We start from the raw sequence: 72,089 nt of genomic DNA, 5'->3' as shown, positions 1-72,089 counted from the left end.
GGGGGGGGGGGCGGTCAAAGGTCTTTCTGCCATATAAGAGGATAGCACTACTATTTGGGGGTATTGGGGATATGTAAGCTTCAACCCAAATTCCATCAATATCTCATTCGTCTTTTGTTGCCTTGCCCAAACATGCATTCAATGGATAGCCACTCCATGCTTCTCCCACCATATATCTCACCTGGTGTTTCCCATTCCAGTGCTTAAAACCTCTATGTGAAGACTTGCAGAATGTTTCTATGGACACGATTTGTGTCCAGTGTAGCATTAACAGTATGCACATTAGCTAGTATACTAAGAATAGCATTTGGCAGGTCCTCTGAGGTTCTGAAGAACAGTCCCGTGTTTGTGTTCTGGCAAATTAAAACACATTGATTCTCCTATTGTCCAGCAGGTGCCACTGTGTTAATGAAGCTCTAGCACCAACTGACAAGCCACCTCCTACTACAGCCTCTGATTGGAGGAATCTGTTTCTTCTTTGCTCTAGGGAGGGACTTAAAAGTATCTCCCTGGCCGAGACTACGTCAGGGAGAGCGTTCTGCGGAGACCTATTGCTCTGAATTTAGGAGATGGGCTACGGATACGGAGTGGAATGACCCAGCTCTCCGTAGTCAATTCTGTCAAGGCTTATCCGAGAGCCTGGAGGACGCGTTGGCGTTTCACGAATATCCTGAGTCATTGGAAGCGGCCATGTCCCTTGCTGTATTGACGCCTGGGGGAAAGATTTAAGGTTCCTCACTCTCAGGACGTACTATCATATAAGGTGGAGGCCTCCTCCGACACTTTGGGTAGAAAGTCACTTGAGTTCATGTGTGGTGATGAACCAATGTAGGTGGGAGGAGCTAATCCTGGACCCTGGATGATATTCTAATTTATTCTCCTGACATGGAGACACATCAGGATCACGTGAGACAAGTGTTACAGATCCTAAGAGAGAATAAATTGTATTCTAAGTTGGAAAAGTGTGTATCTGCAGTTTAGGAAGTGCAATTCCTGGGTTACTTACTCTCATCTTTAGGTTTTTTGTATGGATCCAGAGAAGGTCCGTGCTGTGTTGGACTGGGATCCACCCGAAAATCTGAAAAAGCTTATGCTGTTTTGGGGGTTCACCAACTACTACCGTAAATTCATTTTGAGCTACTCGACTGTGGTTAAACCTTTAACGAACATGACTAGGAAAGGTTTGGATGTCTCAGTCTGGTCTAATGAGGCATTACAAGCCTTTTCAGTGGTGAATGAATGTTTTGCTTCTGCTCCTATACTTGTGCAACCGGATGTGTCATAGCCAGGGGTGTCGTTAGTAGTGATGAGCGGCAGGTGCCATATTCGATTTCGACGAAATTCGCGAATATTCGATAGAATATTCGTTTTATATTCGTCGAAATCGAATATTCGTCATTATTCTTGTTATCGCGATTAATATGCGATTTAAATAATCGAATTTCGATTTTAACTTAAAGGCTACTCTCCTATTGAAATCGCAATTCGATTTTTTCAAGTTATAATAATCGAATTTCGATTTTAACTTAGCACTGCTATATGCCATATTAGGCTAACTAATATGGCATATAGCAGTGCTAAGTTAAAATCGAAATTCGATTATTATAACTTGAAAAAATCGAATTGCGATTTCAACGTAATTCTCAAATCCGACAGTACATTCTAGTATATGGATTCGTTCCCATGGTGATGGGGACGCTCCATAAGCATGGAATATGGCTTCAATGGCTTGGTAGAATTAGCGAATTGACGAATATATTCGTTATATTCCACAAAACGAATATAACGAATGTATTCGTCATATTCCACAAAAGGAATATAACGAATGTATTCGTCATATTCCACAAAACGAAGATAATGAAGTATTCTGCATCTTAATTTTAGCTACCTATTCATCAATTTCGCTAATTCTAGCAATGATATAGGAAAGTTTACTATAGAGACAGCTAAGTGTAATTCGCTATGCGATTATATGACTGCTTTTTTTTAAATAAATAGAATAATTATAATACCTGATAATTATTATAATTATACTATTTATAAAAAAAAGCAGTCATATAATCGCATAGCGAATTATACTTAGCTGTCTCTATAGTCAACTTTCCTATATCATTGCTAGAATTAGCGAAATTGATGAATAGGTAGCTAAAATGAAGATGCAGAATACTTCGTTATCTTCGTTTTGTGGAATATGACGAATACATTCGTTATATTCCTTTTGTGGAATATGACGAATACATTCGATTATATTCGTTTTGTGGAATATAACGAATATATTCGTCAATTCGCTAATTCTACCAAGCCATTGAAGCCATATTCCATGCTTATGGAGCGTCCCCATCACCATGGGAACGACTCCATATACTAGAATGTACTGTCGGATTTGAGAATTACGTTGAAATCGCAATTCGATTTTTTCAAGTTATAATAATCGAATTTCGATTTTAACTTAGCACTGCTACATGCCATATTAGTTAGCCTAATATGGCATATAGCAGTGCTAAGTTAAAATCGAAATTCGATTATTATAACTTGAAAAAATCGAATTGCGATTTCAACGTAATTCTCAAATCCGACAGTACATTCTAGTATATGGAGATGTTCCCATGGTGATGGGGACGCTCCATGAGCATGGAAGTCGGCAGAAGCGGCAACGGGCACTGACTGGTGCAGCCAGGAAGCCAGGAATCCAAAGGACAGGTAAGAACAACTTTAGGGAAGTGGGAAAGAAAAAAATATAACAATAAAAAAAAAAAAAAAAAACGAATATTCGAAATATCGAATTTATATCACTATATTCGAAATATTCGCGAATTAGCAAAGTGCCGATATTCGCGAAAAAAATTCGATATTCGAATATTCGCGCTCAACACTAGTCGTTAGGTCAAAACATTTGGGGCTTGAATCCCGGATGTTTTGTCCAGTGCCCCGAATGTTATGCTGGCCTAGTAGCATTTTTTTTATTTGGCTATTCCAGGGCCCTTTAATATTGATTGGACCTGGGCAACCCACCACAAATAATCCTCCCACCCCCATTGTACTTGTTCTGCTGATCCGCTACTTGTGGACTGCGCGGGCATGAGTTCAATCACTTCAGTGTGCAATCCATCCTGCGGCGCGTGATCCCGCGAGACCCACCGCGGTAGGTCTTGGGTCTCGCGGGATCTCTCGCCGCAGGACGGGATTGCACACTGAAGTGACTGAACTCATGCCCGCGCAGCCCGCAAGTAGCGGATCAGCGGAACAAGTACAAGGGGGGTGGGAGAATGATCTGTGGGGTCGCCCAGGGTCCACTTCCATCAATATTAAAGGGCCCAAACAAAGATTTCTACAGTGGTGAGGAAATGAAACATAACAGATAGTGGAATGTTACAGAATGTTGTATTATATAATGACTGCAGTCTTCAGTACTGAACTTCATTTGCATAAACCAGACTACCCCTTTAAACATGCCTTTAATGTGCAATTTCAACACAGTGGTCTTGTGCCCCGGATGTTTTCAGATCCTAGCAACGCCCCTGGTCATAGCCATTCGTTGTGAAAGTTGACACATCCGAGGTAGGAGTAGGAGCAATCTTGTCACAGGGCCCTTCACCTAGTAAATGGCGCCCATGTGGCCTGCGATATACCTGCTTCCACAAAATACAGATTGAGGGGTGCGAAATCTCTGCTTCCACAATATACTGATTAAGGGGTGTGATATACCTGCTTCCACCAAATATTGATTGAGGCCTGCGATACACCTGCTTCCACAAAATACTGATTATGGGGATTGATATACCTGCTTCCACCAAATATTTATTGAGGCCTGCGATACACCTGCTTCCACAAAATACTGATTAAGGGGATTGATATACCTATAAGAAACGTTTGTCCAGCTCACCTGTCCGGTATGTGATATCCCATGTGCCCAGAATCAAACCAGCAAGTTCCTGGATATGTAGGCAAAATGAAATGAAAAAGACGATTCCGACACTGTATTTTCTTCCCATAAAATCTTCCTCTTTATTGAAACACAGAATCGTCTTTTTTATTTCAGATTGATATACCTGCTTCCACCAAATATTGATTGAGGCCTGCGATACACCTGCTTCCACAAAATACTGATTAAGGGGTTTTATATACCTGCAATACTGATTGAGACCTGCGATATACCTGCTTCCACAAATACTGCTGTTCTCTAGGGACTTTGGTACAGGGTCCTTTTGAAAATGACAGGCAGAGGAATAAGCAGGCCATTCCTCAGGGGTGGTAAGGGTTGGGCAGGTGCACCAGGCCGGAGCCTGTGGGAAGTTGCAGAAGGTGCGTTCGATTACGTCAAAGGACGCACCAGAGTTGTTTGACTGGCTCACTTAGCCTTCCGCCTCTGCACCCTCCTCATCCTCTATATCTGTACCCTCCTCACTCTCTGCTGTGTGCACCCCCAAAGACCCAACCACCACCACCATATCCCCTCCACTCGAGTCAGAGTAATTTTTTTCCCATCCATTCCCAGACCTTACTGATTCGCAGCCATTCTTAGCATCGGATGAGAAAGCGGAGGTAGCAACGGCCACCACCCAGCGGTCTCACAACAGTACCCAGATCAGCCCAAGGAGGGTGGTCCTTGCTGTTGCTGCCTACTCCGAGATCTCTAATGCCAGCGGCGTCACGAAAGTGCCCACAAGAGAGGAAGAGGAGTTCAGAGGGAGAGACAGAACTGTATCTCTTTCCCTGCCCACACCATCCTTTTTTAGACCTGGCATGAGCGGGAAAAATATGCAGATTGCGGTGCTAAAGACCTATGCGCCACAATCTGTGTCAGAAATACGACTAACATAGACGTATTTCTATATAATAAGTGATCAGCTAATTGTATTATCATTCGGGTGTAGGGCTAATATCTTTATATTGTATATATTCTAGTGTATTATACTGTGCCCTGTATTTCCCAGTAGAAAATGATCCTTGGGAAGCACAGTCCTCACCCCTGACCACCAGGACCAGGTAGCGCTCTGTCAGTACATGGCAGCCTCCCCGCTCCGCCACGCTGCTTCGATGTGTACTGGTGCTTATTCTGACACTAGGGCTTGGCTCGCATCCTATTTTTGCCATCCATTTAGTGCATACCAAAAATGTATGCGTTAACAGATGCCTCAGACTGATGCCGTACAGTGGCGTCCGTTCACCATAGTAGAAAAAAAAATTACGTTAGCGCATTCATTTTTTTTACAGACTCTGCAGGATACATAAATGTGGAGTGCTACACATTTGTATACATCAAACCAATAGGAAATAAAAAATGTCTAGACTCCAGCAGGGCACATTTTTAAGAGTTTCCCTTTAAGACGCATAAAATTGTCCCCTTATTAAAATACATATTTTTTGTGGGAATTTTTGCCAATGATCCCCCTCTGATATATCACTGTCCGTGATGTGGGACTATTTGTGCACTTCTAGTAAGTGTTTGCTGGCTGCAAATATGACCTGAAGGTTTTTCAGGTTCGCCTGTCATTAAAGTGAATGGGGCCTGCCGCGAATTTGCGGTTCGCGAAAATTTGATTGTGTTCGCGAACCATACCGGCCGATGTTTGTCCATCACTAGTTAGAAGATCTGAGAGACTGGCTGCACATTAGTTCATCTGACAGCCTATCTGTTTTCACTTCTTGCAGTGTTGTTGTTGGTAATGACCACACCTCTTGTCTCAGGTGTAAATTGTGGTCCTTACTGCTCCTCTATTTAGTCTGGACTCATATGTCATAGCATGCGGTTGATATTCTCTGCCTGGAGTTGGAAGAGCTGATGTGTGGTCCTCACCTGAGTCCCTGCTCATCCATTTTGTATTGAAGATAAGTCTACTTCTCTTGTTGCTCCCTTTTACTTGTTGTTTACTAGGCCTCAGGGAGATGCTGGTTCATTTATCTAGGAAGGAACTCATAGTCTCAGACCCTGTCACTAATCATAGGGATTTTCAGGGTTACTAGGGCCTAGGTATACGGTGTATGAATATTTCCACCTTCAGGGTCTATTCATACTGACAGGAGTCAGGGCTAGGTTTAGGGTTTCCTTGGGTGGTCACCATTTCCCTTTCCCTAGCCTTAAGGCCTAGTTTCTGGTCATTTTCCTTCTGTTGTCATTCTGGTGTTCCTCCCCTCCCCCTACATTGTGACAACAGGTTTATTAGATACATGTCTCATAGTGAAGATTTATTGGCCAATCTAAGGCTAGTAGTAGAGTAGATTGACCCTAGATCTCTCCTTGATCAATGATGTCAGCCATTGGTGATGTAGAATGCTTAAAATCTGTCTTCTGAAATGATTGTAGATTATCATTAAAGGGCATCTGTCAGCAGGATTAACCCTATTAAACCAAGAATATTACCCAATAGGGTCGACCCTGCTGAATAAAATGATACCTGTCTTGTGAAAATCGATAGCGGCTTTTTCTGAGGAAAAATACTTCAATTTTTTTTAAGCAAAGGAGGGTTTCAGGGCATGGAGGGACATAGCCAACACTGGAAAGAGGAGGAGTTGAGGTGCACAAAGGAGTCAGGCCATGCCCTCGATGGACGGAATCTGTGGCAGAGGCTCCAACGTAGATGTCAACATAGTCTTAAAGGGATATTCCAGTCCAAAGAGTTCTTGAGATGGGCTGTAAACAAGCAGTTAAAGTATCTTGTTTTGGTTGAATTGTATGGGAAAGTCTAGTGGCCATGCTCTGAGACGTTCGGGAGTCATTGTGCAGGGAGGGTGTGAGCTGTCCCCATCAGCTTTTGTGATCACGTGGTTCACCCTGTGGCAACTTTTCAAGGCGAAGATCATGCGGTCAAATCCTGGATGAGCGGGTTGTGTTCATCAGAGTACAGAGCATGCTCTCTTGATGCCCGGTGGGCGTATGGCGAGTGCACTCAGTACTGTATGTACACAAGGCCATAAGGGGACCTGCTGCAGTCTCTATTTACTTGAATGGAGCTGTGCTGCAATTTTCCTGCACAAGCGTCTGTCTATGAAGAGAAAGACTGTGCGGTGCAACGCCAGCACTCTCAGGATCAGTGGGGGTTCTAGAGGTCAGACCCCCACCGATCAAAAAGTTACACCATGACCTTTAAAAAGGCTTATCTCCATGACATATCATCTTAGTTGTCCAAAGGGATGCCCCATGCTCAGATAACCCATTAGGATTTAGGGATGTCAAAATACGGTTGTATCTGCTCTTATGAGAGCCATTTCAATGGGTGCTATGCGTCACCTTGCTCCTCTAGTAGGTTAGTCCCTAGGGTTTCAGCTACCAGACCTGCAGCCATCAGCAGATCACTAGAGGTTACCTACTCTGAGAAGGGGTTGTCCAGATAGGTTTGTCCATATATTCTTAATACTTGCAGTTCCATGCCTGACCACATGGAGTGCTGTTAAGGAGAAAGATCATTCATTTACTTGTGTACTTTATTACTGTACTGTACCTTTAAATGCGCTCCGCCTATGGCTTGCACATAGCCATAAAATGCTTTGATTGCTGGAGTGGCGTAATTATATATGCATATTTTTTCCACATAAAATGTTATTTTTGGAGAATATTAATAATGCAGTCTTTAACTCCCCGGCGCTGTGAAATGACCTGTGGACATGTTGAATCCTAACCTTTCTACAAGATTAGATTTGAAGGAGACCCACAAACATTTACGATGCAGACGGAGCTGATGTCTCTTCCTGCGGTAATTGAAAATAACCAGGAGTATAAAAAGCCTCTGGAGCAGAGTGCAAATGTGCGCCGCTTAATAACTGTGGCTGCCGATAAGATGTATATTAAGATTCGCCAGATAAAAGATTATTGTTTGAATACGTCCCGGGGGAGAAGTTCCAGCTGATTCTCTCCTAAACCCGAGGAGCCAATTACTCGTCAAAATTCATGGCTTGGTCTATGCGTGTGTGAAGCTGGAAATGTCCATCCCAAACCTCAGCCCTGAGTATTCTCCATTTATAAATCTTTAAAGGGAACCTGTCGCCTCCCAAAAGCATCTGAAGCCGCCAGCAGTACCTGAGAGTAGCGAGCAGTGTGCTTCTTAAGATTGTTTTGTTCCTGAAGGCAGATGCGGCAAAAGCTCTGAAAATGTTCCTTTATCCCCTGCTGGCGCGCTTCTCTGGACATGCTTGAAGGGGCAGCGGCCTCCTTGCTTCAAGTCAAGGTAACCACGCCCCCTTCCCTGCCCCTTTGCCCCCTTACTGCTGGCGGCTTCAGATGGTTTTTGGAGGTGAAAGGTTCCTTTTAAAGTTTTGGCTGCCTGCTGTCACCCCTACGTGGAGTTGACTGCATGTGAGTTTATACAGCTATCATTAAAGGTGTTATCTCACCTCAGACCCTGGGGACATATCGCTAGGATATGTCCCCAATGTCTGGTAGGTGTGGGTCCCAGGTATTTTTTAGAACATGTGCGGCCACCCTCCATTCGTTCCAATGGGAGCGCCAAAATCTTTCGGCAGTCCCATTGAAATTAATGGGTAGCGTCCCATACAAGCATGCCCACTGCTCCATTCACTGCTATGGGGCTAATGGAAATAGCCAAGCCAGCACGTGGCTATTTTTGGCGCACCCATAGGAATGAATGTCGGGTGGTTGCACAGTGCAACCTCCTTAACTTTGCGGCCTCCATTCTAAATATAGATGCTGGTCCCGGTGGGGGGACCCACACCTATCAGACGTTGTCTCAGATGAGACAACCCCTTCAAGGGAGCTTGCTTCAAAAAGATTAATGCAGCCACCAAAAGGGAAAACTCACTATATACAGATACATACAGATTATGCAGCCACCACTAGGGGGAGCTCACTACATACAGATTATACAGCCACCACTAGAGGGAGCTCACTACATACAGATTATACAGCCACCACTAGAGGGATCTCACTACATACAGATTATACAGCCACCACTAGAGGGAGCTCACTACATACAGATTATATAGCCACCACTAGAGAGAGCTCGCTACATACAGATTATACAGCCACCACTAGAGGGAGCTCACTACATACAGATTATACAGCCACCACTAGAGGGAGCTCACTACATACAGATTATACAGTCACCGCTAGAGGGAGCTCACTACATACAGATTATACAACCACCACTAGAGGGAGCTCATTACATACAGATTATACAGTCACCACTAGAGGGAGCTCACTACATACAGATTATACAACCACCAACAGAGGAAGCTCATTACATACTCATTATACAACCACCACTAAAGGGAGCTCACTACATACAGATTATACAGCCACCACTAGGGGGAGCTCACTACATACAGATTATACAGCCACCACTAGAGGGAGCTCACTACATACTAATTCTACAGTTACTACTAGAGAGAAAGCTCACTATGTACAGATTATACAGCCACCACTAGTTGCAGCTCACTACATACAGATTATACAGTCAACACTAGAGGGAGCTCACTATGTACAGATTATACAGCTACCAATAGAGGGAGCTCACTACATACAGATTATACAGTCACCACTAGAGGGAGATCACTGCATACAGATTATATAGCGATCACTAGAGAGAGCTCACTACATACAGATTATATAGCCACCAATAGAGGGAGCTCACTACATACAGATTATATAGCCACCACTAGAGAGAGCTCACTACATACAGATTATACAGCCACCACTAGAGGGAGCTCACTACATACAGATTATACAGCCACCACTAAAGGGAGCTCACTACATACAGATTATACAGCCACCACTAGAGGGAGCTCACTACATACAGATTATACAGCCACCACTAGAGAGAGCTCACTACATACAGATTATACAGTCACCACTAGTGGAAGCTCACTGCATACAGATTATACAGTCACCACTAGAGGGAGCTCGCTACATACAGATTATACAGCCACCACTAGAGGGAGCTCACTATATACAGATTATACAGCCACCACTAGAGGGAGATCACTGCATACAGATTATACAGTACCCACTAGAGGGAGCTCACTAAATACAGATTATACAGTCAACACTAGGGGAAGCTCACTACATACAGATTATACAGCCACCACTAGAGGGAGCTCACTACATACAGATTATACAGTCAACACTAGAGGGAGATCACTATGTATAGTTTATACAGCCACCTCTAGAGGGACCTCACTATAAACAGATTATACAGCCACCACTAGAGGGAGCTCACTGCATACAGATTATACAGTCACCACTAGAGGGAGCTCACTACATACAGATTATACAGCCACCAGTAGAGGGAGCTCACTACATACAGATTATACAGCCACCACTAGAGGGAGCTCACTACATACAGATTATACAGCGACCACTAGGAGTAGTTCAATGTATATGGATTCATACAGCTAGCCTTGGGATTGGTCTAAATCTGTAGTAGCCCTAATGGCAGCTCCAGGTAACCTCTGTGAAAGTAATGGCAAGTAAGGGAAACACTACTCCCACAGAGACCAGTGAGTAGCATAAGAGCTACATACATTGCTTTATCTGTGTGTGTCTTATCCAGGCCTCCAGAAGAGCAGTCCTTACCTTGCCTGCCCTTTAGTGATAATGAGATGACTCTGCTCACACTGTCCCAGTCTACACAGCAAAGCTGACAAGTAATCTGTGTAAAACAGGAAGTGTCATCCTATTGTGTGCTCTAGTGGCCACTGTGAAAATGGCAATATTTGATTTTAGTACCGGAAAAAAAGTAAAAAAAAAAAAAAGCAAATGTAAAAAATATGTTCAAGATAAAACCTGATTTATATAATATGCAATTTTCTGACAGCATTTTCCCTTTAAATACGCAGCCACTTCCAGGGCACTAGGAGCAGATGTGGAGGCATGCCAGCAGCTGCCGGGTGATTTCATAGATGCTAATCCCCTTATAAATGTATGTCTTTATATTGGATTATGATAAGAAGAATTACTCCCCTTGAATTCATTATGTGCGTCGCCCGCCCTAAATATACCCAGCAGGTTTACGACCTGTTTAATTTGATGAGCCGGCAATTACTCGGCTGAATAGTAGTATCCCGCCACCGCGTGAAATGACTTATGCCGCTTATTATGGAAACGACTTTCAACATTTAAAGCACAAATTCCGTCCATTTCGGGACCTGAATGTAAATCAGCATTTACGATCCCACCTAGAGCTCACAGCTGCACGAGGAAGCGGAGGAGGGGACGCTAAGCTCTATATTCTTGTAAAAATGAGTAATTACAAAAACGGCGAAAACAAATGAAAATACATTCCTAAAGAATATGATTCTGAAGGCGGAGGGGAGAGGAAATCATTGCGGGATTTAATGTGTTTCCACTTTTTTCTTGGTAGTTTTTTCTCTGGAATCTTCGAGGGATCGAGGAAGGCAAAAACTGTGTCATCCCTGCACTTCAGTGAGGAGAGAATAGTAGTAATGGAATTACACAACATAAAGTAAAAACAAAAACATTGGAAAATGTACACCGTATAGAAAAAGTATGTGAACCCTCCTCCTAGTTATTGGCTTCAACTGCTCCAGCCGCTTCCACTGCAAACAGCTGCATAAAATCCGGCACACAGCCATGTACTCTCCATGGACAAGCCTTGGCAGTAGTAAGGGTGCTGCCAAAGAGCTCAGTGACTACCGTGGCACTGTCATAAGAGTCTGTTCATGAAATTTCTGATCTGCTAGCTTTGCCCCGGCTACCTGTAAGGGCTATTATAGTGAAGTGGAGCGGACCTCACCTCTGGGACCTGCTCCTATCTCCAAAACGGGGCCGCCGAAGTAAAGGAGGACATTCACTCAGGGGCGCACCACCAATGAGGCAAGGTGAGGCGATTGCCTCAGGCAGTACCAGGTAGGGGCAAGGGGGGCAGCAGAAAGTGGATAATCTGTTTCTGCAGTATAGTATTGGGAAGCACAGGGCTGGAGGGAAGGGGTTAGGTTAGGACATTGTCATTGGGGGGGTCGGGGCACCGTTTCAGTATTTTGTCTCAGGCAGCAGAATAGCTAGGTGCACCCCTGCATTCACTGCTATCGGAGCTCTGAAAATAGCCGAGTGAGTGCATGCAGGTATTTCTGGAAGTCCCATAGCGTTGAATATAGAGTGCACCACACATGCACTGCCACCTCTCTATTCACCGCTATTGGATTGCCACAGTGGCATAAATAGAAATTGCTGGGCCCCACAGCAAATTTTTGAATGCCCCCCCCCCTCCTTTCCAGCAACTGCTTGCAACCCCCACTCCTGAGGCTAGTCAAGATCGCTGTCTCAGAAGAGGCTCGGCTGCCGCTCCATCCGTTTCCTATAGTGTCTCTGTATATAATGTCATTGTATAATACTGTTGAGTGTGCCCTGGCAATAAAATATTTTATTCCTTCTCCTGGACGGACCCCTTCTGAGTTCAGGTCCTAAAGCAGCCGCTTCCCCTATAGCTACCCCCCTGAATTGCCAGAAATAGCCGAGCTTGCGCTCAGTTATTTTGGGAACTCCTATAGCAGTGAATAGAGGGTGGCTGCGCCTGCGCGGTGTGCTCTCCTTCACTTTGGAGACCTCGTTCTGGATAGAGCAGGTCCCAGTGGTGGGTCCTACACCTTCCCGACACGGATATTATGTCCTAGATGGGAATACATCTTTAGCAGCTCATCCATGCAGTGGTAGACCACGCCAACCCTGATGAGTGCTGAAGCGCGTGGGTGGTAACCCTTTCCTATCCTCTGTCATATCACTTCCTCCAGATTTCATATGGCCTCTGAAAGTGAGGTCAACACAAGAAATGAGCATCAGGACCTTCAGAATAAGGGTCTCCGTGGTGGAGCATCTGCATACAAGTCTAATACCAGCATGCACAATGTCATGTGGCGGCTGGAGCGGTGTAAAGCGTGTCGTCAGTGGAGCAGAGGAAACGAGTTCTCTGACTGTGATGAATCACCTTTCGTTGTCTGACAGTCTGATGGAGAAATCTGAGATTGATGATGTCTGGAATGTGTAGTGCCCACTGTAACCTGGTAGAGGAGGGGTAATAACGAGGGGCAGTTTCCCAGGGTTCGACCACTTATTTTCAGTGAAATTCCCACAGACACCCCAAAATCTTGTACAAAATCTCCCGCTAAGAGTGGAGGCCATTGTAGCTGCAAAAGGGATCGACTCCACATTAACGGCTAGAGGGTCCCATACTTTTTGCCAGTGTTGGGTGTCTCCTTCGAAGTCCAGAGCAGGACTGGTCTTAGAGGTGTGCAGACTGGTATGGTTCTACAGGAGCCATTTCTGCTAAAGGGGTTGCCACTGATGACTCGAGACCCGAAACTTGTACCTACTACAAACCCTAATAATAACGATGTATCAGTGTGAATGAGGCCTAACACTGTATTAATTTTTTATTTATTTAGCTTAGTTGTATGGCGCTGACATATTCCGCAGCACTTTACAGACATTAGCGCCTGTATGTCTTCATGTGCAGAGCTTTTATTTGGACTGCATACTGTGTTATTATTTGAGCAGTTTGGCGGTATTCAATTGCATAGTTTGGCACTGCTACTGAGGCACAGTAAGTATATTGTGGTAATGTTATTTAGGCAACTATGTGGCAGTTTTATCTGACCAAGGTATGGCGGTGTTGCTGAATTTTAGGGTACGGTATGGTTATTTGTATAATGAAGGGAGTCAATAGAATAGCAAGGTCTGGGGAACCAAGGGTCAGATATACTTCCCAACTTTTCAATCTCAAATTGGGGGATGTTTTAATTCTTTTTTATTTCGGGAAAATCCCCCAAAATGACAAAAACTGCATTTCGTGCTCTTGGTTCACGGGACTGGACCTTTCAGAAGGGCAATGGCCGACCTAAGGAGAACTGAATGCGATATCATGAAGCTCAGGAGTAATGTTCCCACTGTGACTCTCATTTCACCTTGACACGGCTTAGGACACCGGGGCCAGAGGAGGTCTCACGTCCACAATGGTGACAATGTTGGCTTGTGTTTGACATCACGCTCTGTTGTGTGCTCTCGTCTCAGGGAGTTTGCTTTCACAATTCTATAATCTGCCCTGGTATACCTTGGCACCTTATTAATAACCAGAACAATGCAGGAGCAGGAAGAGATTTCGGCGTGTCACTCACTGAGCCGGCCGGCATGTTGTTATAGTTTGTGCAATGGCATTTTGCGAACTTTCCATTCTGAGGAGTCCTTGTTCTTCTTTGTTCAGTAACCTTCTCGATGTCTACAGGGTGACCTGAGGAAAAACTATCCAAATATCTGTCTGCTGAAAAGACAAAAAACAAGGTCCTAATGTGCAGGCACAAAATTAAAAAGCACAATGGCTCAGTGGTTAGCAGCACTGGGGTCCTAGCAGGGGCATAGCTAAAGGCTCATGGGCCCTGGTGCAAGAGTTCAGCTTGCCCCCCCCCCCTTTCCCTCCAGTCCTACTGTTAAAGGGGTTGTCCTCTTTTTACTACTGATGACCTATACTCAGCCGGGGTCCTCCTCTATTTGAAGAGACGGCAGTGCTCATATGAGAGCTGCTTTCTCTGTTCTGTTTACCTGCTCGCCGCAGCATTTGCAGTGATGAGCAGGTAAACAAAAACACCCCTATATATTGTGCGATAGTACAAAAAAATCAGACCCCCATATAAAACCCTAAATTAGATCCCCCCATCTCAGACCAAACCCCTTTCAGATCTTTATGTCAGACCCCATATAAGACCCCAGTTTTAGACCTCAGATCAGACCCCCATTAGACCTCCATGTAAGACCCCGACCCAATATCAGACCTCAGATAAGGCCCCCATTAGACCTCCAGACCCCCATTAGACCTTCAGACCCCCATATCAGACCCCCAATCAGACCCCCATTAGACCTCCAGACCCCCAATAAGACCCCCATTAGACCTTTAGACCCCCAATCAGACCCCCATTAGACCTCCAGACCCCCAGTCAGACCTTTCCAGATTCCCCAGTCAGACCTCTCCAGACCCCCCAGTCAGACCTCTCCAGACCCCCCAGTCAGACCTCTCCAGACCCCCAGTCAGACCTCCAGACTCCCCTGTCAGACCTCCAGACCCCCCCATTAGACCCCGTCAGACCTCTAGACCCCCAGTCAGACCTCCAGACCCCCATAGACCACTCCAGACCCCCATTAGACCTCCATATCAGACCTCAGATCAGACTGTAAAATATTAAAGTATCTTACCTCTCCTGCCGCCACTCTCCTTGTCCTGGCTGTCTTCTCTTCTCACGGCCCGCGCTGCAGTCACCTGACCTCCTGCAGCGTTAGGTCAGAGTGCGCTATGTACGTCCTGACACTGCAGGCAGCCAGGACACAGCAGAGCGGGCCCCGGGAAGAGCGAGCAGGAGGAGGGGTAAGTACTGTACAGCGCTCACAGCGCTTCTCTCCCCCTCCTCCTGCATCCATTATGGAAGCGCTCGCTAGTAGTCCCTTTATAAGATGCACTGCATCTGGGCCCCCCTGGCGACCGCTGCGACCCCTATAGTTACGCCAGTGGGTCCTAGGTTCAAATCCAACCAGGGATCACATCAGCATAGAGTTTGTATGCTCTCCCCGTGTTTGCATGGGTTTCCTCCCACACTCCAAAGACATACAGATAGGGACCTTAGATTATGAGCTCTGTGGGTACAGTGATGGTAATGTCTGTAAAGTGCTGCAGAATATTTCAGCGCTATATAAGAGAGTAAAATAAACACAATGTAAAAGCGCTGTGCAAACCAAGAAAGGTAACATACAGGGTGGGCTCAGTGTGCTTGGAGCCTGCCTTCCCTAAATTCATTGGAGTCCAGTTGGCACCAAAAGAAGTAGCATTTAACATAAGTTCCCGTCCAAACTAAAAGAGGTCACCTTGCCAGGGTGGACGGCACAAGTAGTAAGGCTGAAGCTCAGCCTGCGTTTGTGGGAGGGGCGAAGGAGGCCTATTTAGCGCGGCCCCACGCTCCCATCACGGACGCCGCGCTCTCACGTGACGTCTCTGCACTTCTAGGTTTCAGTGCCGACGCTGCCGCTCACCCACGCTGCTGCTCGTTTCTGCCTCCGGTCGAAGTTCTCTACCCTCCTGAACTGCGCTCCCCCGGTAAGCTGAGCGTCCTGGGAGCCTCGGCGCCGCGCTCTTCACATGTTCACATGTCCGCATGCTGGCCCCACCTCCCGCACTGGTCTCCAGGCAGCACTGACGCTCGGGTCCCTAGCACGGCCAGCCCCCCGGCACTGGGAACCCGACAGCTGAGGCCTCCCGACAGCTGGGGCCTCAGTAAAACAGTGCATGCCTGGGCAATGAGCTGGCTTTGGGCACCAGCAATGCCAAAAGGATGTTATCAGAAAACAAACAGTGAAAGCCCATGCACGCCGTATATACACATGTATTATGCACTATCAATTAAAGTCTCATATATAATGGAGTCAGGAGTCAGGACCCAACCAAGGAGCAGTAAAAAAATAAATAAAAAAAAAATAAAATAAAAAAAATCCTCTCTTCAGGTATACAGAGCATGTGCACACACGTTTTAATTTCATCTTCACGCCATTGTCTGCCACGCAGCAGATCCATGTCAATTTTCCTCAGATTCATCCACGCCATTGTCTGCCACGCAGCAGATTCATGTCAATTTTGTCTTTCCTTAAGATGCATTCACGCCATTGTCTGCCACGCAGCAGATTCATGTCAATTTTTTCCCTAGGCTCATCTACGCTATTGTCTGCCACGCAGCAGATTTATGTCAATTTTTCCTTAGGTTCATCTACGCTATTGTCTGCCACGCAGCAGATTCAGGTCAATTTTTCCTTAGGCTCATCTACGCTATTGTCTGCCACGCAGAAGATTTATGTAAATTTTTCCTTAGGTTCATACACGCTATTGTCTGCCACGCAGCAGATTCATGTCAATTTTTTCCTTAGGCTCATCTACGCTATTGTCTGCCACGCAGCAGATTTATGTCAATTTTTCCTTAGGCTCATCTACGCTATTGTCTGCCACGCAGCAGATTCATGTCAATTTTCCTTAGATCCATCCACGCTATTGTCTGCCACCCAGCAGATTCATGTCAATTTTTCCTTAGGTTCATCTACGCTATTGTCTGCCACGCAGCAGATTCATGTCAATTTTTCCTTAGATTCATCCACGCTATTGTCTGCCACGCAGCAGATTCATGTCAATTTTGTCTTTCCTTAAGATGCATTCACGCCATTGTCTGCCACGCAGCAGATTCATGTCAATTTTTCCTTAGGTTCATCTACGCTATTGTCTGCCACGCAGCAGATTCAGGTCAATTTTTCCTTAGGCTCATCTACGCTATTGTCTGCCACGCAGAAGATTTATGTCAATTTTTCCTTAGGTTCATACACGCTATTGTCTGCCACGCAGCAGATTCATGTCAATTTTGTCTGTTCCTTAGATTCATCCACGCTATTGTCTGCCACGCAGCAGGTTCATGTCAATTTTCCTCAGGTTCATCTACGCATTGTCTGCCACGCAGCAGATTCATGTCAATTTTGTCTGTTCCTTAGATTCATCCACGCTATTGTCTGCCACGCAGCAGATTTAGGTCCAATTTTCCTTGGGTTCAGCTACGCTGTTGTCTGCCACGCAGCAGATTCATGTCAATTTTCCTTAGGTTCATCTACGCATTGTCTGCCACGCAGCAGATTCATGTAAATTTTCCTTAGGTTCATCTACGTATTGTCTGCCACGCAGCAGATTCATGTCAATTTTGTCTTTTCCTTAGATTCATCCACGCTATTGTCTGCCACGCAGCAGATTTATGTCAATTTTTCCTTAGGTTCATCTACGCTATTGTCTGCCACGCAGCAGATTCATGTCAATTTCCCTTAGGTTCATCTACGCATTGTCTGCCACGCAGCAGATTCATGTCAATTTTGTCTGTTCCTTAGATTCATCCACGCTATTGTCTGCCACGCAGCAGATTTATGTCAATTTTTCCTTAGGTTCATCTACGCTATTGTCTGCCACGCAGCAGATTCATGTCAATTTTCCTTAGGTTCATCTACGCGTTGTCTGCCACGCAGCAGATTCATGTCAATTTTGTCTGTTCCTTAGATTCATCCACGCTATTGTCTGCCACGCAGCAGATTTAGGTCCAATTTTCCTTGGGTTCAGCTACGCTGTTGTCTGCCACGCAGCAGATTCATGTCAATTTTCCTTAGGTTCATCTACGCATTGTCTGCCACGCAGCAGATTCATGTCAATTTTCCTTAGGTTCATCTACGCATTGTCTGCCACGCAGCAGATTCATGTCAATTTTGTCTTTTCCTTAGACTCATCCACGCTATTGTCTGCCACGCAGCAGATTTATGTCAATTTTTCCTTAGGTTCATCTACGCTATTGTCTGCCACGCAGCAGATTCATGTAAATTTGCCTTAGGTTCATCTACGCATTGTCTGCCACGCAGCAGATTCATGTCAATTTGCCTTAGGTTCATCTACGCATTGTCTGCCACGCAGCAGATTCATGTCAATTTTCCTTAGGTTCCTTCATGCAATTGTCTGTCCACGCTATTGTCTGCCACGCAGCAGACTCATGTCAATTTCGTCTTTCCCTTAAGATTCATTCACGCTTGTCTGCCACGCAGCAGATTTACGTCAATTTAAATGTTTCTTTCACGTAATCATCTGCCACGCAGCAGTTGCCCTTTCCGTCTCGTTTTCTTTCCCTAACACGTATCAGGCTTCAGTTGTGGTCTGCCACGCAGCAGTCCACGTGAGTTTTCCGGACATGCATCAGGTTCATCCACCGCCCTGACACGCATCAGGGACAGGTTCTCACGTCTCATGCGCTACTCACTCGCCCCGTCCTAAACCAGGTGCTTCGATGCGCCTCACGAGCTTCGCCTCTAGCCACGCAGCTAGCTCACGGGTTCCGGCCGCCTGCAAGGCGTCAGGTCATTCAGGGGCACCTCACAGGTGTCAGGCACGGTCAAGCTTGATTCAGCTTTCGCTCCCTGATTCACGTCAGGTTCTACCTTCTTCTGCTCTCAAACCTCACCCCATGTTTCTAGGGTCACCCCGGAGGTCTGTTCGGTTCAAAGTTCGCTAGGCGAATTCCTCAAGGTACCAATCCCAGGTCACCTTTTTTCATCCAGGTCGTTTTCGTTTACGATTGCATCAGCCAAGTCCAGGTAAGTTTGATTTCACTACTTCATTCCTTAGGATCAGGCTAGCATCCGCAGGTCTTTTTCCTTCAGGTAGTCTAGGCCAGCTCATCAGGTAGGTTGAGCCTCTTAACCTCTTCCCTGTAACGGATTCGGTCACTCTTCGGTGTCATTCAGAGGGTTTCACTGATTCACTCGCTGGTGTCAGGTGGCTCTATCACCCTTCTTACCTTCCATTTTTCCTTTTCACAGCACGATGTCTCACGCATCGGATATCGCCGAGACTCGCTCCATTCCGGAATCGCCCGGCTCAGCCCATGGAAGCACTCTTTCATGCAGGCAATGGACCATCCCGAAACTCATGGCCGAATTAACCAGGAGAGACATCCGCTATCCTGCCTCAGCCCGCAAAGCTGAGTTGTACAGGCTACTGACCGCAGGGCCTATCTCAGCGGCTGAAGAGCAGGTGTCTCTGTCCACGGTCCAGACAGCGCTGGCCCAGCTTCATTCCGCTATCAACACTCTCACCAGTTCAGTGTCCGACATGCAGACCAGGTTGCTAGTGGTGGAAACCAGGCCATCAAGTTCAAGCACTCCCACCTCTCCGGCTCCAGGCCCGTCCGCCATTCATGCCCCAAGCCAGGCCCCCAGCTCCTTCACCATTTCCCCATCACATTTCGTTCCCGATAATATCCGAAAGGACACTTTGGCAGGTGATGCCAGACGCCGATCCATCAGGGGTTCCTCCACCCGCCATCGAGACACTGATGATGGATTGAGCAAGCATGTCAGAACTGCCAAGTCACTCATCCATAACTCCCTATCCCTCAATACAGCCAGGAACTACAAGACCGGGTGGGAAACCTTCTCACAATTCTCCCTCAGACACCCACAAGGACATCTGGATCAAACAACTCATCTCATGGCATTCCTGGCTTATTGTCACACAGACCTTCACCTATCTTTCAGCACCATCAAATTGTACCTGGCAGGGGTACAACATTTCCTCACTTTAGATTTCCCAGGCAGCCAGTCCATATTTTCTTCCCAGGCCATCAAATCCACCCTTAGAGGGATCCAAAAGAGCAGCAACAAGCCGGAGTCCCGCAGGAAACCAGTCACCGGGACAATGTTCAGGGCTTTTTCCACCTCCCTAGACAACGATGCTTTCGGGCCATACAAAAGCATAGTGATCAAAGCTGCCATGTATCTCTGTTTCTACGGGTTCTTACGGCCCGGGGAATTCACTAGCTCTCCGGGACACGCAAGCCCCACTTCAGACCAGCTGGTCTGGCAGCAGACTCATTGCACCCTTTCTCTCCCTTCCACCAAAACTTCCCAAGTAGGACCTCCAGTCAAAATTATCTACTTCCAGACCTTCAATGAATGGTGCCCGGTGACCGTGTTCAAAAGCTTCTCGCCATCTCAAAAGTTTCCGCGCTAGGCAGCCCTCTCTTTCCCTTTAACTCCAAAGGTCTCACGACTTCACAGTTCATCCATCACATCAGAACTTTAGCTTCCGGGTTAGGGTTCGATGCCAAGGCCATCTCGGGACATTCGTTTCGCATAGGCGTGGCTTCCGCAGCATCAAGTCACGGGGTCCCAGCACACGTCATCCAGAAAATGGGCAGATGGCAATCCTCCTGCTTCACGCATTACATCCCTAATCCGCGGGCCGAGATCGCCAAAGCTTTCACCAGCTTAGCCCTACGAGTTCCACCTTCACAATTCCTACCCGTTGACTTTTGCCCCTCATTTAGCTCGCACCCGGCCATGGCTTCCCGCACACCCCAGCCATCTATGGGTTGACAGTCATGTCATCCCTTTCCCCTCTGTCCTTCCTCACGGTCTCCCACCGTAGCCAGGACCACAAGTAGTAAGGCTGAAGCTCAGCCTGCGTTTGTGGGAGGGGCGAAGGAGGCCTATTTAGCGCGGCCCCACGCTCCCATCACGGACGCCGCGCTCTCACCCCTCCCTCCCGTCCCCTTCTTCACCTCTCTCACCATCAGGCATGCCCCTCATTTAGCTCGCACCCGGCCATGGCTTCCCGCACACCCCAGCCATCTATAGTTGACAGTCATGTCATCCCTTTCTCCTCTGTCCTTCCTCACGGTCTCCCACCGTAGCCAGGACCACAAATGATTTTTATCAAAATATTTATTTGCCAATCTATCTCATATCCAGGGGCGCAACTACCATAGCGGCAGACCATGCGACTGCTATGGGGCCCAGGGCAAGAGGGGGCCCTGTCTTAGTTGGGATTATCTCCTCTTCTACTGGGGGTGAAAACTTGGTCAGGACTCTACCCTCTAAAGGAACAACTTTTAGCAAATGAGGCAGTGGAAAAATGGCCTAAGGGTCATTGAAAATGGTTTAGGCAGAAACCCTTCTGTCCTGTGTGCGGGGCCCGGTTTGATCCTTGCTATGGGGCCCTTACTTCTCTATGTACGCCACTGATCATATCTATCTATCTATCTATGGTCTATACACATGGGTGAATAAAAGGATGCCACTATTTTTACCTATTTTTTATCGATTTATCACTTTGGTTAAGTGAGATATCGCTGGCACCCCTTTTACTGATTACCCTATTAGGTGTGCTGCCCTGATATTTTGTATCTATCTATCTATCTATCTATCTATCAATAAAGCTTTATTGGCAGGTCTAAAATTATACATTAGTATTGCCAAAGCATGTGGGAAATAGGGGGTTGAGAAATTGGGACACACCAGGGTTGATGTATAGGGGTCGGGGTCAGTGTATGTACTGAGCTGTCGCTGTCGGTCTGTGCTCCATATATATAGAAGTTTCTATCTGTGGTCAGGTAGTCTCTTTTCCTGCCTGTTCTGGCATTGAGGTCTCCCATGATAAGGACTTTGCCCAGGGTTTGATAGTGGGCGGCCTACTTTTGCAGGATCTCAAAGCATTCTGGGTTGTAGTAGGGGGACAGAGGTAGATGTCGGACTGGGAGGTGAGGATGGAGCGGTCTATTCTGATCCAGATATGGCTGTTTCCCCGTTTCACTGGTCTGATCTGCTCATGGAGCTCCACTTTATACCACACTAGTATTCCTCCCGAACAGAGATTTCCCTCTATCCAGTGGGTGCCAGCGACTCGCTCTCTGCCTTAGTCCATGTTTCTAGAAGTATTTGAATGTCAATATTTCTGAAACTCTGGGAGAAGTCTGGATTATTTACTTTACATCCAAAGGCTGACGCGTTCAGACCTTGGATGTCCCAGCTGCTGATTATAATAAAGGCTGTCATAGCGGGTCCTTATACCTTGTAATGAGCGGATTTCATAGGACGAGCTGGGGGTCTGACTGGTTCTGGTATGATAGATAAGGCTTGTGTTGTCCAGTCACTTGAATATTTTACATACAATGCCGGGTGTTGGGTGGGAGGCATCCTCACCTGAAGCCTCAGGGGGGTCTTTGGGGGTTGTCTCTGGTTTTTCTTCTGACTTGTATTTTTGGGCCAGGTTTTCGATATGAGGAAAGGTTCTTTCTAACTGTGTTAAGTTATCCTCATTGCCTTGTATCACGATGGTGCCGGTGTTGTATAGATTTATGGTGAGTACAGTGTCCTCCTCATCCCGTTTCCTTTATCCTGATCTGTCGGTCCCTGTTGATGCCGTACTTTGATACGTTAATATAATGTCTGCAGAAGGCTGTGTGCCAGGCAGACGTCTTCTCACTGAAGAACACTGAAGAACGTTTTCCTCCTCTGTGGCTCCTTATAAGTGAAATCAGCATAGAGGGTCTCTGGACTCTGTCTAATGGTGGCATCTTTTACAGCTTTCCTTGCTTGAGTGCTACTCAGCCCTTCTGAGTATGTTATCTTAGGGATGTCTGACCCCCTGCTGGCCGAGCCTTGTGTCTTTTCCTCATCTACATTGCTGGACATTCCTTGTTCCAAATTGTGGTTTTCCATTTCTTAAATAATATCCTTATTTCTATGAAACTTGGTCTCTAGCAGTTTCTAGTGAGGTTGGGGGGGGGGGGGGGTTTGGTGTCGGAGCAGGAGGTCTTACCTGTGGGTGTTAAGTTCTCTCTACTCTGGAGGATGATGGTGCTCGTTGTTTGTAGTCTGTCCTGTTAATTGCTGTCTGTCCTCTGAGCACAGATCGTATTTTGTCCTTTAAAATTCATAAGTTTTTCCTTTTTCATGAAGAGCTTTAGTCCTGCTCTCTTTTGTATCCCATGAAGTCGATATTTTCCAGATTTTGTCTTAAAATTTGCTCATTACAAGGTATAAAGTGATGAAAACTCAGGAGCTCATGTTCAGTGCTGCTTACTCCTGGGCTGCTCCAATCTATCTATCTATCTATCTATCTATCTCATATCTATCTATGACTATCTATCTATTATCTATCTCCTATCTATCTATGACTATCTATACTATACTATGCCCTGTCCAGTAAGGTCTCCTCTGATGTAGATGTTCTCTTGCCTTATCTTCTCCTCTCAGACCAGACCACTATTATGACTTATTTCAGCCATCTCTCATCTCTGCAGAGTTTGACAAACAGATATCTTAGTTTCCTACTTTTCTCCCACCTTCTGAACACCCCATCCTGACACCCCCAATACTGTGCTTGCTGTGCTCCCCGAATATTATACTGCAGAAATAGTTCCCCTTGAAAATACTAGTACCACACAGATAGTGCACCCTTCAATAATTATTGGCACACAGTGCTCTAAAAAAAAAATGCACCCAGCAAATAGTGTCCCTGACACTAATAGTGTAACCATAATGTCCCCCCAAAAAAATAGTGCTATGCTGATACGGTGCCAAGGTGCCCCCACAGTAATAGCGCTCCCCAAAGTCCCACCAATAGTAATAGTTGTCTGCCAGAGTGCACTTAGTAGTAATAGTGCCCCTACAGTGCCCCCAACAGGGCTAATGGCCCCACTGCGCCCCAGAAGTAATAATTCTCCCATAGTGCCCATACTAGTAATTATATTCCCTATTGCCCCCAAGTAGTAATAATTCTCCTTATAATGTGAGCCAGTGGATAAATTGCCCCCATAATGTGTGCGAGTACAGAAAAATACATTCTCTTGGTTCCCCCAGTACAGCCAATGTCCCCATAGGCCCCCATAATGTGTGCCAATATCCCTTTTGTGTGCCAGTACATAGAATACCCCTTCTTAGTGCACTTAGTTGAGCTAATGTCCCCATAGTGCCCAATGATGTGTGCCAGTATAAAATACCCCTATGTAGTTCCCTCAGTAGATGCCCCCATAGTGCTCCTCTCCCCTTATAGATGGCCAGCTAAGACCTGTCCTTAGGTTGCTAACATATATTATATGTTTATACAGCTAGACCCGCCAATAACCTTAATACAGTTCCTATGTTTGTGTGTTAAAGACAAAAGCAGAGTTATTTACAGTGACTTCATGTTTGGATGTCATATAACTGTTATATATATTGTGTTCACAGAAGCAGAAAAGATAATATGCCTTTAAGATTTATTATATGGATGTGGGGTAAGCTCAATTACACAGCAGAAACAACAGAAAGCATAGAGTTAAACTGTTGTTGCTGGGCAGGAGTCTAGACCAATCACAGCCAACCTCACACACAGCAAAAGTTTTGGCCAATTACAGCCAGCCTAACACACAGCCTATGTGGGAAATTTCCTAGTAGGATCTGCTAGAAATTATTATTCACCAGAGAGAGAAGCTGAACAGACATTCACTCCACTAAGAGCTGTGTTTTATGGAATCAGAGAGGCCAGAATAGGTATTTAAAAGTTATATAATGTTCCTACTGTTAATATAGTGATTAGAACTGTATACTGAACCAGTTATATGTGTGTTTACTTACAGTTCCACCAATTGCAAACTACAAAGTTCACAATCCAAATTAAAATTCCATATTGCAATCCAAATTGCATACAACCATACCAGATCATACTCAAACAATCTGCAAATAGCTACTGCTAGCTGCATACTTCAAATTGCAACCAAATTCAGCAAGTAGAACTATCAGTTAGACCTCAGATATACCTCTCAGAGAGATCATAAAGTGCTTAAATAGCTTAAAGTGAGAGTACAGATACTAAAGAGAGAAATATATCCCCCATTTTATGTTGAATGACAAGATTGAACAGTTGAACCACCATCTTATGCATACCGCCATTTTGTAATATCTTTTCAACACATGTTTTGTACCATGGACTATCTGCTACGGAGGCGGCAGTGTTATATATGACAAAAAGTTAATAAAGAAGTTATTTCAAGCATTTGGTGTGCTCTTTAAACCTACTGTTTCCATAGAACGGCGCTAGAGGAATTACAGAGCAATAGACAGTCTGGTTAGACTAAAAGTCAGAGATATCAAAATTCTTTGCCACAGAGCAAAAGGCACTTCATAGTGCTGCGCCTGCCACACCACTCCTTCACCATAGTGCCCCGCATAATGTGTGCCAGTATAAAATGCCACTGTATAGACCCCCCCCCCCAGTAGATGCTCCCCCTGCTGTACACTGCCCGGCTCAGAAAGAACGATAATGATGACGCCATTGCGCCACCTGCGCCCGCCTCTGATAGTCTACAGGGATTACACCTGAATCAGAGGGAACAGGGAAGGTAGACATCGCTCCTGTGCCCCACCTCAGCGTTCAACTATATTGCCATCCTGAGGACGGTGATACAATTGAATATAGAGGGATGAGCTCTTCCACAACGGAAGCTCTCATTTCCCTCAGTCCTGCCACCACCCTCCACTTATCGCGAGGGCCATGCTACCTGAGGCAATTGCCTCACCTCGTCTAGTTGGCGGTGCGGCCCTGGATAGATCAATAGTAGATAGATTGTATGAAGGTATTATTTTGCATTATATGGGAATTATTTTTCATTGTATAGAGAGGTATTATATGACATTGTATAGAGGAATTATTTAGCATTGTATGGAGGTATTCTTTGGCATTGTATGAGGTATTATTTGGCATGGTATGAAGGTGTTATTTGGCATTGTATTGAGGTATTATTTAGTATTGTATAAAGGTTTTATTTGGCATTGTACAGAGGAATTATTTAGCATTGTATGGGGGTATTATTTAGTATTCTATGAAGGTTTTATTTGGCATTGTATAGAGGAATTATTTAGCATTGTATGGAAGTATTATGAAGGTATTATTTAGTATTGTATGAAGGTATTATTTAGTATTGTATGAAGGCATTATTTGGCATTGTATAAAGGTATTATATGACATTGTATAGAGGAATTATTTAGCATTGTATGAAAGTATTATAAAGGTATTATTTAGTATTGTATGAAGGTATTATTTGGCATTGTATGGAGGAATTATTTAGTATTGTATGAAGGTGTTATTTGGCATTGTATGAAGGTATTATTTGGCATTGTTTGGAGGTGTTATTTAGTATTTTATGAATGTGTTATTTGTCATTCTATGGAGGTGTTATTTGGCATTTTATTAAAGTATTATTTGGCATTGTATGAAGGTATTATTTAGTATTGTATGAAGGTGTTATTTGGCATTGTATGGAGGTATTATTTAGTATTTTATGGAAGTATTATGAATGTGTTATTTGTCATTGTATGGAGGTGTTATTTGGCATTTTATTAAAGTATTATTTGGCATTGTATGAAGGTATTATTTAGTATTGTATGAAGGTTTTATTTGGCATTGTATGGAGGCATTATTTGGCATTTTATGGAAGTGTTTTTTGGCATTGTAGGAAATAATTATTTAGTATTGTATGAAGGTACTATTTGGCATTGTATGGTGGTGTTATTTTGCATTGTATAGAGGTATTATTTAGTATTGTATGAAGGTTTTATTTGGCATTGTATGGAGGTATTATTTTGCATTGTATGGATGTGTTATTTAGTATTGTATGGAGGTATTATTTGGCATTGTATGGAGGTGATATTTGGCATTGTATAAAGGTATTATTTAGTATTGTATGAAGGTATTATTTAGTATTGTATGAAGGTGCTATTTGGCATTGTATATAGGTATTATTTAGTATTTTATGGAAGTATTATGAAGGTTTTATTTGGCATTGTATGGAGGTATTATTTGGCATTGTATGGAGGTGTTATTTAGTATTGTATGGAGGTATTATTTAGTATTGTATGAAGGTATTATTTGGCATTGTATGGAGGTATTATTTGGCATTGTATGGAGGTGTTATTTGGCATTGTATGAAGGTATTATTTAGTATTGTATGGGGTATTATTTAGTATTGTATGAAGGTTTTATTTGACATTGTATGAAGGTACTATTTGGCATTGTATGGAGGTGTTATTTGGCATTGTATGGAGGTATTATTAGGCATTGTATGGAGGTAGTATTTAGTATTGTATGAAGGTACTATTTGGCATTGTATGGAGGTATTATTAAGTATTGTTTAAAGGGGTTATTTGGCATTATATGAAGGTATTATTTAGTATTGTAGGAAGGTATTATTTAGTATTTTATAAAGGTATTATTTGGCATTGTATGGAGTTATTTTTGATACTGTTTAGAAAGATGAGGCAGGTTAGAAAGATGAAGCACCTCATGGAGCAGCTGCTCTGCAGGGACTTGCGTTCCTCGTAATTCACTTTAATAACATGAATATAAATGTTGCTGCATATTGTAATTTTATACACCCAGAAATTAATGAATTTGTTCTGGGATCCTCCCAGTTAATTAATACTAATTATTGAGAGATGTCGCCTAGAGGCTGATAATCCCAGGCAGCGGCGTCTGTCATTTCTCTTACTCATTTGTGATTATATCGGAGGCTGCATCGGCCACGACCACATTCTTGTATGGAACGTGAGAGCTTTAGCTCATGGACGTCACAGGTAGTAATGGACGTCCCTGTCTACAGTGGAGGGTTTATATCCTGGGGAAGCAGAGTGCAGGGAAACGCGTGGGAGTTAGAAACCGATTCACCCAATAATCGTATTTACTACCCCTATATATTGTCCAGACCCCTATAGACCTCAGACCAGAGCCCTTTATACTGTATAGATCTCAGATTAGAGCTTTATATACTGTACTAGCAGAAGGACAAGGCTTCGCACGGGTATATTTCATCTATTTTATTTCATGTTTGTGTGTGTTATTTAAAGATATTGACAGTTTCCACTATTACAGCGGCCGGCCCCCGTAACAGTAACATCCACGGCGCCCTCCCCTTTACCAGTGACCTCCACAGCAGCTTCCCCTTTATTAGTGACCTCCACAGCGGCTTCCCCTTTATTAGTAACCTCCACAGTAACCCGTCTTGTTAACAGTGATTTCCACAATAACCCGCCCCCTAACAGTGTCCTCTACAGAGCTCCATTCCCTTAAAAGGTGACCTCCACAACACCCCGCCCCCTTAACAGTGACTTCTACAGCACCCCGCCCCTTAACACTGACCTCCATAGCGGACCATCCCCTTAACTGTGACCTCCACTGTTCCCGGCCCCCTTAACAGTAACATCCACAGCGCCCTCCCCTTTAACAGTGACCTCCACAGCGGCTTCCCCTTTATTAGTGACCTCCACAGCGGCTTCCCCTTTATTAGTGGCCTCCACAGCGGCTTCCCCTTTATTAGTAACCTCCACAGCGGCCGCCCCTTTATTAGTACCCTCCACAGTAACCCGTCTTGTTAACAGTGATTTCCACAATAACCCGCCCCCCTTAACAGTGTCCTCCACAGGGCTCCATTCCCTTAAAAGGTGACGTCCACAACACCCCGCCCCCTTAACAGTGACTTCTACAGCACCCCGCCCCTTAACACTGACCTCCATAGCGGACCATCCCCTTAACTGTGACCTCCACTGTTCCCGGCCCCCTTAACAGAGACCTCCACAGCACTTGCCCCTTTAACAGTGACCTCTTCAGCATCCCGCCCTGTTAACAGTGACCTCCACAGCAGCCTGCCCCTTTAACAGTGACCTCCACAGCATCCCGCCCCCTTTAACAGTGACATCCACAGCGGCCACCCCTTTATTAGTGACCTCTACAGTACCCCATCTCCTAAACAGTGATTTCCACAACACCCAGTCTCCTTAACAGTGGCCTCTACAGCAATCTGCCCCTTAACACTGACCTCCATAGCGGATCGTCCCCTTAACTGTGACCAGAGGTCCGGTACAAGACCTGGACAGACACAGGGATGTCCTTTTGAATAGCTGACTCTCAGACAGCGGCACTGTGCTGTCTGAGTGTGAGCTGCAGTGAGAAAGTCACCCTCCCTCCCACCCCTGCAGCTGACAGAAGTAGATTTTTAGCTTCTTTTTTTAATCCCTGTTGGCTGCGGAGTGAGAGAGGGCGTGGCCTAACTGGGTCGGGTTGTTATGGAAACCTAGTGTAAAACTGTGTGTATGTGGAGACTAAGGGCCTGCAAGCTTCTATTGGCTGTTAAGGGTCATGTGACCAGGCTTATATTGGCTTGTTTGGAAATATCTCAGGAACGGTACATGTGTGAGATTGTGAAGCAGCTCTCACTGTTCAATGTTTGTGTATAATTAAGTATTAGGATTGTCATTCTGCATTTCGGCCACAAGAGGCCGCTGTCTTCCAGTTACAGCTAATGACTGCTGATATTTTAATATTCATGAGGGGTTGAGCTGAGGCCCGAGAGGAAGGAACTGTCGGCCATCTTAGGAGCAGACGAACAAAGACAGTGAGAGTGAATCTTTCTTTATCCAAGTTCAGGAGCGTCCTGCATCGATCGAAGTTACATGTGTTCTGAAAAGGCTTGCTGTTCGGTTCAGAGCCAGCGGATGAAGTACAGATCCGGGCCAATTTTGGCACCTAGAGACTGAGTTAAGGCCTGTAGTTAGCTAGTTAGAACCTCCATTTTGTGTCAGGCCAGAAGGTTTCCCTTCGTTCACCAGAGTACTCTAGAACTTAAAAGGACATTGTACAACTGATAAACCTCCTAGGAAATCGGGCCAGTTCAACAGTTCTGCTCAGGAGTAATCCTTAAAGGGGTTCTGCAGTCCTCTGGATAGATCATCAGCATCTGATTGGCGGGGGTCCGACACCCGGGACCCTGCCGATCAGATGTTTAAGAAGGCAGCGGCGCTCCACTTTTACCGCCTTCTCACTGTTTACCGCAGACCCAGTGACGTCACGACTAGTATCAACTGGCCTGGGCGGGGCTAAGCTCTGGCCGGCGGTGCAACACAAGAGCTTACAATCCTAATCCTATAGCAGTAAACTGATTTTCCCCATTCCCTTAACTGATAACGTAGCTTGTGCTTAAAGGGGTTCTGCAGTTTGTTTAAACTGATGATCTATCCTCTGGATAGATCATCAGCATCTGATCAGCGGGGGTTCGACTCCAGGAGCGCCACAGCCTTCTCACTGTTTACCGCAGGCCCAGTGACGTCACAACTAGTATCAACTGGCCTGGGCAACAGAGTGAACAGAGCTTAGCCCCGCCCAGGCCAGTTGCTACTAGTCGTTAAGTCACTGGGCCTGCGGTAAACAGTTGGAAGGCCGCGGCGCTGCTGGAGGTGTCAGACCCCCGCCGATCACATGCAGATCCCCTTTAAGCACACGCTACGTTATCAGTTAAGGGAATAGGGAAATTCTGTTTAATGCTATAGGATTAGGATTGTAAGCTCTTGTGTTGCACCGCCGGCAGCCCTTATTACACGCTCACATAATTGTTTGCGCTTTTTCTAGGGTAATAATAGATATGGTGGGGCAGTTCTAGTTGGGCCCGCCGTTAGGTAAATTACCGCGATTTTCCCTCGGCAGCCATCAGGGGATGCCGTGCTGTGCAGCACAAGGGTCGCAGCCTTCGAGCTGGATATATGTATATTCCTTTAGTGTTTCTGGCATTTGGAATTGTATTCATTATTACATTTCAGTAAAAAGGTTGTTTTGCAAAAGCTGGTGTCGGAGTTGCATTATTGGTTCGTGACTTCGCTGTATCCTGGGGAGCCCACCCCGGTACAAGGCTTACACATGCTAGAGACCTGAGACCCGGTCTAAAACCTTCCCGGACTCCTGATGTACCTGTGTGCCAAATTTCGGGATTGTAAATGCGATGGTGCGGATTCCTTTAGCGGACATACATACACATATACACACACACATGCATACACACATACACTCAGCTTTATATATTAGATAGACCTCAGACCAGACCCCTTTATATTGTATAGATCTTAGATTAGAGCTTTATATACTGTATAGATCTCAGACCAGACCTCTATATACTGTATAGATCTCTGACCAGACCCCTATATACTGTATAGATCTCAGACCAGACCTCCATATACTGTATATATCGCAGGCCAAACCTCTATATACTGTATAGATCTCTGACCAGACCCCTATATACTGTATAGATCTCAGACCAGACCTCCATATACTGTATATATCGCAGGCCAAACCTCTATATACTGTATATGTCTCAGGTCAGACCCCTATATACTGTATTGATCTCTGACCAGACCCCTATATACTCTATAGATCTCTGACCAGACCCATTTTTACTGTATAGATCTCATACTAGACCCCTATTTACTGTATAGATATCAGACCAGACCCCTATATACTGTATATATCTTAGACCAGACTCCTATATACTTACAGATCTGAGACAAGACCTCCATATACTGTGTATATCTTAGACCAGACCCCTATATACTTATAGATCTCAGACCAGACCTCCATATACTGTATATATCTCATACCAGAACCCTATATACTGTATAGATCTGTTACCAGACCTCCATATACTGTATAGAACTCAGACCAGACCTCCATATACTGTGTATATCTTAGACCAGACCCCTATATACTGTGTATATCTTAGACCAGACCCCTATATACTCTATAGATCTCAGACCAGACCCCTTTTGATCTCCGCTCTTACAATGACCTCTGTATTTTGGAGAAAATCCATCCTTTAAATCCTTTTTTATTTCAGCCGGTAATTACGATAATGGTTTCTGCCGAGTCAATGGTTTTCTGCTGCGTGTAATGGCTGAGGAGTCATCTACTAATTAGCACACATTTATATTTGTAGAAGGTGTTTCGTCTCTGACATCGGCTCATTAGGACACGCTGTCACTGTGCGGTTCACTGTGACAGTTGTGGCCGTGTAGGCTGGCTGCATGCCCTCTCGCGTACTGGCTGCAGGCTGCCTCCTGTGCAGGCAGGTTGCTTGGGGCTGCGTGCTGGCTGCATGCCCTCTCGCGTACTGGCTGCAGGCAGGTTGCTTGGGGCTGCGTGCTGGCTGTGGTGCCTTCTGTGAACTGCTGCCTGAGCATGTTTGCTCTCCCCATGTCTGCTTCTCTGTTTGTCACTGTGACACGGGTTGTTTGTCATGTGGTGTGCTGGCTGCAGTGGACTCCGTGTCTGCTGATTGCCAGGGAAAACGTCCTGTACTGCAGCCTGTGTATTTTATGGTTCTGGTATTCCTGGTCCGCGTCAGTTTTTTTTCCTATCATTTTCATGGCAAACTTGACTTGGACTTTTTTTTACTTTTCTTTATGTCTGGTGATCCTCCAAAAATTAAGGAAGACACACGGAAACAAAAACGGAAACGGATCACGGAACAACGGAACCCCATTTTGCAGGAACGGAACACAACAACGGTCGTGTGCATGAGGCCTTAGGATCAGGCCTGCTTGGACCTTAAAGGGTATCCTGGTTCTAAAGAATTATATATTTTTCAGCAGGACAGTGGCTCACTATTAGGGTCCATTCACACGTCCGCATCCATTCCGCAATTTTGCGGAACAGGTGCGGACCCATTCATTTTCAATGGGGCCGGAATGTGCTGTCCGCATCTGTATTTGCGGATCATCACTTCCATTCCGCAAAAAAATGGAACATGTCCTATTCTTATCCGCAATTGCGGACAAGAAAAGGCTTTTTCTATGAGAGTGCCGGCGGTGTGCGGTCCGCAAGATGCGGAACGCACATTGCCGGTGTCCATGTTTTGCGGATCACATACAGACGTGTGAATGGACCCTTAGATTGGTGGGGGTTCATCTGCTGGGACTCCACTGATTATGAGAATGAGGGCTTCGTACCCAAAAATAAATGGAGCAGGTGGTTGAGCATAAGCAGCGCCACTCCATTCAGGGACTGCTGGAGATAGAGGAGCACAGCGCTTGGACATTCCCGGAGAATTCTAGAGAATGAATGGAGGGCCACAGCGTAGGCTTGACCAGGCAGTCCATTTAGTCAGGGTCTGGGGCCCCTCTTCTCATGATCACTCCCAGCAGTTGAGCCCCCACTGATCTTATAGTTATCCCCTGTCCTGTGGATAGGTGATATAACCTCTTATAACCCAAATACCCCTTTAACAAAGATCAGAAGCCTATGGAAACACTACGAAGCGGGTCCGTGCCTCCACACCACAAAAGATAAGACATGTCCTATCTTTTGCCCTATCTTGCGGATCGTGGGCCCATTCAAGTCAATGACCATGCATTGCTCTCCATTGTCCTCCTGTGTGCTTAGGACGGAGCCCTTACGTTCGTGGGCATGAGCACACTGACCAACCTGTTACGTTAAGGCTACTTTCACACTAGTAAAAAAGAGAAAGGAGTGAGCACTCACACTATCTGGACCATGGGGAATAAATAGTATTTAATGATGCATAACAACACTCAAATATAATAAAATCACATAAGATAATAGGTGGTACCAACATAAAATCACACTGGCGGGTGATAGTTGCGCAAACCTTATATAGTAGTCAATCACAATTCACACTTGCCACCAACTGGGATTATAAGGTGGCAATGAAACCGCAAACCGCAAAAGTAATGTCCCAATACAAATTCGTGTGGCTCCGGATTAAAGTGTCCGCGTGCATAGGAATGTCTCTCAATCAGGCAGTCTCTCCACAGTTATTTCAGTGGGTCCGCAAAGGGCTAGAGATATTAAATGCCCAATTCAGGTTCCTACCTTATTCCAAAGTTTTACCAGACTGTTCTCCGCTGGGCCGTCCTGCCACGAGCAGCAAGTGTACCGGCCGCTTCGGCGTCTCACGTCACAGATCTCGAGCCGCTGACGTCACAGTATCGCGGGAACAAAGGATTTAGCTGGTATGGATGGTAGGCAATTATTGGAACCTGTATTCAGCTCCTATGTCCTAGTGGAATATTATTAGGATTCCTTATCGCATGGCCATGCAATGTATTCTCTCAGAATCCAGTAGATTGGGTGGGCGCTTCTTCCAGTCACCACTTCCAGTCTACTTTCACACTAGTGTTTCTCTTTTGCGGTATTGAGATCCGGCAAAGGATCTCAATCCCGGAGAAAAATGCATTCTGTTTAGTTTGGTTGCGTTCCCAGACCGGAGAGCAAACCGCAGCAAAGCAGCGTTTTTCTTTCCGCGATGTGGTGCGGAGCTAAACGTATCCATCTTGACACACAATGCAAGTCAATGGGGATGGATCCGTTTTCTCTGACATAATAGAAAACTGATCTGTCCCCCCATTGACTTTCAATGGGATTCATGATGGATCCGTCTTGGCTATGTTAAAGATAATACAACTGGATCCGTTAAGAATGGATGCAGACGGTTGTATTATCAGTAACGGAAGCGTTTTAGCTGAGCCATGCCGGATCCAGCAAAAACGCTAGTGTGAAAGTAGCCTAATTCTTCAGATTATTATGGGCATGTGGAATAATTTTTTTTGCAGATGTGTTTTATTACTTCGATTTTTTTGTTACATTCTTCTTTCTTACATTCTCACACCTTATTGATTATAGTTTTTCCATCTTTATTTTACTCTTAAAGGAAATCTGTCACCTCTTTCCGGTGTCTGTAACAAATGGCAATGAATTCTAAATCAGTTTATCGTCATCACAACTATGCCTGTGTTAGGGATATCGCTGCTTCCGATCCGATATGCTAATTAGCCGCCCAAGTGCCCGGTGAGGCATGTTTAACACTGGGTTCAGACCTAAGCGTTTTACAGCGCGTTCCTACGCGCTGTAAAACGCTCAACAGGCAAGAACCAATGATTCCCTATGGGTAATGGTTCTCACCTGAGCGTTTTACAGCGCGTACGATCGCGCTGTAAAACACCCGACGCCCCAAGAAGTACAGGAGCTTCTGCGACCTCATGATCTGCTCAATATTTCAATCTAAACTGTTTGCATATTTGCTTTATTTTTTATTTAAAAGCTAAGAAGCCATTTTTTATTTACATGTTTTTAGGTCCAAAAATTTTTGGGGGGAATAGTTTTTTTTAATTTAAAAAGTTGTACTGTTTGGTTTATGGAGCTTCTACGTTTCACTGTACATACAGCTGCAGAATGCTGTTCTGTGATAAATCTATCAGACTGGCTGGATTTTTTAACCTGCATTTTTTTTCTTGACAAATCAAAATGTATTTGGGTATAACTCAACTTCAAGGATTATTTAGGAGACCCAAGCTGGAGGAGGCTCTGCCGCTGTATATACTGTGAAACACAGAAGTCCTAAAAGCTAAATGGTGCACCCACAATGCCATGCATGCAGCCAATCAGCAGCCAGTCAGTCCTGTGATGTCACAGCCCTATAAATAGCCTCAGCTACCTTGGATTCTGCCATTTTCCAGTGTGCTTAGTGCAGGGAGAGACGTCAGCAGGCGCTAGGGACAGTGCTAGAAAAAATAATTTAATTGATCAGAAAAAACGATTTTCACGTGCAGGGAAAGATTATTCAAGGTGTAGGGAAAGGATAGGGAGGAATCATTCCACAGCTTTTATGTAGAACAGGGTTCAGTAGGGGAGGTAACAGCCTGGGTAATAGGAACAATCCTATTACACCTTGCTGCACTGACTGCGGATCCAAATTGCCATTATACTGCTCTGTAATTCCAGCAAACCGTTCTTGTTATTGGGCTGCAAGTGCTGAGTGATTAACAGGAGTTATTGCAAGGAATTATTTTCGATGTATTATTTGCCCTTGTGCGGTGCAGTTATATGTTCTAAAGCATTTTTTGGCTTGTATTAGTGGGAAAAAAAGGCTTATTAGCCGTTGTGTGGTGAATTGCTAAAATTACAGCCCTTTTTGCCGTGGCAAACCAAAAATATATTTGCCGGTCAGTGGTGCAGTTATATATTTGAAAGCCTTTTGTGGCGTGTATTACTGAAAAAATAAAAAATATATTTTCTGCTCAGCGGTGCAGTTATCTGTTTTAAAGCCCTTTTTGCCATGTATTAGTGGCAAAACCAAAATATATTTGCCGGTCAGCGGTGCAGTTACCGTATATGTTTTAAAGCCTTTTCTGGCATGTATTACCATAAAAAGAAAAAATATATTTGTCAGTCAGTGGTGCAGTTATCTGTGGTAAAGCCAATTGTGCCGTGTATTAGTAGCAAACTGAAAATATATTTACCGATCAATGGTGCAGTTATATGATTCAAAGCCGTGTGTAGTGTAAAAATTGATATAAATTCGGGCCTATTTGCCGTTCAGCGGTGCAGTTATATATTCTAAAGGCCTGTCTGCCTTGTATTAGTGGCAAAAGAAAAATATATTTGCCGTTCAGCGTTGCACTTATTTGTTAAAAAGCCTTGTGTAGAGTTGAGCGAACACCTGGATGTTCGGGTTCGAGAAGTTCGGCCGAACATCCCGGAAATGTTCGGGTTCGGGATCCGAACCCGATCCGAACTTCGTCCCGAACCCGAACCCCATTGAAGTCAATGGGGACCCGAACTTTTCGGCACTAAAACGGCTGTAAAACAGCCCAGGAAAGGGCTAGAGGGCTGCAAAAGGCAGCAACATGTAGGTAAATCCCCTGCAAACAAATGTGGATAGGGAAATTAATTAAAATAAAAATTAAATAAATAAAAATTAACCAAAATCAATTGGAGAGAGGTTCCATAGCAGAGAATCTGGCTTCCCGTCACCCACCACTGGAACAGTCCATTCTCAGATATTTAGGCCCCGGCACCCAGGCAGAGGAGAGAGGTCCCGTAACAGACAATCTGGCTTCATGTCAGCAGAGAATCAGTCTTCATGTCATAGCAGAGAATCAGGCTTCACGTCACCCACCACTGTAAGAGTCCATTTTCATAAATTTAGGCCCAGCACCCAGGCAGAGGAGAGAGGTCCCGTAACAGACAATCTGGCTTCATGTCAGCAGAGAATCAGTCTTCATATCATAGCAGAGAATCTGGCTTCCCGTTACCCACCACTGGAACAGTCCATTCTCAGATATTTAGGCCCCGGCACCCAGGCAGAGGAGAGAGGTCCCGTAACAGACAATCTGGCTTCATGTCAGCAGAGAATCAGTCTTCATATCATAGCAGAGAATCAGGCTTCACGTCAGCCACCACTGCAACAGTCCATTGTCATAAATTCAGGCCCAGCACCCAGGCAGAGGAGAGAGGTCCCGTAACAGACAATCTGGCTTCATGTCAGCAGAGAATCAGTCTGCATGTCATAGCAGAGAATGAGGCTTCACGTCACCCACCACTGCAACAGTCCATTTTCATAAATTTAGGCCCAGCACCCAGGCAGAGGAGAGAGGTCCCGTAACAGAGGATCTGGCTTCATGTCACCAGAGAATCAGTCTGCATGTCATAGCAGAGAATCAGGCTTCACGTCACCCACCACTGCAACAGTCCATTTTCATAAATTTAGGCCCAGCACCCAGGCAGAGGAGAGAGGTCCCGTAACAGAGGATCTGGCTTCATGTCACCAGAGAATCAGTCTGCATGTCATAGCAGAGAATCAGGCTTCACGTCAGCCACCATTGCAACAATCCATTGGCATATATTTAGGCCTAGCACACAGGCAGAGGAGAGAGGTCCCGTAACAGACAATCTGGCTTCATGTCAGCAGAGAATCAGTCTTCATATCATAGCAGAGAATCAGGCTTCACGTCAGCCACCAATGCAACAGTCCATTGTCAGATATTTAGGCCCAGCACCCAGGCAGAGGAGAGAGGTCCCGTAACAGAGGATCTGGCTTCATGTCAGCAGAGAATCAGTCTTCATGTCATAGCAGAGAATCAGGCTTCACGTCACCCACCACTGTAAGAGTCCATTTTCATAAATTTAGGCCCAGCACCCAGGCAGAGGAGAGAGGTCCCGTAACAGACGATCTGGCTTCATGTCAGCAGAGAATCAGTCTGCATGTCATAGCAGAGAATGAGGCTTCACGTCACCCACCACTGCAACAGTCCATTTTCATAAATTTAGGCCCAGCACCCAGGCAGAGGAGAGAGGTCCCGCAACAGAGGATCTGGCTTCATGTCAGCAGAGAATCAGTCTGCATGTCATAGCAGAGAATCAGGCTTCACGTCAGCCACCACTGCAACAGTCCATTGTCATAAATTCAGGCCCAGCACCCAGGCAGAGGAGAGAGGTCCCGTAACAGACAATCTGGCTTCATGTCACCAGAGAATCAGTCTGCATGTCATAGCAGAGAATGAGGCTTCACGTCAGCCACCACTGCAACAATCCATTGGCATATATTTAGGCCTAGCACACAGGCAGAGGAGAGGTTCATTCAACTTTGGGTAGCCTTGCAATATAATGGTAAAATGAAAATAAAAATAGGATTGAATGAGGAAGTGCCCTGGAGTCCAATAATATATGGTTATGGGGAGGTAGTTAATGTCTAATCTGGACAAGGGACGGACAGGTCCTGTGGGATCCATGCCTGGTTCATTTTTATGAACGTCAGCTTGTCCACATTGGCTGTAGACAGGCGGCTGCGTTTGTCTGTAATGACGCCCCCTGCCGTGCTGAATACACGTTCAGACAAAACGCTGGCTGCCGGGCAGGCCAGCACCTCCAAGGCATAAAAGGCTAGCTCTGGCCACGTGGACAATTTAGAGACCCAGAAGTTGAATGGGGCCGAACCATCAGTCAGTACGTGGAGGGGTGTGCACACGTACTGTTCCACCATGTTAGTGAAATGTTGCCTCCTGCTAACACGTTGCGTATCAGGTGGTGGTGCAGTTAGCTGTGGCGTGTTGACAAAAGTTTTCCACATCTCTGCCATGCTAACCCTGCCCTCAGAGGAGCTGGCCGTGACACAGCTGCCTTGGCGACCTCTTGCTCCTCCTCTGCCTTGGCCTTGGGCTTCCACTTGTTCCCCTGTGACATTTGGGAATGCTCTCAGTAGCGCGTCTACCAACGTGCGCTTGTACTCGCGCATCTTCCTATCACGCTCCAGTGCAGGAAGTAAGGTGGGCACATTGTCTTTGTAGCGTGGATCCAGCAGGGTGGCAACCCAGTAGTCCGCACAGGTTAAAATGTGGGCAACTCTGCTGTCGTTGCGCAGAAATAGCTCTGATATAGCAGAAACCACTAAATTATGAAATTGCTAAATTGGGAATTGTACTTCAACCCAGAACAAAAAATGTGCTTTGACGGACACTAAATAACTTTCCCAGCTACAACAGGACAGCGGTAACGAGAGATTTAGCAGGATATAAATTTGAGGCCTAGTATTTAGGCGCTGGGTGACCGGTATGGATTTAGTGACAGAATTAGACTTGAAAATACACAGTAGCGGGTGTGTGTGAAGTTATTCTGAATGACCCAATGTGCACCTTGAATATTATATACCCTTTTAGGGATAGATTTCAAATAGCTCTGATATAGCAGAAACCACTAAATTATGAAATTGCTAAATTGGGAATTGTACTTCAACCCAGAACAAAAAATGTGCTTTGACGGACACTAAATAACTTTCCCAGCTACAACAGGACAGCGGTAACGAGAGATTTAGCAGGATATAAATTTGAGGCCTAGTATTTAGGCGCTGGGTGACAGGTATGGGTTTAGTGACAGAATTAGACTTGAAAATACACAGTAGCGGGTGTGTGTGAAGTTATTCTGAATGACCCAATGTGCACCTTGAATATTATATACCCTTTTAGGGATAGATTTCAAATAGCTCTGATATAGCAGAAACCACTAAATTATGAAATTGCTAAATTGGGAATTGTACTTCAACCCAGAACAAAAAATGTGCTTTGACGGACACTAAATAACTTTCCCAGCTACAACAGGACAGCGGTAACGAGAGATTTAGCGGGATATAAATTTGAGGCCTAGTATTTAGGCGCTGGGTGACCGGTATGGATTTAGTGACAGAATTAGACTGGGATATGGCCAAAAAATAACCACACTATTGCTGGTTAAATGCACTTGGTGACGGGCGCAGCTTGCCCCTGATGTAGTATATGGCCAAAAAATGAACAGACTATTGCTGGTTAAATGCACTTGGTGTCACAGCTTGACCAACCACACTACTGAGGGTTAAATGCACTTGGTGACGGGCGCAGCTTGCCCCTGATGTAGTATATGGCCAAAAAATAAACAGACTATTGCTGGTTAAATGCACTTGGTGTGACAGCTTCACCCTGATGTAGGCTTTAGCCAGAAAACAACCACACCATTGAGGGTTAAATGCACTTGGTGACAGGCGCAGCTTGCCCCTGATTTTGTATATGGCCAAAAAATGAACAGACTATTGCTGGTTAAATGCACTTGGTGTGACAGCTTCACCCTGATGTAGGCTTTAGCCAAAAAACAACCACACCATTGAGGGTTAAATGCACTTGGTGACAGGCGCTGCTTGCCCCTGATTTTGTATATGGCCAAAAAATGAACAGACTATTGCTGGTTAAATGCACTTGGTGTGACAGCTTCACCCTGATGTAGGCTTTAGCCAAAAAACAACCACACCATTGAGGGTTAAATGCACTTGGTGACAGGCGCAGCTTGCCCCTGATTTTGTATATGGCCAAAAAATGAACAGACTATTGCTGGTTAAATGCACTTGGTGTGACAGCTTCACCCTGATGTAGGCTTTAGCCAAAAAACAACCACACCATTGAGGGTTAAATGCACTTGGTCGCAGCTTGTGCTGGCGCACCACAAGACACAAAATGGCCGCCGATCACCCCAGAAAAATGTGACTGACAAACGGTCTGGGCAGCCTAAAAACAGTGAGCAATTGAGGATCAGCAGCTCAATGATCCACAGCTGCAGATCGATCAGTTAATCAAGTCTTTTGGAGGAGTTAATCTGCCTAATCTCGCCCTACTGTCGCAGCCGCAACCTCTCCCTACGCTAATCAGAGCAGAGTGACGGGCGGCGCTATGTGACTCCAGCTTAAATAGAGGCTGGGTCACATGGTGCTCTGGCCAATCACAGCCATGCCAATAGTAGGCATGGCTGTGATGGCCTCTTGGGGCAAGTAGTATGACGCTTGTTGATTGGCTGCTTTGCAGCCTTTCAAAAAGCGCCAAGAAAGCGTCACAAAAGCGCCAAGAAAGCGACGAACACCGAACCCGAACCCGGACTTTTACGAAAATGTCCGGGTTCGGGTCCGTGTCACGGACACCCCAAAATTCGGTACGAACCCGAACTATACAGTTCGAGTTCGCTCATCCCTAGCCTTGTGTAGTGTGAAAGTTGAAAAAAATTAGGGCCTATTTGCCGTTCAGCGGTGCAGTGTGGTAAATCCCTTTTTGCGGTCTGGACCAAATTACGTAGTGGTGACATTTTTTATGTGAAACAGGCTTTTTGGGGGGAAAATTGATGGGTGATTGGAGACTTTCTTCTGTATGAACCAAATTCCATTATTTTTTCATTGGTGAAATTTTTTATTGCAAACATGCTGATTCCTTCATATATCTGCCTACACTATGTCCACACTCTAGCAGGATATAATAACTTCTTACTTGTAATTAACAATCCACAGGGCGGTCTCCCTAACGGCAGGCAAAATCCTCTGCTCCATTCTTTGTACAGGATGCTTTCCTAAACTCTGTTCCACAATGTCCATAGAGACATGTGGTAATACACAACCACGCGTAAAGTCATCCGATTGTGTCCAGGCACTTTTAGGCTTCTCCCGGTCACTGGTGCTTGTGGAGCCCATGAGCTAATACTGCTTATATCTCCACTAGACTCACACTATATCCATAAGCAACTCTGGTCTGTGCTAGGTAGCTGTAATACTGCTTTCCAGGCTCCCTCAGCCTGGCCACAGCCAAGGGGCTAAAATGGCAGCTACATCCTGGACAGGTGCTGCTCCACACCTCCTCACACATGACTAGCTTCCTTCCTGTTCTGCCACTGTTCTCCTGTTCTCCCTTGTGTTATGGACCTCTGATATACAGTCAGGTCCATAAATATTGGGACATTGACACAATTCTAGAATTTTTGGCTCTATACACCACCACAATGGATTTGAAATGAAACAAACAAGATGTGCTTTACCTGCAGACTGTCAGCTTTACTTTGAGGGTATTTACATCCAATCAGGTGAACGGTGCAGGAATTACAGCAGTTTGCATATGTGCCTCCCACTTGTTAAGGGAACAAAAGTAATAGGACAGAATAATAATCATAAATCAAACTTTCACTTTTTAATACTTAGCTGCAAATCCTTTGCAGTCAATTACAGCCTGAAGTCTGGAACGCATAGACATCACCAGACGCTGGGTTTCATCCCTGGTGATGCTCTGCCAGGCCTCTACTGCAACTGTCTTCAGTTCCTGCTTGTTCTTGGGGCATTTTCCCTTCAGTTTTGTCTTCAGCAAGTGAAATGCTCAATCGGATTCAGGTCCGGTGATTGACTTGGCCATTGCAGAACATTCCACTTCTTTCCCTTAATAAACTCTTTGGTTGCTTTTGCAGTATGCTTTGGGTCATTGTCCATCTGCACTGTGAAGCGCCGTCCAATTAGTTCTGAAGCATTTGGCTGAATATGAGCAGATAATATTGCCCGAAACACTTCAGACTTCATCCTGCTGCTTTTGTCAGCAGTCACATCATCAATAAATACAAGAGAAGCAGTTCCATTGGCAGCCATACATGCCCACGCCATGACACTACCACCACCATGCTTTACTGATGAGGTGGTATGCTTAGGACCATGAGCAGTTCCGTTCCTTCTCCATACTCTTCTCTTCCCGTCACTCAAGTTGGTACAAGTTGATCTTGGTCTCATCTGTCCATAGGATGTTGTTCCAGACCTGTGAAGGCTTTTTTAGATGTCGTTTGGCAAACTCTAATCTGGCCTTCCTGTTTTTGAGGCTCACCAATGGTTTATATCTTATGATGAACCCTCTGTATTCACTCTGGTGAAGTCTTCTCTTGATTGTTGACTTTGACACACATACACCTACCTCCTGGAGAGTGTTCTTGATCTGGCCAACTGTTCTGAAGGGTGTTTTCTTCACCAGGGAAATAATTCTTCGGTCATCCACCACATTTTTTTTCCGTGGTCTTCCGGGTCTTTTGGTGTTGCTGAGCTCACCGGTGCGTTCCTTCTTTGTAAGAATGTTCCAAACAGTTGTTTTGGCCATGTCTAATGTTTTTGCTATCTCTCTGATGGGTTTGTTGTGTTTTTTCAGCCTAATGATGGCTTCACTAATAGTGACAGCTCTTTGGATCTCATCTTGAGAGTTGACAGCAACAGATTCCAGATGCAAATAGCAGACTGGAAATGACCTCTGGACCTTTTATCTGCTCATTGTAATTGGGATAATGAGGGAATAACACACACCTGGCCATGGAACAGCGGAGAAGCCAATTGTCCCATTACTTTTGGTCCCTTAACAAGTGGGAGGCACAGATGCAAACTGCTGTAATTCCTGCACCGTTCACCTGATTTGGATGTAAATACCCTCAAATTACAGCTGACAGTCTGCAGGTAAAGCACGTCTTGTTTGTTTCATTTCAAATCCATTCTGGTGGTGTATAGAGCCGAACATGTTACAATTGTGTCGATGTCCCAATATTTATGGACCTGACTGTATATAAAAGTGGTGCCAGCACCGCCTAAGGGTGAATAGATGTAATGACACTCTCCTCTAAAGCAGCCTGTTATAAGGAATTTACAGTTTGCACGGCAATACATTGACATGATATATACAGACGTTTGAAGTGCTGACGACCCTCACTATTTGGGACACTGCAAATGTCTCCAACTATGCCCCTCTCGCAATTTACACTGAATACATTATTTTCATGTAGAGATTCAAGAATTATGTTGGAGGCATGTAGTGTATGCAAGCCATGTGCGACCCATCTCATCACTCTCACGCTGTTCTGCACCTGGTTTGCCTGGGCGAACATAGTCACACAGGGGAGGAACTGCTCCGTGTCCTTCATCAAGAAATCGAATCCTGGCTTTCTCCGCGACAACTGAAAATCGGTACCATGGTGACCGACAACTGGAACATGTGTCAAGGAGGGCTGAGCCATGCGCCCTGCATAGCACTCGTGTTCAATCTGGTTGTCAAGCGGTTCCTGAAGTCTTCCACCCATCTGCAAGACTTTGCATGCACTTCAGCCACTCGTACACCGCAAAGCACACCCTCCTTGAGCTGCAGCGGCAGAACGGCGTCCCCCAACATAGGCTGATATGCAACGTTTCCACCTGTTGGAATTCCACCCTCCATATGTTGGACCGACTGTACGAACAGAGAAAGGCCATAAATGATTTCTTGATTATCCATGCAGACAGAAGTACTCCCCTGTGTAACTTCCCTTTGAGGAGGCCACGTTATTTGTCAGCCGCCAGGACTATGGGATGATGAAAGATGGGGCAGAGTTTTATATATTTGTATGTCAAGATCTCTGTTTACAGTCAGTGAACGGGAACATCATTTACTGCAAGGATATGCAAACAAGTACCAATGGGGTGCTAACCCCGGGAAGTAGGTCATCGACATGAAGGAGCAGTCATTTTCACAGCTTGAGGTATACTCCTGGAAGCTTGACCTCTGCACATCGACAGTCTGCATTGCAAAGCTTGTCTAAAAGAAAAATCCTGCAGTGCACCCCCTTGGAGGAAACTCTTGATCTGGCACAGGCTGATCTGCTCCTTCATAAACAATGGACTCTGTACAGCGTGATACCGATGTATAATTTCTCATACACCAGACTGAAAGAGTATTCCAAGAACCTGTCTGCCCACATAGCTGCCGAGAAGCAGATGGGTCTTGCCATTGAAGTGGGCTCAGAGCAGAACCTAAAAGACAAAGTTTCCGGTTTACCTGGACTCAAAGGAAAGGATAGAGATCTAATGGCTGTGCTCATACAGATTTCATCAAAGCCTCCACTCACCAAGGCAAGCACAAAGGCCCCGATTGTGTGGACAGGTTGGTTCTGAGGGACTTACACAGAGAACAACCTATTGGAGGTGTTACCAGAGACATTTACTTGCCTCCCGCTCTTCCTGTGTAACGGCTCCGAGGCGCTCACGGCTGTCGTAGGGAAGTGGTTCCAAAGAAACGTTGTTGTTGAGGTGAGTTGGTGATCAGTTCTCAGGACCTTACGTGGCGAACAGAGATGTGGACCGGGTAAGACGTTTCTGGATTAGTGTCGGCCACAGAGAGTGTTTTCTCTGTGCCTTTCGAACCTCGTATGGACATTTCTTATGCCTTCCACGCAGAGGACTTCAAGACTTTATGGAATGATATTCATAAATCAAAGGAGAAAGTTACTTTGGAGGAAGTGGACAATTTATTCCAATGTCTTTACTCGCAGTTCTTCAGACACTATAGAATACACTTATCAGCAACCCAGCTCATCTTACATGTCTTAGACATGATCCCTGCAGTGTTTACTACATGTTATACCGCTTCTTACCGTTCTGTTACAGCGGCTGTGAGACCTGCACATACTAAGGCTTATTTTAAATAAGTGGGTACAAAACACAGAAGACATGCAAATATTCCATTCATGTGTCATCTCTGTTTTGGATCCACTTCGTTTTTTGGGGCTTTAGCAATACTGATGGATTAAGAGTGAAGGCAGATGCTCCACAGACAGGATCCGTTTTTTGGGGGGTTATTGTTCTGACGGATCAGAGGAAGGGCAAAATCCACTCCACTATGTCGGGGGGCTCTACTTGTATAAGCGTTTAATAGAACAGGTTCTGTAGACATCTATGTGGAATCAGCTGACGACGGTGTAAAAGGAGTGCGCTTCTTCTTGACGCTAACATTGACCTGTAAGGCTGAGTTCACACTTGAGTTATTTGGTCAGTTTTGGCCCCGTGACTGCCCAAATAAGTGTAGTGTGCAGTGATTCTAAGAGCGACGCCTGTCATCTGCATGTCATACGGACTCACAGTATTATTTCACTACCACAGCAGACTCCCTATGCGTGTTACTGCAAGGCACAGTGTTCTACACCACTATACAGGCTCTCTGCAGCCAGGAAATAGCTGTTTTTGTACGCGATTCGCCACAAGTATATTCGGATCAAACCCAATTTTTTCCCCAAAATTCTGTGAATCTAATTTATGAAAAATTCGCTCATCTCTAATTACAGCCTTGTCTGCTGCTCTTTCCACCTCACCCCCATCTGCGTCTTCTGTGGGTTGTGACTACTTGGCAGAAGCCCTGGATTGCTCAGTTGTAGACTGTGCCCTGGTGGCTGACTGCTGGAAGTACAGCTCCTGAATATGTATCCTGCATTTTTAGAATTTTTTTGAATATATCAAACTGAACTTTTTTTAAAGTTTTTTTTAAATCTTTCTTGCTATTCTCTATGGCCTCTTTACGCATTTTGAGCCTAGCGATGCTTCACAATTGGTTCTCCTTTTGCTGACTTAAAGGGATCTTCGGTTTTTTTCTTCAATAAAGCATCATCACTGCATCATGGAAAGTTGTGTGGATTTCTAAATTTTCAAAATTTTCTTGATTTCATAATGCTAGAGTGGAAATTCTCTATACATAAAAGCTGAGAACCTGGACAGACTTCTCACAGTTAATGGGTTTGTCACAAATGGATTCAGCAGTCCTTCGTCAATGATACATCGCATCATACAGTTGTCAGATGATTGCTGCTGAAGTGTTTAGCTAACAGAGGATTCTCCAGACTAGATACAATTGTAGCAAACCCTCAGCTGTGAGGCCATTGGAGCTGCTATTGACCTGTGGGATAATTCGGTCTAGGGGGCTTTTCACCATTAAAGGGCACGGCGTGCGGCGTTACATACAGTTACCTCATGTATATGGGAGTATTGATATGTGTTTTCTGCTTTATACATTATTTTCTGTACAATTAGGGCCAATATTGTTTTCTTAAAAATCATTACTGTAATCAGGCCGGGAAGGATTGATAATGGGACTCAATTACTCACACAATAACAATCTATAGGCAGGGCCCACAGTGGAGATCTCCCATGCACAAAGAGAATGTTCCATTTTTCTTTGAGTTCAAGAAGACAGACAGTGATGGATGTTGGAAGTGAGCATTTAAAGGGATCCTCCATCATAGCTTGGTCGTGATCACATGACCACCCAACCGGCTGTGAGCTCTTCTTTTGAAGTCCCAAATGGATGTGCCCCTGTTTCCTCCTATTCAGCTGTATGTACAGAAGAAGGGGCACAGCCTCTTGCAACCTCACAGATGTGCTATTATTTTTCCTAGAAACTCGTCAATTAAAGGGTTGTCCCATTAAAAAAATTCTACAGTTATCAAACCAGCACCTGGATCTGAATACTTTTGTAATCGCATTTAATAAAAAATGTAGCATAGCCACTGAGTTATTTAATAAAATGTATCTGTAAGGTGCCACCTTCTGTTTGTTTTTTCTTACTTCTTTGACCTGCTCACTGAGAAGGCCGCACATGCTCAGTTTCATCCTTGAACTACCTCCTGAGCTGTGATAGGAGAGCTGGGACACGCCCCCTGAGCTGTGATAGGCAGAGCAAAGACATGCCCCCCTGAGCTGTGATAGGCAGAGCATGGACACGCCTCCTGAGCTGCAGCAGAAAGGACACTCCCCTTGAACTGCCAGCCTGATCAAAATCTAGCAGAGCAATGAATGGGGAGATCTCTGGATCCATGTGAGGTACAGGGCTGGTTCTAGCTTTGTTAGAGATTGCCATGTACTACATGATGTCTGATTTTTATTTATTACATTAGTCATGGGATTACCCCTTTAAAGTTTAATTACGTCTACACCGGTTTATAACAGCTACACATTTGCTTTTCTGGAATTCTTGGGCTGCCAGAAGATGTGCCAAATTTATTAAGAAGCCTGCACTTCTGATTAAGAAACGCTGCTCTCATTAAATTTCCCTCAAAGGGGGTTTGACTGGTAGGAGTTAATATGCATATTTTATACCATTGGGCATTGCCTGTGTTATATCGATGGCCCATGCTCATTTCTCTCAAGTATCAATGAAAAGCAGTCAGCACTCGACTTCACAGGGTGTCCGCACGAGAAGGAGGAATCTCCAATCAACAAAATTAGTAAATCTCAGCGGACTTCCGATTTCTTTACTTCATATACTTTTATTCCATCGGTAAATATATCCACAAAGTAACAATATAAGGACGCGTTTCAGCCCGTCCAGCCTTCGTCAGCAAACATAATGATCTAGTTCTCCAGCTTAAATCACTGCTATTCACACACGTGCAGTGACGTCAGACACCAAAAATGTAGGCGGTAACCAGACACTTGTCAATCAATTACAAAAAGACATATACTTCAGATCAAAAAAAAAAATACAAAACAAGCAATTATCCATAAATATGAAAATAATGAATACTGACGATACCACTGGTTCACCAGGAATCATCGCAAGTTTGCCGTCTGTACACAAAAAATAATAACTTAGTAAACATAACTATATATATATATATATATATATATATATATATATACATAATAGCTCACTGATAATTAGGGTAGGTGACCTCATAGTCTCTATTAAGTTCCCTGGGCTGCAATGTGCCCAGGGTAAGAATCCAATAAGCTTCTCTACGTAGTAGTTGTTTTTTGATGTCACCACCTCTTCTATGTCTTCTAACCTGCTCCAACACCTGAAATCTTAATTGTGACATAGAGTGGTGAGAATCCTGAAAATGGACTGGTATAGGTAACAATAGATTGCTGGTCCGTGATTGCAAATACGATCTCTTTTTAGTTTCACCAACGTAAGCCAAACCACTGGGGCATTTAATTAGATATATAACATTGGAAAATTCACAGGTAAAGAAAACTGAAATCCTGAAGGTCTTCCCAGAATGTGGGTGATAGAAAAACTCTCCATTAATAATGTGCGACCATTGCACACAATGCAGACAGGGATAGGTTCCGTTTTTCTGATTGCTCAATATACTTTGTCGTAAAGAGGTTTTCATTGGGCCAATGTCAGCATGTACCAATTGGTCACGATAAGTCTTATTTTGTTTACTGCAGATCAAAGGGGGATTATTATTATTATTGGCATCCGACGTCACTGCACGTGTGTGAATAGCAGTGATTTAGGCTAGAGAACTAGATCATTATGTTAGCTGACGAAGACTGGACGGGCCGAAACGCATCCTTATATTGTTACTTTGTGGATATATTTACCGATGGAATAAAAGTATATGAAGTAAAGAAATTGGAAGTCTTCTGATATTTACTTATTTTGTTGATTAGAGTTTCCTCCGTCTCGTGCGGACATGCTGTGAAGTCGAGTGCTGACTGCTTTCCATTGATCCATTTGCTTTGGTTCGTGCACCGACCGCTTATATGTCTGCAATAACGCCCACATTAAGTTTTAATGAAGCGGATGCATTGAGAATATTATCGCAAGTGACGTCACTAGTGATGGCCTTGCGGTTCGCCCGGCGGTCAGTGCGCGGCGAACTTTGCGCGTTAGCGATCCTCCGAACATGCAAACATATGGCGACGTCCACGTGTGCCATATTCTTTTGCATTGCGCCGAACTTTGACCCATGACACATCAGGTGGGACAGGACAGCCAATTGAGACGTTTCAGCACATGGACACACACCCACCCAATAACAGAACCCAATCTGGCAGCCATTTTACATTGTGTTTTGCCAGTGTAGGGAGAGGTTGCATTTTCGAGTATGGACAGGCTGTTAGGAACTTAGGGACACTAAACGCTAACTAATAGGGTGACAAAAGTCCTTTTAAGGACTGGTAACGTTGTGCTATCGATAGGTGTGATATACTGAGGGGTGTGATATACTTATAATATACTTTCCAACATAGAAAGTATATTATAGTGCATTTGTATGCTTCCAGAATATCCTGATTGAGGGCTGCGATCTATCAGCTTCTACAAAATAGTGATTGAGGTTTTCCATATACCTTCGTCCACAAAATTACTGCTTGAGGGTGATATACCAGCTTAAACTAACAACTGATTGAGACCTTCCATATATCAGCTTCCACAAAATAGTGATAGAGGTTTTCAATATACCGGCGTCCACAAAATTACTGCTTGAGGGTGATATACCAGCTTCAACTAAATACTGATTGAATATATAAAATAGCCTTAAGTACGTTGCCTTTAGTGCGTCGCAGGTCCCAATCGTGAAGTGGGTACAATTCACATTAATGGTGCCTTTTTCAGTCGGACCACGCTGTTCTATGGAACAGAAAATTCCTCACTCAGAATTCATTCAGATGTTGGTGGATATAGGAAAGCACTCAGGCCACAGAAAGCCACCTTCTTCTACTCTTTCCAAACTTCTGTCAAAGACCAAAAGTAGCAGCAATAGTGAAGCACCATCACATAGATTGACAATGGAAAGGGTTTATTATACTCACAGGGTTAAAACGATAATAAGCAGTATACAAAAAGATCAAACACCCGATCCTGAGTGAGGAATTTTCTGTTCCGTAGAGCAGCGGGGTCCGACTGAAAAACAACTGATTGAGTCCTGCCATATATTAGCTTCCACAAATTAGTGATAGAGGTTTTCCATATACCTGTGTCCACAAAATTACTGCTTAAGGGTGATATACCTGCTTCAACTAACAACTGATTGAGGCCTTCGATATATCAGCTTCCACAAAATAGTGATAGAGGTTTTCCATATATCTGCGTCCACAAAATTACTGCTTGAGGGTGATATACCTGCTTCAACTAACAACTGATTGAGGCCTTCCATATACTGTATCAGCTTCCACAATGTGGCTGGGGGGAAGAGACTGAGGATGAGGACATTCTCCGGGGCGATCAGCAGGAGCCAGACCACTCCACCGCTTCCAGTTTAGTGCAAATGCTCCAGTGTTTGAAGAGGGATCCCCGTATAAAAAGCATAAAGGGCAAGGACCAGTACTGGGTGGCAACATACTTAGACCCCCGGTACAAATACAAAATGGCGGACATGTTACCAGCATCACAGAGGGCTGGCAGAATGCAGCATTTCCAGGCCTTGCTGCGAGAGATGCTGCATTCTGCTGTTGCGGGCGCTGGCAGAGGAATTTCCACCCACAGTGACAGCCGCCCTCCGGATCCAGCCTAGACCGACAGGTGTCCGACTACATCGGGTTAACGGCCGATGTGCATGCTCTGAGAAGCGAGGAAACCCTTGACTACTGGGTGTGCAAGCTTCACCTGTGACCAGAGCAGGCACAATTTGCCATGGAACTCTTGGATTGCCCCTCATCTAGTGTCCCGTCCGAAAGGATGTTCAGCGCAGCAGGGGGGATCGTGACTGTTAAGTGCACTCGCCTAGCTCACAACAGTGTGAACTACCTCACATTTCTAAAAATGAATGAGGAATGGATCTCGGAGGAATTCAACACCTTTGATGACCATGTGTAATTGAATTTCTTCATGCCAGCCCACACATATCCGCCACCACCCAGAACAAAGAATGGTCCTTGTCTTACGTATATACAGCGGCATAAAATACCTTTTATCTCAGGTGAATGCCTTTTGGGGCCTGTACTGGCCAACAGTTACATACAGTATTTATCCTGTGACCGCCTAATGCACCTCCAGCCACAGAATCCAAAGAACTTTGCTGTCAGGTGAATGCCTGTTGCCTAATGTTTGTGGCCTGTACTGGCCGACAGTTACATTTTTTATCTCTAGCCACATAATCACACCCTTTTCTCAGTCCTTTGCCTCTCATTCTCGTGGCGTATGAACTGCATTCACCATAAGGACCTTCTAATGTCACAGGGTCATGTGACTTTGCCCCCACCCTGTACTGTGCCCTCTTACCACACCCTGTGCAGTTCCCCTAGTCATTCCCTGTACTGTGCCCTCTTATACCCTTTTATCCGGTCACGGTATGGCGGTGTTATCCGGTTACTGTACAGAGGTGTTATCCGGTCAATGTATGGCGGTGGTATCCAATATCTGGATGGCCATAACTGTATCCCTATCCCTACCCACGCCATCCTTTTTTAGACCTGGCAAAAATATGCAGATTGCGGTGCTAAAGATCTTTGCGCCACAATCTGTGTCAGAAATATGCCTAACATGGACGTATTTCTATATAATAAATGACCCCTAATTGTATTATCATTCGGGGGTAGGGCTAATATCTTTATATTATATATAGATTCTAGTGTATTATACTGGGCCCTGTATTTCCCAGTAGAAAATGATCCTTGGGAAACACAGTCCTCATCCCTGACCACCTGGACCAGGTAGCGCTCTGTCAGTACATGGCAGCCTCCCCGCTCCGCCACGCTGCTCCGCTGTGTACTGGTGCCTATTCTGACACTAGGGCTGGGTTCACATCCTATTTATGTCATCCATTTAATGCATACCAAAAATGGATGCGTTAACAGATGCCTCAGACTAATGCCGCACAGTGGCGTCCGGTCACCATACAGTTCCATGGTAGAAAATATTTTTTATGTTAACATATGCATTTTTTTATGGACTCTGCAGGATACAAAAACGTGGAGTGCTGCACATTTGTATACATCAAACCGATAGGAAATAAAAAATTTCTAGGCTGCAGCAGGGCACATTTTTGAGAGTTTCCCTTAAAGACGCATAAAAATGGCCCCTGATTAAAATTCATATTTTTTGTAGGAATTTTGATCCCCCTCTGGTATATCACTGTCCATGTTGTGGGACTATTTGTGCACTTCTAGTAAGTGTTCGCTTACTGCAAATATGACCTGAAGGTTTTTCAGGTTTGCCTGCCATTAAAATAAATGGGGCCCGCGTTTCGCAAACATTTAATTGGCCGATGTTCGTCCATCACTAGATGTCACCAAATAACGACCAGTGAGTATAAGAAAAGACGCTGGGAACAGAAAATGAGAAGGGTAACCTCATATGAATTACACACAACTACTCTGGCAGAGCATTATAAGCTGAAGAGGATCCTGAGAGGTCTAAGGGTACATCTGCGCCCAACTTTCTTTCCAGAGGATACAGCTTATTGTAGCGACTTTGAGAGGATTATTAACAAGTGTTCGCTGGATTTAATATTGTTGACTGTTTATCGCTTGCAGAAAGCAATAGTAGAAATTAAGGAACAATTGAATAGCACTGAATGTCAATTGCGGTACTCTCTGAACACAGATGAGTTTACAAAACTGAAAGAAACAGTGGATAACCACATCGCAGGATACAAAAAAGAAGTGGAAGAAAATAAAAAATCTAAATCTGAATTGACCTGTGGTTTGCTGCGATTGCCTACACGAGGGGGGGGGGGGGGGGGTCACAGGACCCCCCGGCGCATTGTCCCCATTTGCCTGCTCAATGATTTGCACAGGCACCGGGTTCCGATCACCGCCCGCCACACGGCGGTGATTGGAAATACATACGTACATGTACGCCCTGTGTCCTTAAGTACCGGGACATCAGGGCGTACCTGTACTCCCTATGTTCGGAAAAGGTTAAAAAAATGTATACAAATGGCAAGAATTCTCGGGGCGCTCTGGAGCAGGTAACAGGAGACAACCATGAAGGAACTATTATACTAAGTTCTGGGAGCGATTTAGGAGGATCCCAAGAATCATGTCCTTTCTTCGGGAGGGGCAATGGCCGCCGACCACCAGGAAGAAATGCAGGGCGGGCCACAAGCATCGGCAGCTCCATGACGAGTGGATCAACTCAGAACATACAGACTCGTTCACAGGTACGGCCCCCTCTTTGATCATTAATTTGTCTTCAAAAATCCTGAGCCCTCTTCAGATTAATGCCTTAGAAAAAGGTCTGTCTTTTAGTCCCATGACACAGTTTGACAGCTTCCAGATGGATATCGATCTACAACAGTTTTTTAGGAGAATAAGACTGAAAAGTCATTTTTTCGATGCATCAAATATATCCTCTGGTGAAGGCTGTATAACTGAGGGCCATGATACTGGAACTGGTATACTCAGGTAAGCAGACCTGGGCTTGAGAGTCAAAAGTAGATATAAGGACCGAGCTCGATGATGGCTGCTTGTTAGCAGAGCTCTCGCCACCAGACCCTGTCTTAGCCTCTATTATAGCATTACTCTGTGTCCGGCATGAAGATTCAGCCGAAGGACTGTATGCTGACCACCTCTGGGCACAAAGAAGATCCGAGCCCGAACCAAGATATGGACAAATACCTTAACAAGTCGGCCTCTCCTCTTGAGAGGAGAGATAGGTCACCACACTGTTACGATCTGCAATGTATATGCGCCTAACATAAAACCGACTAATTGGCTGAAATATGTACTGGGTATAATCGGGGATTTTGCTTCTGGCATCATCTTGGTGGGCGAGGACCTAAATCTCGCTCTAAATCCGCTACTTGATACTTCTGCTCGGAAATCAGCCATTTCTTTCCGCGCTCTTAAATCAGTTCAGACTCGCCTCAGAGGTCTCCATCTTAGTGATGTTTGGAGGTCGGTGCATGGTGACAGGCGTGATTATACGTTTTACTCTAACCCCCACAAGTCATACCAGAGGCTGGACTACCTCCTTATTTCTGATAGATGTTTGCCCGAGGTGAAATCTTCCACAATCCATAATATCACGGTCTCTGATCATGCACAGGTCTCCTTTGTTCTCAATTTTCCTGACCTGTGCAGCAGAGAGTGGACCTGGAGATTGAATCATACTCTCCTGGACTCAAGTACTCAGGTAGAGTCCATATCCCAGAAGTTAGAGGAATACTTTAGCATTAATATCGATACCAGCACACCTAGCGCCATTGTTTGGGAGGCGCACAAGGCGGTAATCAGAGGAAACTTCATTGCGCTTGGCTCCCATATAAAAAAGAGTCGAATGGGTAAAATGTCGGATCTATTATCTCGCATTGCCATACTTGAAATGTCCCACAAATGCTCGCTTGCTCAGAAGGATCTGGAGGAATTGAAAGCTCTGAGGCAAGAACTTAAGGAGTTACTAAATATTAAAGCGTCTAAGGCCTACATGAGGGTTAGGCACAAACAGTATGTCCATGGTAATAGAGGGGGCAAAATTATGTCAGCTCTCATTAAAAAAACGGGATGATCAAGTCTTTATTAAACGCATGAGAACGCAAGAGGGGACCGCTACCACTGACACTAAAAAGATTTCAAAGATATTTAGAGATTATCATACCCTATATAACCTTAGACCTGAGGAACCAGTGGATGTGCGGTTGGCAAGGGATAGGGACATAGGGAATTTTTTGCAGCACTTGACCCTACCGGTTCTTGATGACCCCTCCAGATTGTCCTTGTTGACCCCAGGTTACTCTGGAGGAAGTGAAGAAAATTCTTGGTTCCACGCCGTCCGGAAAAAGCCCTGGACCTGATGGGCTCACAGTGGCTTATTATAAGAAATTTTTTCCGGTCTTGGGTCCGCAATTGGTTGTTTTTTTCAATTCATTATTGAATGGGTCCCCTTTGACTAAACAGGCGTTGGAGGCCCATATTGTTGTCTTGCCAAAACCGGGCAAAGACTTGAAGTTCCATCCAGCTACAGACCGATCTCTCTGCTAAACGCAGACGTGAAACTGTGGGCTAAACTTTAGCCAACAGGCTCTCCCCCTTACTGCCAGGGATTGTTTCCCCTGAACAGTCTGGCTTTGTGGGGGGCAGGGAGTGCAGGGACAGCACCTTTCGAGTATTACAGGCCCAACAATTCGCTCTGAAACATGGAAAGAAGCTTGTGTTCCTCAGTACGGACGCAGAAAAGGCGTTCAACAGAGTTGACTGGAATTATATGAAGGCCACTCTGTTGAAATTTGGCCTCCCTTCTCAGTTTGTGGAAGCGGTGCTGTCCCTGTACTCTAGCCCTTAAGGTCCAGGTTAATGGTATACTATCACCTGCCTTTAAGATTTCTAACGGGACCCGACAGGGATGCCCGCTATCGCCCACATTATTTATATTGTGCTTGGAAACATTTATCCAAGCTTTGAGACAGGACCCAGCTATTGAAGGGTTGAAGGTGGGCAGGGAGGTTCATACTGTAGCCGCGTTCGCAGACGACATGCTTCTTTTTTTAACGAAGCCTGAAGAAGCATTGCCTGCTCTCCTAAAACAGCTAGACGTATATGGCTCTTTGTCAAACTTTAAAATTATCCTATCTAAGTGCATAGCCTTAGGTATTAACTATCCCCCGTTCGGCGTCAGAGTCCTTTAAGAGAGACTTTCCTTTCCAATGGCATGACTCCCACATAACGTAGTTAGGTATTAAAGTGACGAGGGACCCCAACCAACTATTTCATCAGAACTACCCTCCATTGCTGTCAGACATCAAACAACAATTGGCTGATATCAAAATCCCCTTTCTGTCCTGGATAGGGAGGAAAAATCTGCTTAAAACTTATATCTTACCTAAGCTATTATACGCTATGCAGACGCTACCAATACCTCTCCCCCAATCCTTCTTAGCAAGGGTCCGTAGCATTTTCTCCTCTTTTGTTTGGGGTAATCGTAGAGCAAGGTTGGCATATAGAATCCTAGCCAAACCCATATTTAGGGGAGGTTTTGGACTTCCTGATGTGGCCACCTATTATAGGGCAATTCAACTGAGATTGCACTCTGAAATCAGCAACCTTACGACAAACAAGTTAGGATGCAACATAGCCAGGCATTTATTATGTTCTGGTGGCTTAGCGAGTTTATGGGATCCCAAATTAGCAGTGAGGTGTGGCAATAGCCGGGACAACCTTGACCCTCTCAGGGGAGTCTTAACTGAATGGTCTAAGATGTCAGCACTTATTCGTCCTTCTCCTTGCTTGTCACCATTTACACCTATATGTTATATTCCATACTTAGTTAAGAAAGGTTTTCAGGACGATTTGGGACTATGGGCAGCATTAGGCACAGGGGCAATAGGAGACATACTGCAACAACGAACGGTCCCTCCCATTCACAGCCTCCAGTCAAGGTTTCCACACATACCATGGTCTCCCCTGCACTATTTAAAATTCCGGAACATATGTAACCAGTACATAGCCTGTACACCTGATCGTCTTGATCCCTCTTGGTATGACACGATCTTGCTTCAACGGACAAACAAAAAAGGGACCATCTCTAGGATATACAATAAGATACTAGATAGTGAAGATTTCACTAGGCCCCAATTTATCTCCCAATGGGAAAAGGATTTGAATACCACCTTTGACTCCAGCACGGTAGATAGGATCCTATGTCATTCTCACAGGTACTCCAGATGTATCCGGATTCAGGAAAATGCCTATAAGCTGGTTACCAGGTGGTATAATACACCGGTCAAACTTCATGCCATGGACTCCTCCCAGTCAGATAGGTGTTGGAGGTGTAAGGAAGCAAAGGGAACTCTACTGCACATATGGTGGGACTGCCCCTTGATTTCCCCGTTCTGGGATATGATTTCTAGACACATTCAAGAGATCAGCCCTTCCTCCTCTCCACTTACCCCCATAGGGGTCCTACTCAATTTGCCTACTGTCAATTTCATATTAACAAAACACTCACTGCTGGCTTCATTAGTCGCAGCGGCAAAACTTTTAATTCCAATGTACTGGCTCACCAACAGATCACCGGTACTGACTGATTGGATTGATAAAGTGCACGAGATACGCCAAATGGAGGAACTATCTAGTTGGAGTTCCCTAGCCCACGACAAATATTTGAGGGTTTGGACTCCATGGCTGAAGTGGCAGAACGGTCACCGCACCACCTCTGGTGTAATGGGTTCTGCCCCTACGTAGCCAGGGGGCTAAATGTAAATCGCATAGCATCTACGCTGTACCTTCTCTGACTCGTGGGTATGGGACTTAGTTCCTTATTTCTTACCCGTGTATATACACATAAGATTAGGGAATCTTGAGACTGATGCTTGGAAATGTAGGACTATCTGCTTTGCCGGGCTTAGTTAGGGGGAAGCGCAACTGTCACAATTGACAAATTTCTTGGATGATTTAGTAACCACGTTACTTAAGTTGTATTACTCTTTTAAAACCTTTATCACTGCCATCTTTGAATTCATACATGTCTTTAAGCTGTCTCTGTATCAGACCAAGGATGTACTGTTATGTCATTCAATTATTATTTTTTTTGTGTTCTTGAAGTACACTTATAAGTCTTCTTTTACGCAAATTGTCATAATGATGAAAGAAAATCTAAATAAAGATTTGTCAAAAAAATAAATAAAGTAGATATAAGCCTCCTAAGAATGCGCACCCGGTGGAAACTTATGGTATATTCAGTTAGTGACAAGAGATATCCAAATTTTCATGGACTCTATTAAGAAAGGAGAGTTACATGCAAAATCAAATGGAACCCCATAGGAGAACCAGGCTATTCAATCTTTAATGGAGGACAAGAGCGTTATAATCAAGCAGGCAGACAAGGGGGGATCGCTGGTAATTATGGATAAATGCAGTTATGTCAAAGAGGTGATGCGCCAGTTGTCGGATAGTGACACTTATATGAAATTGGATAATGACCCGTTATTCCGGATAAAGGATGAAATATTATCATTAGTATACCATTATAAAACCTTGGGCACAATTGATGATAAAATGAGTGAGTTTTTGATTAACTACACACCAGTGACCCCGTGTTCTATACACTCCTGAAGGTACATAAGACTCTGGTGGATCCTCCGGGATACCCCATTGTGGCGTCTGTTGAGCCAGGCCTATCTCCACTAGCGATAGTGTTGGAGAAAGCATTAATACCTCTAGTGAAGCAGACTACATCGTTCCTTCTGGACACATCGCACTTTTTGAAAATAATAAAAACAATTGGGAAAGGTTCCTCGCGATAGCTGGCTGGTCACGATTGATGTGGTCAGCCTCTATACCTCTATCGACAATGACAGAGGGATAGAGGCTGTATCACATCTATTGCGGTCTAGTGGATACACTGAAGTGCAACCAGAGTTTTTGCTCAAGCTGCTACATCCTGTATTATTTTTATTATTGTTTATTTGGTGACACATTTTACTTGCAACGGCGGGGGACCGCAATGGGCTCGAATGTGGCCTCACCCTACGTAAACGTGTTTATGTCATCATTTAAAGAAACCCATGTATATAATGATTTGAATTATCAAAAAAATGCTCTTTTGTGGAAAAGATTTATTGATGATGTTGTTTGCGTGTGGGCGGGGCCACTCGAGTCCCTCCTCGCCATTCATGAACATTTGAATAGTTTATTGAGGGGTTTGAAATTTACCAAGACTTATGACCAGGTAAAGGTTAGCTTTTTGGACACATTGGTAATTAAGGATGACGATGGATACATATATACAGATTTATTTAGAAAAGAAACAGAAAAGAACTGTGTGTTACACTTTAAAACCACCCATCCCCTACCCTGAAAAAAGCCATCTCAAAATCACAGACACAGAGATAAAAACGCATAGTATCTGATCAGGAAATACAAGAAACAGTTGTGGAGGAAATGATGGATAGATTTAAGGTAAAAGGCTACCTTGGAAAAGTTCTGAAGGAGGCTGCAATTGCCCCAATACGAGAAAAAAGAAAAGAAAAAATATCCCAGGATGTTTTTTTCTCACAAATTCCATCCTTTTAATAAACATTTTGACTATATTGTCCGTAAACATTGGTCATTATTAAGAGAAATCTTATCCACGTATAGTGGAGTTTAGTAATCCCCCTTTGGTGGCCTGCTGGTGACCCTTAAAAACATTAGGAGAAAGGGCCTGCTGGTGACCCTCAAACATTAGGGGTGAGGGTCTGCTGCTGAGCTGACCCTTTAAAATATTAGGGGCGAGTGCCTGCTGCTTATCTGACCATCTAAAAAATTAGGGGTGAGGGCCTGCTGCTGAGCTGACCATTGATAAAATTATGTCTGCTGGTGAGCTGACTCTCTAAAACATTAGAGGCAAGGGCCTGCTGCTGATCTGACCATGGAACAAATGATGGGCGAGGGCCTGCTGCTGAGCTGACCATTGAAAAAATTTATGGTTGAGGGTCTGCTGCTGAGCTGACTCTCTAAAACATTAGGGGCGAGTGCCTGCTGCTGAGCTTACCATCTAAAACATTATGGGCGAGGGCCTGCTACTGATCTGATCATATAAAACATTATGGGCAAGGGCCTGCTGCTGAGCTGACTCACTAAAACATTAGGGGCGAGTGCCTGCTGCTGAGCTGACCATTGAAAAAATTATGGTTGAGGGCCTGCTGCTGAGGTGACCATCGAAAAAATTATGGTTGAGGACCTGCTGCTGAGCTGACCCTCTAAAACATTAGGAGCGAGGGCAGCCTAATAAGCATGTTGATATGATGGAGGAGGAGGACGAGAAAAGGAATATTGAACCATATAACCTTTTTTGTGGTGAAAGGGGTGCATGGGAATACAGTGCATTCAATACACCATAAAAGCCACATTTAAAGTGCCTTTATGTTCAGCCGCTTTCCTCTGGTGGAGTAAAGCAGTCAGAGGAAATCCAGGCCTTGTTCATTTTAATAAGAGTCAACCTGTCAGCATTTTCAGTTGACAGGCTGATGCGCTTATCAGTTATTATGCCCCCAGCAGCACTAAATACCCACTCTGACAAAACTCTGGCGGCAGGGATAGCCAGCGCTTCCAAGGCGTAGAGCGCCAGTTTGTGCCACTTGCCCACCTTAGACACCCATTAGTTGTAAGGCACAGAGGGATCATTGAGGATGCTGATACGGTCTGCTACGTACTCCTTCACCATCTTCCAAAACTTTTCTCCCTTTATGACACTAGGCAGCGCATCAGGGTGAAAGTGCTGGCGGGATGTCATGAAACTGTCCGAGGCTTTGGAGAGTGTTGCCCTGCCTCTTTTGGAACTGCTTTGTATTCCCCTTGTTTACCCTCCTTGGTTGCCCAAGGAACTATGTACTCTGCCGCCAGCATTGTCAGCTAGAAATTTTTGGAGCAATTTTTCCACAAGGACCTTCTGGTATTGCACCATTTTGTTTGTCCTCTCCACCACAGGAATGAGAGATGAGAAGTTCTCTTTGTAGCGGGGGTCAAGAAGGGTGAACAACCAGTAATCGGTGTTGGCCAAAATGCGTATAACGTGAGGGTCACGGGAAAGGCAACATAACATAAAGTCATCCATGTGTACCAGAGTCCCAACAGACAAGACTTTGCTGTCCTCATCAAGAGGATGACTGTAAATCTGCTCATCCTCTTCCTCCTCTTCGGCCCATCCATGCTGAACAGATGGAATAAACCTCTGTAGCGGAGGCAACTGTCTCCTGCTCCTCCTCCTCCTCCTCATCCAATTCGCGCTGAAAAGACGAACGGAGGTCTGGCTATCATGCTGTGTGCTGTCTTCCCCTATTTCCACCTCTTCCACATGCAAAGCATTTGCCTTCATTGTGAGCAGCAAGCGTTCAGTAGACACAGAAGTGGGATGGTTACGCTGATAATAATGGCATCATAGCTCACCATCTGTGTTGATTCCTCAAAGTTGCGTAAAACCTCATAGAGGTCATACATTCATGCCCACTCGTCTCTTGTGAAAAGCAGAAGATGACTTGAAAGGCGATGACCATGTGGCAGCTGGTATTCCACTACTGCCCTCTGCTGCTCACAAAGCCTGGCCATCATGTGAAACGCGGAGTTCCAGCGCGTGTTCACGTCGCACAACAGTCGGTGAGTTGGCAATTGCAAGCGCTGCTACAGCGTTGCCAGACCGGGCGGCAGCTGTAGATTACTTTCGGAAATGGGCACACACGCGGTGCACCTTCACCAGTAGCTCAGGCAAATTGGAGTAGGTTTTGAGAGACTGCGGGTATTGTATGTGTGTGAGCTTGCCGAGCTCCAAAACTGCCACCAAGTTACGGCTATTATCAGACACAACCATGCCTGGTTCTAGGTTTAGTGGCGAGAGCCACAGCATAGTCTGGTCCTTTATCCCCTGCCACAGCTTTGCGAAGGTGTGCTGCTTGTCACCTAAACATATTAGTTTAAACACAGCCTGTTGCAGCTTCCTGTAAGTCTTCATAAGGTTTTCACACACTGTTGCTGGTATTTTGGCCCATTCCTCCATGTAGATCTCCTAGAGCAGTGATGTTTTGGGGCTGTCACTGGGCAACACATACTTTTAACTCCCTCCAAAGGTTTTCTATGTGGTTGAGATCTGGAGACTGGCTAGGCCACTCCAGAACCTTAAAAATGCTTCTTACAAAGCCACTCCTTCGTTGCTCGGGTGTTGTGTTTGGGATCATTGTCATGCTGAAAGACCTAGCCACATTTAATCTTCAATGTCCTTGCAGATGAAAGGAGATTTTCCCTCAAAATCTCACGATACATGGCCCCATTCATTCTTTCCTTTACACGGATAAGTCATCCTGGTCCTGTCACGGTGGACGAGCACTAAGACAAACAGAAAAACCAAAAACCAGGCTCTGAGAGAGAAGCAGGGGAAGGGCCACCTCCTAGCTGATCCCTGACCTCTCTCCCTGCACTGCTCAGCCCACAGGCAGACCTTAGTGGTAGGAATGCTGTGTCCTCATGCCTAGGCTAATACACCCTAACTTCCCTTAGATGGTGAAAAGGGGAAATAGGAGCAGCCGACTCGCACAGAACCTGGATGGGAGGGAAGATATAAACACAACTAACACAGTAAACAACAAGGACAGAAACCACACTTATCTTAACGGAGCTGGGACAGCAAACCTTCCTTGCTTGCTTCCTAGGCCAGACTTATTTCTATAACCCGCTCAGGGCACTGGAAATGAAAGCCATTTAAACTAATGACCCCACCCAGTGCACCTGATGGGAGGCGGATCCAGCACGACTCCAAAACAAACACTAAAGACGTGCTGCTATTCTGGCCAACCTCCGCACATATTCCGCACTGGTGTCCTTCGACAGCTCTTTGGTCTTGGCCATAGTGGAGTTTGGAGTGTGACTGTTTGAGGTTGTGGTCTTTTATACTGATAACAAGTTCAAACAGGTGCCATTAACCACCTCAGCCCCCCTAGCTTAAACCCCCTTAATGACCAGACCACTTTTTACAATTCTGCACTACACTACTTTCACGGTTTATTGCTCGGTCATACAACTTACCACCCAAATGAATTTTACCTCCTTTTCTTCTCACTAATAGAGCTTTCATTTGGTGGTATTTTATTGCTACTGACATTTTAACATTTTTTGTTATTAATCGAAATTGACCTAAATTTTTGCCAAAAAATGACATTTTTCACTTTCAGTTGTAAAATTTTTCAAATAAAACTACATTTCTATATAAATTTTTCGCTAAATTTATTGTTCTACATGTCTTTGATAAAAAAATGCACAGTGTATATTTATAGGTTTGCGCAAAAGTTATAGCGTTTACAAACTATGGTGCAAAAATTGCAAGAATTTTCGCATTTTGAAGCAGCTCTGACTTTCTGAGCACCTGTCATGTTTCCTGAGGTTCTACAATGCCCAGACAGTAGAAACACCACACAAATTACCCCATTTCGGAAAGTAGACACCCTAAGGTATTCGCTGATGGGCATAGTGAGTTCATGGAAGTTTTTATTTTTTGTCACAAGTTAGCGAAAAATGATTTTTATTTTTATTTATTTTTTCTTCTAAAGTGTCATATTCCACTAACTTGTGACAAAAATTTAAATTTTACATATACTCACCATACCTCTCACAAAATACCTTGGGGTGTCTTCTTTTCAAAATGGGGTCACTTGTGGGGTATTTATACTGCCCTGGCATTTTAGGGGCCCTAAAGCGTGAGAAGAAGTCTGGAATCCAAATGCATAAAAAATGCCCTGTGAAATTGTAAAGATACTCTTTGGAGTTTGGGCCCCTTTGCGCACCTAGGCTGCAAAAAAGTGTCACACATGTGGTATCGCCGTACTCAGAAGAAGTAGGGCAATGTGTTTTGGGGTGTATTTTTACATATACCCATGCTGGGTGAGAGAAATATCTCTGTAAAAGTCAACTTTTTCCATTTCTTTATACAAAGTTGTCATTTTAGAGAGATATTTCTCTTACCTAGCATGAGTATATGTGAAAAGACACCCCAAAACACATTGCCCTACTTCTCCTGAGTACGGCGATACCACATGTGTGACACTTTTTTGCAGCCTAGGTGCGAAAAGGGGCCCAAATTCCTTTTAGGAGGGCATTTTTAGACATTTGGATTCCAGACTTCTTCTCACGCTTTAGGACCCCTAAAATGCCAGGGCAGTATAAATACCCCACATGTGACCCAATTTTGGAAATAAGACACCCCAAGGTATTCCGTGAGGGGCATGGCGAGTTCTTGTGAGATTTTATTTTTTTGTCAAAAGTTAGTGGAATATGACACTTTGTAAGAAAAAACAAAAAAACAAAAAATATATATTTCCGCTAACTTGTGCCCAAAAAAAAAAAAATCTTCTATGAACTCGCCATGCCCCTCAAAAGTGATCTTTTTATAGTGCCGCAGCGATTTTACGGTGTTTTTGCAGTGATCAGAAAAAAAAATCGGTAACTGCAGTGGGGCGGACTGAACGCAAGTGTGCGCACAAGATCTGACGAACACTGCGTTTTTTGTAGAGCCTATAGAACATGTCCTATTCTTGTCTGCAATTGCGGACAAGAAAAGGCATTTTCTATATAGTTCTGGCAATGTGCGGATCCGCAAAATGCGGAAAGCACATTGCCGGTGTCCGTGTTTTGCGGATCCGCAAAACACATACGGACATCTGAATGGAGCCTTACAGGGGGTGATCAATGACAGGGGGGTGATCAGGGAGTCTATCTGGGGTGATCACCCCCCTGTCATTGATCACCCCCCTGTAAGGCTCCATTCAGATGTCCATATGTGTTTTGCGAATCCGACGTCTGAATGGAGCCTTACAGGGGGGTGATCAATGACAGGGGGGTGATCAGGGAGTCTATATGGGGTGATCAGGGGTTAATAAGGGGTTAATATATGACAGGGGGGGGTGTAGTGTAGTGGTGTTTGGTGCTACTTACAGAGCTGCCTGTGTCCTCTGGTGGTCGATCCAAGCAAAAGGGACCACCAGAGGACCAGGTAGCAGGTATATTAGACGCTGTTATCAAAACAGCATCTAATATACCTTTTTGGGGTTAAAAAAATCGCATCTACAGCCTGCCAGCGAGCGATCGCGAGATGACACATCGGCGCGTCCAGGAGGAATAACACCGCCGCCGCCAGGACGCAATCCTGCCTTAGGCGTTCCTGGGGTGTTTTTTTTTTTTAAATATAAATATCTTTATTAATTTTCTTTAAACAGGAGCAATATAAAAATATATATATAAACAAGAAGAATCATAGCACATATAAATTTCTTTGACATTTCTGGGTGCTTGGCCCCGATTGTATACATACTGTCGGGGTTCTAACGCAAAATAAAAACCTGATAGGTCAACACCATATAACAACATAGGCACCCGGACACTAAGACCAAGACACTCCAGATTGGTGCTAGTCTACTATCCCCCGTATCAAGACATCCTCCTCCCCCCCTCCCCACTGTGCCTGGCCTGGCACGGCTGCCACAAAGGGCGGCGGGCGACTCACGCCCTCATTCCGGGTATCTCCCAGACAAATACAGAACGAGTCCTATTGAATGCGAGTTACTCCGATTATAGGTATTGTTTAGGAGTAATGAATCAAATAGTTGTGGGTCATCAGTTCCAGTCGGACTATACGTCTATTTCTGCTGTTTCTGCTATTACTCCCCACTACATTTCATAAGTTCGAATTCTTTTACTCTTGACATTAAACTTTCCCACTCTTGTATTGTGGGGGCTCTATCCTTCATCCAGTTCCTAAGGATTATTACCTTGGCCAATAGGAGTCCCTTCAATCAACAAATCTGCTCACTTTTGGGTGTTTTATGTTTGAACTCAGATGGAAAGAGTCCAAGTATGGCTACTTGGATTGTTAAGGGGGGGCTATTTCCAATTATTGCCGCCAGCCCTTGAAATATGCTATGCCAAAAGATCTTAATAGTTGGACAGTCCCACAGCATATGGACGTAACCTGCGTCAGTGAAAGAACATTTCAGGCAGCAGAATTTTTTTCCCTTTTTACCATAGATTTTAGCTAAGAGACTCGGAGTGACATATAGTCGATGTACTATTTTAAATTGTATCAAACGGTGTTGTCTTGAAAGGGAGGCTTTCTTAATATTTTGGTATATTTCCCTCCATTGAAGTGGGTTACATTCACCTATATCCGCTTCCCATTTATCTACACTTTTAAATTTAGTGACAGTGCTTAATTCCTCTATTAATCTCCTATAAATTTGTGAAACCCTAACTTTTTTCCCTACTGAGTTATAGCAGAAAACTAACAGTCGCTGAGTGCCTATTGTTTGAGAAGTTTTATTAAGCGTATATGCTAATGCGTGTTTTAATTGAACATATCTATAGTGTTCTAGCGTGGTGATTGGTGTCTCATGAAATATTTCCCCTATTGGTTTCATTTTTCCCTTGGTGCATATATGTGACAACAACATGATCCCTCTCCGGGTCCAGTAGTTATTTTCATTTAGGGCTAAAAACTCTGTTAACGAGGGATTATCCCATAGCGGGGTAAACTCCAAGGCGTGTGTGACCTGCATCAGAGCTTTTATTTAGTTCCACACCTTCTGTAACATTAAACCAATGGGGCAGGTATGTTCCTCACGTCCCAAAAATCCAGATTCCAGAATGCTGAATATATTCTGTGTGGGCCGCTTCTGTTGTCCAGCAATATAAGATATTAATAGACCATCCCCCGTGTTAATACACCACTGCAATTGTGAACATAGATAATAACTTTGGAAGTGGGGGAGGCCAAGGCCGCCATTTATTTCAGCCAGGCACAGATATTGTAGCTTAATGCGGACCCTTTTCCTGCCCCATATCAGATCGTTAATCAGTCTATCGATCAGATTAAAGACACTGTCTTCGATCCAGACGGGGCAGGAACTGACCACGTACAATATCCAAGGCAATAGGATCATTTTGATCAATGCAATTCTGTTAACCTGTGAAAGCGGCAATTTTTGCCAAACCCTAACCTTCTCCCTTACTTTATTAACTAAGGGGGTAAAGTTTAATTTATTATATTCCCTAGTTGAACTGCCAATCTTTATCCCTAAATATTACAAGTGATCCAGTGGAGAGATGATTCTAAACTTCAAATCATTTTGGGGGGTGCACGGTTCAGAGGAAAGAGGACGGATTTAGACCAGTTTATCTCATACCCGGCGACCCGGCCGAACTCCTCTATTATTTGCATGACGCTTGGGACACTTCGCCATCCATCATTCAAATAGAGCATTGTCATCCGCATATAAACTGATCTTATCCTCCGCCCCCCTTCCCCCGAATCCCACAATTCTCTGCTCAGCTCGAATCCTGCATGCAAGGGGTTCCATAAAGATTGCGAAAAGGAGTGGGGAAAGTGGGCAACCCTGCTGTGTCCCGCGCTGTAGGCAAACAACAGGGGAAATCACCCCATTGATATTGATTCTAGCCACTGGTCCATTGTATAGCATTTTGACCCAATCAATTAATTTTTGGCCCAGGTTCATCTTATACATGATCCGCCAGAGAAAGGGCCACTCCACCCTGTCGAACGCCTTGGCGGTTTCCAAAAACATGATGGAGCGATCCTCTCCCCCCCCCCCATCTGCACATTCAGAAAGGTCCTTCGTACATTGGTCTGGATTTGGCGCTCGGGGTAAACCCTGTCTGATCTGTATGGACTAGGCCAGTTATTACCTTTTTTAGCCTATTTGCAAGGGCTTTAGCAATTATCCTATAATCTGCATTGAGCAGGGATATAGGTCGATAGGCCTCAACTTTGTTTCCATCCTTCTCCTTCTTCAAGATCAGTGTAATAATTGCCTCCATTAAAGACGGGGGCAACTTTCCACAGTTACTAGATTCATTCAGAACTTGCAATAACCCGGGTAGAAGGACCCCCGCATGGCTCTTGTATATACCAAACGGAAGCCCGTCTGACCCAGGGACTGAGGAGCCCCGAACTCCCTTTATGACCTCCTGTAGCTCCCTCAGGGAGATGGGGGAGTTCAGGAGAGCCGAATCCAGCTCCTGACTAATGCTGGGATCTTAATTTGTTCCAAAAAAACTTCTATGCTAGTCCCCGTGTCATCCAGCTCAGAGCGATAGAGATTATTGAAGTATTTTACAAATTCTCCTTCAATTTCCATTGCTTTTTCCAGATTCCGACCGTCACCTGTCTGAATTTGTCTAATCTTTTGAGGGGCCTTTTGATTAGTTATAATAGAGACGAGAAGTTTACCGGGGGTACCTCCTTCACAAAAATGCTCATAACCTTGGAAAAATAATTGATTCTGGGCTTTTTTCTTCATAAAGATTTATATAGTGGTCCTTGGCAGATTTTAACACTTGGCCCGCATATTCTCATCGTTGTTTGTTCTAATCCTACCCTCCAAATATGCAACCTTTTCTTCCAGACTTTTTTCCTCTTTGAAGAACTCTGTTTTCCTTTTTTTATTTTGCCATAGTATAACCCACGCATATATGCCTTCATTGCATTCCACACAAAGTGGATATGCGTTGTGCCCATATTTTCTTGCCAAAACTGTGCGAGTTCCTTATTTATTCCCTCAGTGTCGTTTATTATAGTCAACCAGTGAGCGTTCAATCTAAACGGTCTAGCGATGGCAGATTGTCGCCCGATCTTCATAGCCAGAAGAATCGGTGAATGATCCGAGATTCCGTGGATCTCGTATTTCATTTTCGAGGTTAACTCAAGCATCTCGCTGTTGGCCAGAGCAATATCAATTCTGGACATAGCATTATATGTTTTACTGAAACAGGAAAACACTTGCTTGTTACCATACAGCCATCGCCAGACATCTTTTAACCCTGTCTCCTCACAAAACCCTCGAAATAGGGAGTGCTTTCCCTGGTTGTATTTCCCTATAGTAGATATTCTATCTAACATCGGGGTCTAGTACGCAGTTAAAATCTCCACATATTAGCACTGGACACCTGCTCTCTCTTATACATAAAAATCGTCAACTGGTTAAGAACTGTCATCGCAAATGGAGGTAGGATATATAGAAAAGCTAGAACACACTTTCTACCATTCCATCGGGCATAGAGAAAAACAAATCTCCCATCTCTGTCAATCGACTGCTCCAGTGGGACAAAGTCAACGCTCTTATGAACGTATACACTAATCCCGCGGGAATATGTCGAGAATGCAGAGTGGAACTGATGTCCCGCCCATTTTTTTATTAGGTATTCTGGAATCTCTGGTGATGCATGTGTTTCCAATAGAGCGACTATTGCGGGGAGATGTTGATTAATCAAGTCAAAGACTATAACCCGTTTTGTTCTATCCCCTAAGCCGCGTACATTCCATGTTATTACTTTATCGTTCATTATGTTATAGAGCTATAGGAGAGTCGTCCGCCGCCCCCCAGTAACAGCCGTGGCCAGGCCCATTCCCATCCCCCCCTCGATCCTCCGCCCACCCCTACCGGGTATTTTTCCATTCTAGCCTGTGGGCTACTTCCACCCCCAGTTTTGGGTGATCCAGTACCCACTGATTTCCTATTATATTTGGGCGGCATGTTATCTGCTACTTTGTGCTGGCAACCAACAGTATACCAAAAGCCCAAAAACAGTAAAGCTTGCGAGGTCTCCCCAAACTATAATACCTAACGTTGGCGCAGCCCAATATGTGGGTCCCCCACTTATGAACTCGTTTACAGTGCAGCAGATACAACAGATTACAGTCAGTTAATAGGTTAGTGTGATTATATGTTAATCCCCTGTTGATTTTTCCGGTTTGGACGGCGGTCAGCGTGTATGTACAAGCCTAAGCCTGAAGTCGTCTCTCCCCCCCGGCCGAGACGGAAGCCCAAAGCACTAAAACATTCAAGCCCCAGTTCAACATGGACCAGTGTTCTTGTGCATAGTTGCATATGCTGCTGAGCAGTGTCAAAACTTGGGTGTTCACCCGAATGTTCAGTACAGACAGTTGATACAAGAGTTAATAAAGTCGTCTCCACCGCGACCCCTGTACTGATAATCTCCCTCCTATGTGGCCCAGCGATTTGCAGGAGTTAGTGGGTTATGCGCGTTAATGGAGTATTAGAATCACCCGTGGGCAGGCGCAGTCTCACCGGTCTTCAGCCTTCTGGCCAGGAGTGAGGAGAGTGAGAGTTAATCAAGGCAGCAGCCTCCCCTTTACCTAGGGGGAGTGGGAATCGGTGGTCACCCAGGGGTCCAAGTCTATGGTAGTGGAGTGATTTCTGCGGTCTGGCCAGAGGGTCGATATATATATACAAAGAGCAGGCGATGAAATTGGTAAGGATCCCCACAGCACGCAGCCCTCTCACACCATTGGCATCTTTTTTTTTTTCAATATGGGTAACCACATGGAATAATGTTATTCAACAGACAGTTAGTAGGTTATGTTCATGCGTAGTGTGGTTTAACAGTGGGTAAACAAGCACACTTTCTCACCGATCTTCAGCCAACCGGCCAAGGGCGGACATGCGGACCCAGCATGCAGCGACCTCGCCAGATGCGTTGCTACAATGGGGCGGCGGCCGCTTGAGGGGTCAGGGTGCGATGGCTGATGCGGGTTTGATGACTTGTGCAATCCTCCCCGATGTCTCTCGGCATTCTGTGACAGGACTTCAATTACACGGCATGGCACGTTCCCCAGTCATTTCACTCCTACTGCTGCGACAAGCTGCCCGGCCTCCATACCCCTGAAACAGGACACTAGCCAGGCGGCTGCTCATGGCTCCAATGCGCCGTTTTCGCACAGTCTGCGGGTCGGCTGAACGCCGAGGGTAGGGGACGAGATGGACGAACACAGGGGCGGTACCCAAGCGGACACGCGGCACGCCCACATAGCTGCGCCGCTAAGTCATGACGCTACGCCTCTGGGGTGGTTAATACAGGTAACGTGTGGAGGACAGAGGAGCCTCTTAAAGAAAAAGTTACGGAGAGCCAGAAATCTTGCTTGTTTGTAGGTGACCAAATACTTATTTTATCGAGGAATTTACAAATTAATTCATTAGAAATCCTACAATGTGATTTCCTGTATTCTTTCCCCCATTCCGTCTCTCATAGTTGAAGTGTACTTATGATGAAAATTACAGGCTTCTCTCATCTTTTTAAGTGGGAGAACTTGCACAATTGGTGGCTGACTAAATACTTTTTTGACCCACTGTAAAGGTAACGGTGGAGTAGGCCTACACATAACTTAACATGATCAGGACAGACAGCAGCAGCAGGTAAATGTAAATGGTCGAGTTTAAGGCCTACACATAGCTCGGCCTAACTCAGCAGGAACAGACAGCAGCAGGTTCTTTGTTTGCAGCAGGAATGTGTTCCCAGGAATGGGCCCCCACCAGACATGGGCAACAACAAAAATAAACTTAGACACCTCTGAAAGCAGCAGTAGGTTCTTTGTTTGCAGCAGTAATGTGTTCCTAGGAATGGGCCTCCACCAGACCTGTGCAACAACAAAAATAAACTTAGACACCTTTAAAGCAGCAGGTCCGTCGTCTAGAGCAGGAATGTGCTCCCATGCATAAAAATAGCAATATTTTCCTTTGACAAAATTTTTTATCGATTGTATTTTAAATTTGTACAGCCCAGAATAAATTAGTGCAACATTAACTCCACACGCTGCCCGCACCGGTTTGCTCTCAGTTTCCATATAGGGCACATCGAGTCTAGAGAAGAACACTGCGGTAACGCAGCCTGCCGCCCTGTGTGCAGATTCCTCCAAGCCAGACGGCAGCAGGACTGGCGTGGGTTTAGCAGCGGCTCTGTAAAATTCATATTTCTTTAAGTTCTTGAAAAATGTACAGTAATCCAGTCCTATACAATGCAGAGGTCTGGAGGGGTAGAATAATGCAGGGCTTCCAGGGAGAGATAGGGTAGATAGATATATACATGTTGTCCATCATGCTATAATCTATCTATCTACCCCATCT

This window comes from Bufo gargarizans, chromosome 5 (genome assembly GCF_014858855.1).
Source record: "Bufo gargarizans isolate SCDJY-AF-19 chromosome 5, ASM1485885v1, whole genome shotgun sequence".
Taxonomy (NCBI): domain Eukaryota; kingdom Metazoa; phylum Chordata; class Amphibia; order Anura; family Bufonidae; genus Bufo; species Bufo gargarizans.
This window is presented reverse-complemented; position numbering follows the sequence as displayed.